Genomic DNA, 72,089 nt, shown 5'->3' on the forward strand with positions numbered 1-72,089 from the left:
ATCTTTGAGCTTTGGTGGGATACATCCTTGAATCACAGCACTACATTCTTCAGTGAGAAGTATAGTTTCCTTCTCTTGCCAACTCCTCTTCTTGTTGATAAGCTCCTTCAAAAACTTTGCATACAAGGGCATTTGTTCCTATGCTTCAGCCAATGGAATGTTTATCTCTAATTTCTTAAAGATTTCAAGAAACTTAAGGAATTGTTGGTCTTTAGTCTCCTTGTTGAATCTTTTAGGATATGGCAAAGGTGGTGTGAAGTTCATTCCCTGCCTTTGTTCCTTGGTTGGCTCTCTCATTGCTTCCTTCTCTTTCCTTGATTTTTGTGGCTGATCTTCCCTTTCTTTGAGCTCCTCTGAGGTCTGCTTGCTTGCTGTCTCCTCCTTGTCATTGGTTGCCTCTTCTTCAGCTTGTTTCATGTCACTTTCTTTTGGCTTCTTAGTTGCTTCTTCGTTTTTCACCAGGATCTTTCCACTCCTTAGTTGTATTGCCTTGCACTCCTCTTTTGGATTAGAAATAGTGTCACTTGGTAGTGAGCTTGATGGCCTTTCAATGGTGATCTTTTTGGAGAGTTGTCCAATTTGCCTTTCCATATTTTTCATGGAGGCTTCCTGGTTCCTTAATATTATCTCTTGGTGCTTCATCATCTTTTCCATTAAGAGCTCCAAGTTGTTAATCCTCTGAGAGTCTTGTGAGATTGGTTGATTGTGGGGTGTTGAGGGTTGAGGATAAGTGTTTTGATTTGAGGCTTGGTTATTGGATGGATGATGGTTAAAATTGGGGTAGGTATTTTGTGGTTTTCTGTATGTGGCTTGGCTATGATTCTGTTGGTTGTTTTGGTTTGTGTTTTTCCAACTGTTTTGGTTTGAGTTTCTCTGTCATGGCTGCTGAGTTTGATTGTGGTTGTCTCCCCATCTGAGGTTGGGATGGTTCTTCCATGAAGGGTTGTAAGTATCACCATAGACTTCATTTGGCCCAAAATTTTGGTTGTGCATGTACTGGACTTGTTCTTGCTGTTGCTCTTCTTGAGTTTCTTCATTTTGCCCCCATATGGTTGATGGTTGGCTTGTGTTAACTGCTGCAACTTGGAGATTATCAATCCTCTTGGCCATTTGCTCAAATTGTTGTTGAATTTGCTGCTGCATCATTTTGTTTTGAGCCAAGATTGAGTCCACTCCTTCCAACTCCATCACTCCTTTCCTCTGTGATGGTTGGCATTGTCTTTGGTGAGCAAAGAAGTACTGATTATTGGCCACCATGTCAATGAGATTTTGGGCTTCCTCTGCAGTTTTCATGAGTTGCAAAGAACCTCCAGCTAAATGATCTAAGGCCTCTTGAGATTTCAGTGTCAAGCCTTCATAAAAATTTTGCAATCTATCCCACTCAGTGAACATTCCAGGAGGACATTTCCTAAATAAAGCCTTGTATCGTTCCCATGCTTCATACAAAGGCTCAGCATCCATTTGTGTGAATGTTTGTACTTCAGTCTTCAATCTAATAACCCTCTGAGGTGGGTAGAATTTGGCAAGGAACTTGGTTACCAGATCATCCCAGTTGTCTATGCTGTCCCTTGGGAAAGATTTCAACCATTAAGTAGCTTTGTCTCTGAGAGAAAATGGAAATAATAGCAGTTTGTAGATGTCAGGATGCACTCCATTGGTTTTGACTGTGTCACAAATCCTCAAGAAAGTGGATAAGTGTTGGTTGGGGTCTTCAAGTGGTCCTCCTCCATAAGAGCAATTGTTTTGAACTAAAGTGATGAGTTGTGTCTTTAGTTCAAAATTATTTGGATTAACATTTGGGGTTAAGATGCTGCTTCCACAATGTCTAGGATTTGCAAAAGTATAGGAAGCCAAAACTCTCCTCTGTGGTGGATTGTTGTTGTTATTGGCTGCTCCTCCTGGTGGATTTGGTGGATTGGTTGAATGTTCCTCCATGTCTTAAAATTCTTCTTCTGACTCTTCTTCTCCAACAATGCCTTTCCCTCTTTCAGCTCTTCTTAATCTCCTGAGAGTTCGTTCGTCTTGTTCCTGAAAGGTGGGTATGGCTCTTCTTGTACCTGACATACAAACAAGACACAAGAAACACACAAAACCAGTGACACTTCAATCTATTGCTAGAATGAAGTATTAGTTAGCTTAAGCAAAAATTCAAACAGTTAGCGGGTTAAGAACGAAAAATAAAGAAACAGAAAGGAAAAAATGCTTGATCTAGATCTTCACTTCACTTAATCATTGTCAATCTATTTCAATCTCCGGCAACGGCGCCAAAAACTTTATGTGTGGAAAACGATCCAACACGAACTCACCGGCAAGTGTACTGGGTCGCATCAAGTAATAATAACTCACATGAGTGAGGTCGATCCCACAAGCATTGAAGGATTGAGCAATTTTAGTTTAGTGGTTGATTTAGTCAAGCGAATCAAGTATTGGTTGAGTGGTTGTGATTAACAGAAGCTAAATTGCATGAAATGTAAAGGGGAAATGGAGAATTGCAGTAAACTAAAGAGCAAAGAAAGTAAAGAAGCTGAATCTTAAAGTGCAAGTAATATAAAGTGCAGAAACTTAGATTGCAAGAAATATAAATGGCTGAAGCTTAAAGTGCAAGAAATGTAAATCGCTTGAATTGTAAAAGGGATTGGGAGTTGGGATTGCAGAAATTAAACAAGAACAAGTAAATCGCATTAAACATAAGAGAGAAGATTGAATTGCAGTGAAATAGATCTTAAACAGAAGAGTGAAAATGCTTTGAATGCTTAAAACAGAAAATGAGCAGTGCTTAATTTGCAGCAATGTAAAAGAAGTTGAAGATCTCAGGAGTGGAAGAGACTAGATAACAAGTCTAGATCTCAAATCCTTCCTTGATCCCACAAGAACAATTACAAAAGAAATAAAGAAAAGTAAATTGCAGAAATTGTAGAAGATGAAGCAGTAAATGGAAATTGGATTTCAATTATGGCAAAAGTAAAAATAAGAGATCTCAAGGTGAGATTGAAACAGAAGTTCTTCAATTCTCCACCCAAGATCCAAAGCAAGAAAAGTAAAGAGTGCTCAAGCAAGAACAAGGAAGAAGAGAGATCAATTCTCCTTCCCAATTCTCTAAGAAATTCAAAAGTAAAAGCTCAAAATTAAAAAATGAAAGCTAAAAAGGAAAATTCCAAAGTAAAGTCTCCAAAGGTGAAAAAGGTAAAAAGGTAAAAGGTCCTAATTACATCAAACTAGCTCCTATTTATACACTTTCTATTCTTGGATTTTGGAATTTGGATGGGCTTTTAATTTGGTGAAGATTTTAATTTAATTGGATTTTTGATTGATTTTTCAGCCCTTGAAGAATTTGCTTCCAGGGGGATGCTCAGCTCAAGTGGGGAGCTGAGCATTGATGCTTAGTGTGAGGACCCTTTGTAGCGTGCAATTGTTGGGGGAAGCATCAGGGGAATGCTCAGCTCACAAAGTGAGCTGAGCATTGGTGCCTTGGTGAAAAATTGTTGCGCGCTGCCCTCCCTGGACCGTGTCAAGATGCGCGCTCCACTCCCCCTGGCCCGTGTCAAAGTGCTTGTGAGATGCACCAAGGGTAGCGCTCAGCTCTCAAGTGAGCTGAGCCTTGGTGCTCACAAGGAGGGGTCCTTGGTTCGAAACTTGATGAGTGCATGCGCTGGAGCTTTTCCTTGGTTTTCTTGTGGTGCCTTGCTCCTTGCTTCCTCTAGGTGCTGAGTTCGAATCCTGGATGATGCATTTGGCCATTTTTGGCTTATTTCCTCTTATGAGTAGCGCTCCCCCAACCCCCTTTGGTCATTTGTTCAAATCTTGGAGAATGCACTTGTCAAACAATTTCCTTGAATTTATTTGGATGCATGCCCGATAATGCTCACTTGGTGAGCTGAGCTTAGTCTTTCCTTTCCTTGTTTCTTGGCCTCATATTGTGCTCAGCTCACAAAGTGAGCAGAGCATTGCACCTTGGTTCCTTGGGAGAAAATGTAGCGCTCCCTTGGTGAGCATGGTGCTCTTGGAGTGAGCTTCATGGTTTTCCTTCATTGTTGCGCCACACTTCTTCCTTCCTTGGCCACACTTTTTCTTCCTTGGGCCACGCTTCTTAGGCCACGCTTTCTTGTTTTCTTCTTTTCTTCACCTACAAATAATCAAAACAACCAATCAAAGTATCACCAAATTCACAAGGTTTATAAATCATTAAAAATCAATTAGATTTAGCCTAAACCTCATGATTTAGCATCAATTAAATGGTGGTTGTTTGATTCAAAGAAGTCATGCATTTCCATTCCAAATTACTTACTTAGAATGCAAGAAAGTGTATAAAACCTAATAAAAACAAAGAAAAAGGCTAGTGAAACTAGGCTAAGATGGCTTGTCATCACAAGTGATTCCCCTTTCGAGGCTCACACAAGCATTCAATTAAATTCAACACCCTTCTGGAGTGAAGAATTACAAATCAAAATAGAAGATATCCAACTGCTACAAAAATGAATTGAGAAGAAGAAGAATTTCATTAATTCATTGGAATTACAATAGAGCTCCTCCCCCTAATGAATTTGGGGTTTAGTTCATCATTGCTCAAGTAAAACCAGAAATAGAAAGTTGCAGAAAGAAAAATGCAGAAGGAAAACACAAAAAGGAAAAATTACAAGATCTGATATGCTAACTAACTCCTAGGCAAAATTCCTTACTGACTAGCCTGCCAAAAAACTCCTCTCTAAATCAAATTTTCTTCTATTTATACACTTTCCAAATTGGTCTTTGTTCCGAGGGTTACCTGAAACTAGAGGTCGATCTCGGATGAGATCTGTGGTACTGGTCGGAGATGACGTGTCCGGCTGACTTGTGGCGGCCGGAGTTGTTGTGTCCGACTTGTTGGACTTGCTGCACTGCTGATCCTTGGCCACCGGAGGGTGGGGGGTACCTGCAAGAGACTCCGATGCTTAAGTTAGCACGGGTATTAAGCAGGTTTTATGTAGAATCAGAGTATGAGTTATACCTGGGTGCTCCAGTGTATTTATAGTAGTGTGGGCTGACCTTTCTGATAAGATAAGTTAGTTATCTTATCTTATCTTATCCTGTTTTGGATGACGTCAGCTTATCTTCAAGGGAACCGCCTTTATCTCTATAGGCTGGGATTGCCTTTGGATTTGGGTCGTGTTCCTCTATTTGGGCCCTTTATTAGGCTTTCCTGTCGATTTGGCCAAGCTCTTTTAGAAGAGGTCGGGTAGTCTGAGCTGAAGAGGTCGGTCGCTGTGTCGCCGATCATCCCGGGTCGGATAGCTCGACCCAGGGTATGAACAGTGCCCCTACCTGAGCTCGGTCTTCTATTGAGTTCTTTGACTTCAGTCTAGTGAGGCTGAACTCAAGCATTTTGTCGATTCCTTTGAAAACAGCTTTTTGAATGTAGAACGTTTCCTCTAAAAGCGCGCGCTTTTATATCGGCGCTTTTGGGAACGTGCAAGGGTTTAATGCTTTCATTAATTTTGTCATTAATTGCCCCGTTTCCCTTTGGCTCTTTCATTTTGATTTTGAAAACCCAGAAACGGTTTCTCTCCTTCGCCCTTTTCGTAACTTCTTTCTCTGCTCTCTTCGCTCTCTGTTTTTCATTTTGTTCTTCTGCTTCCTTGCGTTGCGGCGTTGCTTGGTGATTTTCTTGGGCAGCTTTTATTTCTGTGCTTCCGTCTTTCTCCTCGAAGCTTCTCATCGTCTTCAGGTTAGTCCCATTTCATATATTCTCCTTGTTTTGCTTTGATTTTGACCCTTTCTTTAGAGAAATTTTGGATCTTTTGTTTTGTTATGCCCTATTGTTGTGCGTTCTGGGAGTTTCTTCATTTTCTGCATGGTCCTTTTTTGCCTTTCCTTAATGCTTTTAGGGTTTTGCATGTTCTTTGTTGTTTCCGTTCTGATGCCGTTTATCCAGAAAAAACCCGTATCTGTTTCTTGCTTTATTTGATGGTTGCTTTGCCTGATTCTGAAAAAGTTTCGCACCTTTGATGGTTTCTTCTTGGCGTACTTGATTTTGGAATGCTTTTGCTGATAGATTGTGATGATTTTTTCTTTTGACACTACTTGCTGTTTACAGTCTTTTTCTTGTTTGAAAAATGCTGGGGTGGGAGCTGTAGATTTTCCTGGAAACCTTACTTTGTTACTGCCTCCAAAGGATGCCCCAAGATTTTGGTTTGAGTCTTGGGATTTTCCTTTTTTGTGTGTTTGCCTGCATCGTGTTGAGTTGTTTTCTCCCTTGTCCGAGATGTTTTTAGTAATCCCATCTTCTTTTCTTACTTGTAGGATTAGTTGGCCTCATGTCCTCTCGCAATAACATTGTAGAGATGTCTTCCAGAGTTCTCGAGGGGATGTCCGATTGGCTGGACTCCCTTGTTTTGTTGTGTGTTTCTATTATGGATGCTGAATTTTGCACAGAGCTGAGGAAGCACCATAGGATTTGTGATAACCGTGCCTGCGAGGGGGATTATGAGCTTGTTGCTCCTGATTCCGATGAGAGAGTTTGTTTTCTGACTTCCGTCGAGGGGGAGCGTCCCTCTTTCTATGCTTACGAATACTTCTTCAGCCAATTAAACGTTACTTTCCCTTTTACTGCTTTTGAAACTGACTTGTTGTGGTCCTGCAATATTGCTCCGTCCCAGCTTCATCCAAACTCCTGGGGTTTTATCAAAATATTTCAACTTCTTTACCAGGAGTTGGACATAACACCTTCTGAAACTCTTTTCCTTTATCTTTTTGTCTCGGCCAAACCTGGAGGTTCCTCCAAAAAGAAAGCTTCCTGGGTTTCTTTCAGGTTGGCCCAGGGGCATAAAGTTTTTGCCATGTATGATGAGTCGTTTAAGGATTTTAAGAACTATTTCTTCCGAGTCTGTGCCATTGAAGGGGTTCGCCCCTTTTTTCTTGATGAAAATGATGAGCCCGCTTTTCCTCTGGAGTGGCAAAAGAATGTAAGAGTGCCACGTTACACATGGGAAATGCTTAGTGAGGTTGAGCGGGCCTTTGTAGTTGTTCTTGAAGATTTGTGGGGGAAGCCTCCCCATTTGGACACGAAGAGATTTTTGAGTGATCCATCTTTGGTTCGGGCTGCTTTGGGTACTGTCTGATTTGTTTTTATACTTGCTCTCGAGCTTTGCTTCTCCTGTTGTTGTAACTTGTCTTTGATTTTTGTGTTTTTCAGAGATGTCGAAGAATAATGATTCTATGAGGGCCTATAAGAAGGCGAAGAAGGCGACCGCTGCTTTAAACATCTCGGCCAAGGCGGCCAGAAAGGGATCTTCTCAGCCTCCAGTTAAACCTCCTATATCGAGTTCTCCCGGGCCGAGGAAAGCAATTCCTACTCCCCGGGTCTGTCTGGTCGATCCTCCACAATCTTCTGTTGCAGCTTCCGGTGCCCCTCCTAGTAAAAAGCAAAGAACAATTGAGCCTTTCAACCTTGATGCTCTTGACTTTGATGCGGTTGAGTTTGTAGATCAACAAATCGGCCCTTATGGTGTTCTTCCTATGGACGACGTGTCGCTTCTTCGTCATTTTGATTATATCACCCGGAGTGGTATCAAGTTGGCACACATGGGGGCAGCCCTATATCGAACTGCTCAAAGTCTTCCTCTCCATGCCACTAAAGCTTTTATGGAGGAGGCCAAACAGGAGTTTGATCGGATGAAGGCCTTGAAGGAGGAGCTTGAAGTAAGGGTGGCCAAGTTGGAGAAAGACTTAGAGAATGAAAAGGCTAGTTCTACTTCTCTGGCTGGTTCTCTGAGACTGGCCGAGGACACAGCTATGCGACATAAGGACAGTTATTTGACGTCTTACCGGGAGGTGTTGCGTCTGAGAGAAGAGTTGGAGAATGCCCGGGCTAATTATTCCGAACTCCAAGGTCATCTTGTTGGCAGTGTAACTGCTGCCTATGAGAACCTGAAGGAACAAGTTCGGGTTATTGCTCCCGAGGCCGACCTGACCCTCTTTAGCTTGGAGAACATTGTCAGAGATGGCAAGGTTGTCCCTGATGACGAGGATGAGGATGATGTCGATCCTTCCCCTGTAGCCTCTACCAAGGTGTCGACTTCTGCTGTCCCTGCCGAGGTTGGTCCTCCCGCTTCTGAACCCGACTGCCAGATCTTGAACCGGGATGACGGTACTGTAGATGCCGTTCCTCTCCAGACTCGGCCTCCGTCTCCTCGGCCTAATGCTGCTAAAAAATCTTCTGACCCTTAGCTTTAACTTTATTCTGGATATGTAGTTGGCCCGGCTTGTGGGCTTTTTTAAACTCTTTATGTTTTGTTAATTGCTGACACTTTCCCGTTGCTTGCCTAGCAACTTTTGTTTTTTATGAAAAACAAATGGTAGCATGCTTTAGCTTTTTTGAGATAGGTTTTGGTGGCTTCCGAGGCTTTTATAACATTGTTGATGATATCGCGCCTTTTGTGCTTGACTTGGTATCTCTTTTTCTGCGAATATTATATCTTGAATCCTTTGTGGTTGTGACTAGGTAGGTCTAACTTGATTTTTGGTTCGTTCTCGCTCCGGCTTGTATTTCTGACAATTTGTAACCGATTTCTTTAGTCCTCCTAGTTGTTTTCGCAGTCCTTTTCTAAGTTATTTTTGTAATCCCTCTCCCGGATCTTTGTCGGATATCTTCCCAGGATTACCTTCATAACTTTTTTAGTAGTAGGAGTCCGACTTCATTATATCGGTCTCCTTTAAGTTATTTTGTAATCCTCTTTCTTGGATCTTTATCAGGTCTCTTTCAGGGATTGCTTTGATAACTTTCCAATTGTAGGAGTCCGACTTGGTTATATCGGTCTTCTTTAAGTTATTTTTGTAATCCTCTTTCTTGGATCTTTATCCGACCTCTTTCAGGGATTACTTTTATAACTTTCCAGTTGTAGGAGTCCGACTTGGTTATATCGGTCTTCTTTAAGTTATTTTTGTAATCCTCTTTCTTGGATCTTCGTTCGATCTCTTTCAGGGATTACTTTCATAACTTTTTAGTTGTAGGAGTCCGACTTGGTTATATCGGTCTCCTTTAAGTTATTTTTGTAATCCTCTTTCTTGGATCTTTGTCCGATCTCTTTCAGGGATTACTTTTATAACATTTTAGTTGTAGGAGTCCGACTTGGTTATATCGGTCTCCTTTAAGTTATTTGTAGTCCTCTTTCTTGGATCTTTGTCAGATCTCTTTCAGGGACTACTTTGATAACTTTTAAGTAGTAGGAGTCCGACTTGGTTATATCGGTCTCCTTTAAGTTATTTGTGGTCCTCTTTCTTGGATCTTTGTCAGATCTCTTTCAGGGACTACTTTGATAACTTCTCATTTTGGGCTGACTTTGTCATGTCGAGCCCTTCTAAGTTAAAGTAATCCTCTTTAATAGGGTTGGCCAGACCTCTTTCCAGGGTTTACTTATAACTTGGGTTGACTTGGTCCGACTTCTCAACGTCGGCCAGTCTTTAAGTTATTATTTTAGCAATCCGTAAGACCTCGTCAGGTTCTTTTTTGGATCACTTTCGATAACTTCTTACATTGTTCTGTGTTCATCTTTGCCGATTTGTAGAAAGTGGTTGTCATCTCTAGATCGTCCTTTGGGTGAATCGCGTTTTCACCTTTATCGGACGGTTGTCTTTATCGTGATCGTGCAGTGAAATTGTTTTTCACTTTCTGCCGATCTGTTGCTTTATAATCAGACGATGAATGCTTCAGATTAATGTGTCTTGAAATCTTTGTAGAATATTTAAAATATATTTTATTTAAAGGAAAAGTGCAAATATATACATATGGGATTGTCTGAATCTCAACTTGGTGCCTCATTAAAAAACCTTTTTCAGGAAAAAGAGTGCATCCAATGATGAGATCTTTTATCTTTGCTAACTGTAGTACCTTCTGAGGTTGCAGGCGTACCATGACATGGGAAGCTCTTGTCCATCGAGTTCAGACAGTCTGTAGTAGCCCTTTCCAAGTACTTCTACAATTCGGTAGGGTCCTTTCCAGTTTGCTGCCAGCTTTCCCTCTCCTGGTCAAGTTGTTCCGATATCATTTCGGATTAGGATGAGATCATTTTCTGTGAAATTTCTCGGCACTACCTTTTGATTATATCTGGAAGCCATTCGGCGTTTTAGAGCTTCTTCTCTGATCCGAGCTCTTTCTTGGATTTCGGGTAACAAGTCGAGCTCTTCTCTCTGAAGTTGGAAGTTTGCTTCCTCATTGTAGTGAACTACTCTGGGCGACCTTTCCTCAATCTCTATTGGAATCATCGCCTCTGTTCCGTATGCTAGTCGGAAGGGGGATTCCTTCGTGGTGGAATGTGGCGTTGTTCGATATGCCCACAGGACCTGTGGGAGCTCTTCTGCCCAGGCTCCCTTTGCATCTTGTAATCTCCGTTTTAATCCAGCCAATATGACTTTGTTAGCAGCTTCGGCCTGCCCATTGGCTTGTGGATGTTCGACGGAGGTGTACTGGTGCTTTATATTCAAGTCGGCTACTAGTTTTCTGAAGCCTGTATCTGTGAATTGGGTGCCATTGTCTATGGTTATTGAATATGGAACCCCGAACCTTGTGACAATGTTTCGATATAAGAATTTCCGGCTTCTTTGAGCGGTGGCATTGGCTAGGGGTTCTGCCTCGATCCACTTTGTAAAGTAATCTACTCCCACTATGAGAAATTTAACTTGTCCTGATCCCTGTGGGAAGGGGCCGAGAAGATCGAGTCCCCATTTTGCAAACGGCCAAGGCGAAGTCACGCTGATGAGCTCTTCTGGCGGGGCGATGTGAAAGTTGGCATGTTTTTGACATGGTGGACATGTCTTTAGAAATTCCGTGGCTTCTTTCTGTAGAGTTGGCCAATAAAATCCCGCCCGGAGTACTTTTTTGGCGAGAGCTCGTGCTCCGAGATGATTGCCACAAATGCCACCATGTATTTCTTCTAGCACTTCCCTTGTGTTGGAGGTCGGCACGTATTTTAGTAAAGGTATTGAGATTCCTCTTTTGTACAGGATGTTGTTTATGATGGTGTAGTACTGTGTCTCCCTTTTTAACTTCTTTGCCTCCTTTTCTTCTGTGGGGAGTGTTCCTTCTTTGAGGTAGTTGATTATGGAGGTCATCCATCCTTGGTCCTGACTTGTTATGGCCAGGACTTTTTCCTCTTCCGAGATTGACGGGTTTTGCAACATTTCCTGGATGAGGCTTCTATTGTTACCCCTGGTTTGGTGCTGGCTAGTTTTGAGAGTGCATCAACTCGGGCATTTTGTTCGCGGGGTATGTGGCAGATCTTATATTCCCCGATTTGTCCGAGTAGTTCCTTGGTTTTATCCAAATATTTTTTCATGGTGGGGTCTTTGGCTTGATAGCTCCCTGTTATTTGTGATGTGACCACTTGTGAATCGCTGTAAATGTTGAGTTTTTGAGCTCCGACCTCTTTAGCCAGCTTCAAACCAGCTAATAATGCTTCATATTCCGCTTGGTTATTGGAGGCCAGGAACCCGAACTTGAGGGAGAGCTCAACTTGGGTTCCTTGGTTGCTTTCTATTATCACGCCTGCGCCGCTTCCAGTTTTATTTGAGGAACTGTCCACGTAGAGATTCCATTCTGTGGGAGTTTCCAGGGTATCTGTGAATTGTGCGATGAAGTCGGCCAGATACTGTGATTTGATGGCCGTCTGAGCTTCATATTGGAGGTCGAATTCTGACAACTCGACTGCCCATTGTAGAATTCTTCCTACTAAATCTGTTTTCTGCAATATTCCTTTTATGGGTTGGTTAGTTCTAACCTTAATGGTGTGAGCCTGGAAGTACGGGCGGAGTCGTCGAGATGTTAGGATGAGAGTATAGGCAAATTTTTCTATTTTCTGGTAGTTCAGCTCGGATCCCTGTAGTGCTTTGCTAATGAAGTAGACGGGTTGTTGCCCATTTTCGTCTTCTCTGACTAGTGCTGAGGCTATCGCCCGGCTTCCTACTGCGAGATATAATATGAGTGGTTCTCCTTCTCGTGGTCGTGATAGGATAGGTGGCCGTCCTAAGAACTCCTTGAAGTCTCGGAAAGCTTGCTCACACTCTGTCATCCATTCGAACTATTTTCCCTTTCTTAAAGTAGCATAGAAGGGGAGAGATCTTATCGCAGCTCCTGCTAAGAATCGGGATAGGGCGGCCAATCTCCCGTTGAGTTGTTGTACTTCTTTGACACAGGTTGGGCTCTTCATGTTGAGTATAGCTTGACATTTGTCTGGATTTGCTTCAATTCCCCTTTGTGTGAGCATGAAACCTAAGAATTTGCCTGCTTCAACTGCGAAGGTGCATTTTGCGGGGTTGAGTCGCATGTTATGCTTCCTTATAGTGTCAAACACTTGAGCCAGGTCGGATAATAATGTATCTTCGCTTTGTGTTTTTATCAACATGTCGTCCACATAGACTTCCATGATTTTTCCGATGTGATCTGAGAAGACTTTATTCATTAGCCTTTGATAAGTAGCTCCTGCGTTCTTGAGACCGAAAGGCGTCACGATGTAGCAGTAGTTCGCCTTTGGTGTTAAGAACGAGGTCTTTTCTTGATCTGGTGGATACATGGGGATTTGGTTGTATCCCAAATAGGCGTCCATAAACGAGAGGTATCTATATCCGGAGGAAGCATCTACCAGAGCGTCAATACTTGGGAGTGGGTATGGATCTTTTGGGCAGGCTTTGTTGAGATCGGTGTAATCGGTACACATGCGCCACTTCCCGTTTGATTTTTTCACCAAGACGACGTTGGCTAGCCATAGTGGGTACTTGACTTCTCTTATGAATCCTGCCTCCAGTAACGTTTGTACTTGTTCTTCCACAGCTTGGGATCGTTCTGGTCCGAGTTTTCTTCGCTTCTGCTGCACCGGCCGAGATCCTGGATAGACCGCCAACTTATGGCACATTAGCTTAGGGTCTATGCCTGGCATGTCTGCGGCTTTCCAAGCGAAGAGGTCGACATTATCTCGTAAGAATTGTATCAGTAATTCTTTTGAGTCTCCTCTTAGGACCGTGCCGATATTAGTCGTTTTGTCCGAGGTGTCTCCAATCTGAACCTTCTCTACCTCACCTTCTGGGTGCGGATGGAGTTCTTCTCGACGCTGAGCTCCGCCAAGCTCAATTGTATGAAACTCTTCTCCTCTGCCTTTGAGGTTTAAGCTTTCGTTATAACAACGACGTGCCATCTTTTGATCTGCTTTTATCATGGCTATCCACTCTTTAGTTGGGAATTTCATGCATAGATGCGGAGTTGAGACTATTGCGCCGAGTTGATTGAGTGTTGTCCGACCTAAGAGAGCATTGTAGGCTGAACTTACGTCGACCACAATGTAGTCTATTTTGAGGGTCCTAGATTGGTTCCCTTTTCCAAAAGTAGTGTGTAGCGATACATATCCCAGCGGTTGTATCGGAGTGTCTCCTAGTCCAAACAGATTGTTCGGGTATGCTCTAAGTTCCTTTTCGTCTAAGCCGAGCTTATCGAAGGCCGTTTTGAATAAGATGTCGGCAGAACTCCCTTGGTCTACTAGTGTGCGGTGTAGATTGGCGTTTGCCAGTATAATAGTGATGACCATGGGATCGTCGTGTCCCGAGATGATGCCGGATGCGTCCTCTTTAGTAAATGTTATCGCCGGGATGTCGGGTGCTTCCTCTTTTCCCTCAACATGATATACTTCTTTGAGATATCTCTTTCGAGACGATTTGGTGATCCCACCTCCTACGAATCCGCCGTGTATCATGTGGACGTGTCTTTCTGGTGTCCGAGGTGACCGTTCAGCTCGTCCATCATCTTCGTCTCTCCGTCTTTTTCTTTGGTCATCATCCCGGGTGGCCAGAAATCGATCTAATTTTCCTTCTCTTACCAATTTTTCTATGATATTTTTCAAGTCGAAGCACTCGTTGGTAGAGTGCCCTCAAATTCGATGGTATTCACAATATTCCTTCCGGTTTCCTCCTCCCCTTTTGCCTTTGAGTGGCCGTGCTGGGTGGATTTTTTCTGTATGGCAGACTTCTTTGTACACGTCGACCAGGGATGCTTTGAGAGGAGTGTAGTTGTGGTATTTTTTGATTTTATCACCATGTCGATCTTCTTTCCTTTTGGAGTCCTTGTCTTTGTCTCGGTAAGAGGCCCCAGATTTTGAGGTTTCTCCCAGCCGAGTGTTCTCTTCCATGTTGATGTATTTTTCTGCTCGCTGACGATTGGATTTTTGACGGTTTAGAATTTCACAAATGAATTCTCGTTGCAAGTATAGTTTCTAAACCAATCACTAATCCTTTCATGCAAAAATTTGTTTGTCACAAGTACAAACCCCTAAAATCTATAAACCGAAGTATTTAAACCTCGGGTCGTCTCTCAAAGGACTTGCAGGGTAGTGTTCTTGTTATTGGTTATGGACTTGTTTATTTTGGGGTTTTGGATGAGGAATGTGAATAATAAATGGTAGGAAAACTTTATTCACAAAATGGTCTTGGCAAGGTTTGGTTGTCAAGGGTCTTCATCATTATCACTAGCCACAAGTATGGTAGTTGCAAGGATTAATCCCACTTAGTCATCCTTAAATCGATTAACAAAGGAAAGTCAAGTGAGTTATATCAATCTTAGTCCGTAAGTCCTAGCTTTCCACTAATTGGATTAATGAAGGCTAGAGTTAATGGCTATCAACTATCAATCAATTGGACACTAGTGACTCAAGAAATCCTAAGTTACCTTCTCAAGCCAAGAACATAAAATTCTAGTCTAAAATTCTTCCAAGCATTTAATCAAACACTTGGAAGGCACAAAAGAAGAGTATAGTCAATCACAACAAGAATGAATTCTAACTACAATTGAATGTGAGGAACTAACAACAACAATCAAGGAAATCACAATTATCATGAATTACCTCAAATTGCATTATTGAAAGAAAATAAAGAGAACAAGAGTATCATGATTACAAAACCTAGAAACAAAATAAGAGAAATTACAACAAGAGAATAGGGATAGAGAGAAGAACCAAAGTGTAGCAATCATCAATTGAAGGTAGAAGTAGAAGGAGACTTGAATTAAACCTAGAACTATGAGATCCTAATCTAACCCTAATTCCTAATCCTAATTCTAGAGAGAAGAGAGAGCTTCTCTCTCTAACTCTAACTACTTCTAAAACTAAACTATGACTAATGATTAAAAGTAAAAGTAAAGTATGAAAAGTATCTTGATTTCCCTTCAATCCTTGGCTTAAATAGCATCAGAAATGAGTTGGATTGGGCCCACAAGGCTTCTAAAATCGCTGGCCACGTTTTGCTTTAAGTGAACTAGGTGGCAGCAACGGCATGTGCGCGTACTTTGCGCGTGCGCGCCACCATACGTGTAGCAAATATGGCAAATCTTATATTGTTTCGAAGCCCCGGATGTTAGCTTTCCAACCCAACTGGAACCGCATCAATTGGACCTCTGTAGCTCAAGTTATGGTCGTTTAAGTGCAAAGAGGTCGGCTTGACAGCTTTCCGGTTCTTTCATTTCTTCATGAGTTCTCCACATTTTCATGCTTCTTTCTTCATTCTCTTGATCCAATCTTTGCCTTCTAAATCTGAAATCACTTAGCAAACATATCAAGGCATCTAATGGAATCAAGGAGAATTAAATTTAGCTATTTTAAGACCTAAAAAGCATGTTTTCACTCTTAAGCACAATTAAAGGAGAATATACAAAAACCATGCTATTTCATTGAATAAATGTGGGTAAAAGGTGATAAAATCCCCTAAATTCAATACAAGATAAACCGTCAAATTGGGGTTTGTCAACCTCCCCACACTTAAACCAAGCATGTCCTCATGCTTAAGCCAAGAGAAAGCAAAGGGCATCAACATTTATTCAATGTAACCTACCTATATGCATCCTATCTACATGAATGCAACTAGATGCAAAATGGTTGTCCCTACTTGGTTAAAAATAAATCAATCCTCCAAGTCATTCATGCACAAGTAGGGTCAAGATCATATAACGATTCATGAATCCTACCAATTCAAATATAAAAATTAAAGTTCAAATAGACTTGCAAGAAGAACGCTCGCGAAAGCCGGGAATCAAGGAATTGAGCATCGAACCCTCACCGGAAGTGTTTGCACTCTAGTCGCTCGGTGTTTGGGGTTGATTCTCTAAATTCTCCCCTAATCATGCTTTCCAAGATTTGTTTTTCTTCTAACAATCGACAATTATTCAATGCATGCATACATGTATCATGAGGTCTTTTCTTTAGGTTGTAATGGGGCTAGGGTCAAGGTAGGATCATATATGGCTAGTGGACTTAGGATTTGAATCTTTGATTAACTTAAACTTTCCCACCTAACCTATATAATGACCTATACAATTAAGTACTAATCTAACTACTCATTCCTCACTTTTTCACATACTCATGCATTTTCTTTTCATTTCACAACACTTATGCATTGATTCTTATTGAGCTTCATTTTGGGGCATTTTGTCCCCTTTATTGCTCTTCTTTTTTTTTTCTTTCTATATACATTTTTTTCTTTTCTTTTCTTTTTTTTTTCCTTTTCACTTTTATTTCTTTTTCTTTTCATTTTTTTCTTTTTCTTTCAAACTATACACAAGACACTACTAGAAATAAGGTTTTTTCGGACGAAAATTTCAAACGAATTTTAATCCGTCTGAATGACTTTTTCATTTCGGACAAATTTGAGACAAATGTTGAACAATTTTTAATGGAGACATTTGAATAATATATTCTATCCTAAATTTGTCTAAATTTTGTCCCAAATTTTGGCGCCAAATTTTTTTTAGATGGCGCCAAAATTTTCATACAGATTAGCAACAAATTTTGGACAAAAACTATAATTCGTCCGTATTCCATCTGAATATGCGCAATAACTTCAGACGGATTTGGGACGCATTTTGAAAAATATTAATTCTATCCCAAATTTGTCTATAATTAGTCTTAAATGCTTTTACTATAACTAACCCTTGGAAGTAGACAAAATTTTTCCCACAAATTTGGGACGAAAATAGCATCATTTGTAAATTTTGTTTGAAAGTTCATCAATTTTCAAACAGATTTCAAATATTTATTGAAAACTTTTAAAATTTAGTATAAAAATATTATTTATATTTTAAATTAGTCCATGATTTGTCCTAAATATTTTTACTATTCTAAAATAAAGTTTCTTTTCCTAAAATAACCTTAATTATATATAACTTATAAAAAGGTACAGTTTTTGTTTGCACCTTTCAATTCCAAAATCTCTTGATCAAAATATGAAATAATCATCATACCAATTAACATCTTATTTATTATTATACATATTTTTAAAAATTGGATTAATAGATAGTTAGCGCTTATTTATGCAGGCTTTTTTTATATAAATAAATAAATAAAATATATTAATTCCCATAATACGCATGCAGAAAGCTTTACAAAAATGCGCAAGGCCATTGTTCGCAAAGCACCCGCGAAATGAATTTAGTCGTCATCTCAGGAGGGGCGCACGCCAATTGAAACTTCTGGTGGGGAAGTCATTTTGTGCCTGACGCCAACAAAATGGGTACTTCTGGTGGGGCTACCATGAAATTTAGTTGGTTTATTTTTTAAATATATTTTTTAATATTTTAAAAAATAAAATTATATTTTCATTAAATGTATGTTTTTGATTATTTAATTGTTTATTAAGTTAATAATTTATTTTTATATAATATCAAATATGAAATAAATTACAATCTTAAAATAATTAATTGAATCATTATAGATCAACCATTAAAATAAAATACTAGTAAATTAATCTATTATTCATCATAACTCTTTTAATTCAGGTAGTACTACTCAGTACTAAATAAAAAAAATTTAACAAATATACTTATTCATTCCAAAATTTTAGAACTAAATTGACTATATTTTTATTAGTTTTTTTTCCTATCATTGTATATTATATTTGACTTTTTTTTAGTTAAACTTGAGAGACTCTATCTTCTTATTTTTTTTTATATACTCTATTTTCTTATTTTTTTATTCTTTTATTTTTATTATATTTAATATTAAATTTCTTATACAAATTGTTATATACCATCTTATATTTAATTTTGATTTTTTTTAGTTACCTCATATTATTTTTTAATTTATTCTTTTAATTATTTACGTTATAATCATTCAAAATTTAATTTTTTAACAAATTTAAGATAAAGTGTATCTAAAAGAATTACATATATAAAAATCTTAAAAATAAATTAGAGGAGTGCTAGGGGTCCAGCAAATTTTGTGATTTGTAGCCATCAGTAGTGTTTTTAATGGTGTGAGATTACATCTAATGGTGGAGAATTACTCATTTTTTATTATGGTTAAATTGCTGGCCAAATTTTAATAAAAGTGCTGGCCCCTAGACTTTCTCAATAAATTATATCCAATCTTCTAAAAAATAGTCAAAATAAAATACAATAAAAAAATCACGTAAAATAAAAAAGTCATATACTTTTTCATAACATTAAGGTATATTAAAAATTTAAAAAAAATACAAATAAATACATTTCTTAGTGGACTTTTTCATACTATTCATTTTGATCTTCATCCTCATTGTTCTCGTCGTCGTCGTTCTCGTCCTCGTTCTCATCCTCATCCATGTCTTCGTCCTCATCCCCAAGTAGCTCATCATCATCATCATCATCATCATCATCATTATCTTCTTCTTCTTCTTCTTCTTCTTCTTCATATCTTGTACTATTAGTATCCAGTAAATCAACAATAATGTCAATATCATTTGAGATATGATTGTTAGATTGATTTGTGTCATCTTCTTGATATGCAAAATCCTCCGTTGTTTCAATCTCAATCTCACCTCTTGCTTTAGTCTTGAATATAAACCACCATTCTGCTTTTTCTCTGGTGTTGCTCATTGGATGAGGTGCAAAATATACTTGAATTGCTTTATGTGCAATGATAAACGGATCATATTTAACATATCGTCGATTCTTTCGAATCTGTATGATTCCATACTCTTTGTTTACTTTTGTTCCTTTGCCGATCGTGGGATCAAACCATTCACATTTAAATAGTACAACTCTTTTTAGTGGTAGCCCAGTATACTCAACTTGAATAATTTCATCAAGCTGGCCATAGAAGTCATTTTCATATTCACCATAACCTGTGCCTTTGACACATATTCCATAATTCTGAGTTGACTTTCCACTCGAGTGAGATCTTGTGTGAAACTTGAAGCCATTGACTTTGTAGATAGGCCAACATTTAACAATTCTCAAAGGACCCCATGCCAAAGAATGAATATTCGAATCTGTCACATTATTTAAAGGATCATGAACCTGTATTAAATAAGAACCAATAAGTTAGAATATAATATGTCATCTACCAAAAAATGTGTGTACAATAAGATTATCAAATCATGTTGACTTACATAATTTTTAAACCATTCTGCAAAATCCGCTTCAATAAATTGATCAACTTGTTCATCACTTAAAGTAATATGATCTTGGCGTATGAAGTCCACAAAGATCCTATAGTACATAAATTTCAAATAAATTAAAATTATTAATATCAGAAAATATTATTAATAGTAAGAATATATATAGGAAGATAAATACTCACTCAATATATGGCTTAATTTCATCACAGTTTATTAGTATATGATTCATGGCTGCACTGAATTCTTTGTCATCTAAATAACGAGTTTTGCATTCACCAGCCAAACAACCAGGCAAATTAAAAATAGACAAATTTTGCTCAATTGAATCATCACTTTCATCATTTTGCTTTGCGTTGATGCTAGTTTGGTTAAAATAGTACTCACAAAAGTGAGAAATCTCCTCAATTAGGTATGATTCAACGATAGATCCTTCAACATGTGCTTTGTTCTTGACCTTTTTCTTAAGATGATGGAGAAACCTATCATGAAAAAATTCATAACAAAAATCAAATAAAAAATAATTGGCTTCATAAAACAGTAAAAAGAAATTTGAGAATAAATATAGAGGTGTGACTAAGGTACCTCTCAAAAGGATACATCCATCTATATTGCACAGGACCACCGAGCAATGCTTCGAATGGCAAATGAATAGGTAGATGTTCCATTGAGTCAAAAAATCCAGGAGGAAAAATACGTTCTAATTTGCATAGCACAATTGGAATATTTTCTTCAAGCTTATTGAGAACATCTTCTCGTAACGATGTTGAGCATAAATCTCGAAAAAATTGACTTAACTCTGTTATTGGCTTCCATATCTGCTCTGGCAATGAACTAAAAGCGATTGGGAGTAAACGTTCCATAAATATATGACAATCATGACTTTTCATTCCATATAACTTGCCCTCTTTCATGTCAACACATCTCCCTAAATTTGAAACATATCCATCAGGCATCCTTAACTCTTTCACCCATTCACATATTGCCCTCTTTTGCTGGAGGGTAAATGTGTAGTTTGCTTTGGGTTTTATAATTTTACCTCCACTTTGTACTGGCAGTTCTAAACTTTTTCGCTTGCAGTATAATGACAGATCCATTCTAGCCTTTGCATTATCTTTAGTCTTCTCTTTAATGTCCATGACAGTATTGAATATATTATCAAATACATTCTTCTCAATATGCATTACATCAAGGTTATGACGGATTAAATTATGACGCCAATAAGGCAAATCCCAAAATATGCTTCTTTTGGTCCAATTATGCATACTTCCATATCCTTCTATCTCAAGTTGCTCAACATCACTTATCTTATCATAATTCTGAACTATATCCCATATTTGCTCTCCAGTCAATCTTGGCGGAGGTTCTGATCTTTCAATTCTATTCTTATAGAATGCATCCTTGTTTCTTCTAAACATGTGATTATCTGGCAAGAATTGTCTGTGGCAATCAAACCATGATGGCTTTCCCCCATTTTTTAATTGGAATGCCTTTGTTCGTTCCATACAGTATGGGCATGCTAGCCTGCCTGCTGTCATCCATCCAGATAACATTCCATATGCAGGAAAATCATTAATAGTCCACAACAATGCAGCTCGCATTACAAAATTTGACTTGGAATGAATATCATAAGTTAAAACGCCATCTTCCCATAGTAGTTTTAGCTCATCAATCAAGGGCTGCAGGTATACATCAATCCTAGTTTTGGGATTACGAGGACCAGGGATAATCATGGATAAAAACATGTAAGGAGTTTTCATGCACATAGAAGGAGGCAGGTTATAAGGAGTGACAATTATTGGCCAACATGAATATTGTTTACCAGATTGACCAAAAGGGGTGAATCCATCAGCACATAATCCTAGTCTGACATTGCGTGGTTCTTGAGAAAATTGTGGATGTTTTCTATCAAAATACTTCCATGCTTTTGAATCCGATGGATGCTCAATAACTCCTTTAAACTCGTGATCAAAATGCCATCGCATGTGAGGTGCTGTGTTCATTGAAGCATAAAGTCTTCTTAAACGAGGTATAAGCGGTAAATAGTGCATTCGTTTCAAAGGCACTGATTTACCCTTTTTACCTATCTTGTACCTTGGAGAATGACAAAATTTACATTCCTTTCTTGGTATATCATCCTCCTTGTAATACAGCATACAACCATTAATGCAACAATCAATTTTATTGCTTTCCATGCCAAGTTTTGATACTAACTTCTTTGCTTCATAAAAACTGGAGACAAGTAAGTTATCCTTCGGCATCACTTCTTTCATAGCTTTCACGAAATCATCAAAGATCTGTTGAGATACATTCCCTTTAGCTTTTATACTCAACATTTTAACTGCCATTGATAATTCTGAATGATCCATACATCCCTCAAATAATGGGCGCTGAGCAGACTGTAATAAATCATAAAATTTTTTAGCTTCTGCATTCGGAGGCTCCTCCATGTGTTCTTCAAATTGACTCATCAATTCTGGTCCAGCAGCATCGACCACCATAGATTCATACGAATTTCTTATTGGCACATTAGCATGCGGAGAAGAACATGTACCTTCTTGATTATCATGATCTACATTCAAGTGCAAAGGACTCTCTCCATGTGAATCCCAACACCAGTATCTTGGCATGAAACCATATTTATATAAATCTAGTGAAACCTCATCCGGAGTTAAAAAAATCTTATTTTTATGTTTGTTGCAAGGACATCTAAGTACACCACCTTCGAGTACAAATTGAGGTTGTTTTTTAACTGTATCAATAAAATGTCGAACACCATTGACAAATTCCTGTCGTAATCCTCCTCGGTTTGGTAAATTTCTATTGTACATCCACTTTCGTTGTTCTGGAATTTCCATATCTACATATAAAGTATATTAAAAATTAGATTACTTAAATAATATTTTTATGAGATAATCAACTATGAGTATAATTAATTTCATGTTACAAAATTATAATATTATATTTTGATAAATATACATCAGTGAACATAAAAAAATTCTAAAAAAACTATCTATACTATGAATAAGAAAAATTAATTAAAAATTGATAAAAAAATCAAAACTTAACAAAGAATATTGACAATGATATTATCAAAACTAATTTATAATGTAGTGTTTCGATCCAGCAAATAAATTGATTTTTAACATATAAAAAAATTAATTTTAGCCTCTCTTCAGTCTTTTTCTTCTAACCGTAAAGTAGTGCATAAACCAAGTACTAAAAAAAAGTTGTATTTTTTTAAAACTTAATTATATTTATTTATTTTTCATAAATTTGATATAATTAAAAATGTGACAAAAAATTTATACTAAAATTAGAATAAAAATAAGCTTGCAAAATATATTATCTATTAAAAGACTAATATTTTTCAAATTAAACAGTAGAAATGATAAATTTTGGTATCCCAATAAAATAATTTATACATATAATCTCTCAATTACATTCTCTTTTTATAATCATTTACAAAATAAATATGAAAAATAGTTATTAAATATTTTCAATAAAATAATGACATATATAAAATATACGTATAGAATTATTGCTATTAACAATGTGCAAATGTTATTTTTTGGAAAAAAATCACATAGTAAAAAGAAAAAATATAAAGATATAAACAATGTTTTCTTTTTTTTTTTTCTCAGTAAAATGTTATCTCAATAATATTCTTAATATTATATTAAATGAAATATAAATAGTTTTTTACGGTGACAAGAAGGCATAATATATACAATTATAGCCTTCACTAAATGAGCTTGAAAGAGCCGTTAAATGTTTAAGTGTGTGTTTGAATTGTAATTTGTCAAACTGGAATTTGAATAAAATCAATTTTGAATAAAAGTAAGTTTGTGTTAACATAATTTATAGTTGAAAACTTGCTAGTTTCTACACTTAGAGTGTGTTTGTGAAACACATTTAGGTTGTTGCTAGTTATTATTGATTTTTTCATAATTTTTTTTAAATAAATACTGAGAATATTAAAACAATTATTCTAATTTTTGTACATTGTTTACTATTTTAATTTTTTATAATATGTATTATTGTTCCTATTAAAAATGATAAATTAAAATTAAAATTAATTATAAATAATAATAAAAATATAACTTGTAAAAAATTAGAACCTAAAATAATAAAAAAAATATGATTATTAAGAGTACTAAAAAAGAATACTAAAATATGTTATTTTATATATTATTTTTAATTTAATAAATAAATATTAATTTTTACTATAAAAAAATACTAAAAAAGTTATCAATTTTTATATGTTATTTTTAATTTCATAAACAAATATTAATTTTTATTATAACAATAAAAAACTATAATATACCAAAATAGAGTACTATAAAAAAATACTATATAAAAAATATTAAAAAAGATTAAATATACTTAAAAAATAATACTATAATTTAATATTATATTTTTTTAGTAATTAATTAATTATTTATCTAGAAGTGATTTTAACTAATATTATCCAAACAATATTTATTTTATCAAAATCAATTTTAGTAAAAATTGCCACACATAAATTATGTTGGCACAAACTCACTTCTACCCAAAATCAATTCTACAAAATCAATTCCATTCAAACTCCAGTTTGCTCAACGTAAATCCAAACACACACTTAGGATATGTTTAGCAAGCACGTTGAAAGAGGAAAAGCACATTACAACTTCTTGAAAGAGGAAAAGCACATTACAACTTTTTAATAGTAAAAAATCATAGTAATGAACATTAAATCACATAATGATAGTTATTAAAAAAATTTACCTCTATATAATTTTTTTCAAGAGAACTCTTTAGCACATTAATATAAAATTATATAAATAATGTAAAAAAATTGGAGAAAAAATTACTTATCTAAAAATCTTTGGTACGGATTGTGAAATGAATTGGAAATTTGTGAGCTAAAACAGTTGTTAGATTGGATATGTACCTAGCAAGGATATTCCAGTGCTCAAATTAAGATGGATTTATAAAGTATATGTGTGTGAAATAAAGAATGTAACTAAAGAATCTCTGACTTATATAATTCGAGGCAGTTATCTCATCTTATCTATCTTATCTTTTTTTTGGTGACTATCTATCTTATCTAGTAATATAAAAAAAAACAAAAATTTCAAATATTAATTTTATTAAATATTTATCTTTTCAGATTATTATATAACAAAAATTTAAGAACATAATTTAATTTAAATATTTTAAAATTATTATTAGATATATTTTTTTTAAAATATCTATCTTTTAGATATCAATATTCTATTCTATAACTTATTGAATATATTTTTGTTGTAATTTTATCTTTTTTAATTTGATATTAAAAATTAGATATAATTTTAATTTTAAAAAATTTGTTATACATAGTTATTTCAATGCCACTTATTAAATTTCACTTTGCGCCAAAATTTGTTTTTTTTTTTTATCAAAACCGCCTTCTTTTAGTTTCAGGGGATTAGTTTTTGAGTGCCTTCTCCCAGTCCCTCGTATTATAGCTACTTAGGTTACCTTGTCAAAAACCAAACCTTGTTTCAGAACTTTCTTTTGGTTTCACTGTTTCCTGGTCAGTTCTTCATCTCCTTCTCCCTCCTCCTGCGTGCTCTGCCTCCGGACTGTGGTTGCCGCTCGTGCTTCGCGATTCTTCTGCGTGCTCTGCTTCTGTCTGTGCGTTGCCGCTCGTGCTTGGCCGCTCGTGCTCTGCCTCCTGTCTCAGGTCTCAGACATCCACCACTCCAACCTCCAATCTCGCACCTCAGACCACCTCCACCATCATCAATCGCACTCCCAGTTACCAGCCTTCACTTGCGAACAACCGCCCAGCCTCCTGCATGTGTTTGCCTCCGCCGGTCTCAGAACCTGCGCCCCTGCCAGCCTCAGACACCACCCCTTCGCTTGATTGTTCGTGCCTCCTCTTCTTTTTTGTGCGTCTTCTGCAAGGTTCTAATTTTTGTGAGTAGTGTTTCTTTCTCAGCTTTGTTCATTGATAATTTTCTTTCTTCATTGTTAATTTGATTGTTAAGGGAAGCTTTATGTTAGATATAAAACATTAGGTATTTTGGTTGAACATATAAAATTGTATTGGTAGGGCTGTACTTTTGATATGTTTGCAGAACATGTTGCCTTAGAGATAAGAATTGCAATTGAAAACAGAACTGAGATAGATGACTCTATACAGTTCACTAAGTGGAAAGAAAAGAACATTTATAAAATTTATGAAGATGCACCCATCTTCATATATAGATGACTCAAATTTTGACTTAACTGATGGGATTTTAAAGTTCCTCCTATTACTACGCTTGCTAGCATTGCTCTTCTGCCTTGATACTTTGATTTTATCTATACCAAAATAAAGTCAAAGGTAAAAGTTAACTGCTTAAAGATACGAAAGTAATTGGTAGTTTATTGTTTTGGATTCTAATTTTAGTTTGTTATAATTTTTTATTTTATAATTTTTGTTTTGGATAATATACAAGGAAAGTAATTTCAAGTTAACTAGGCCTTATCACTTTGCTCACCTTGCATTCATTAGCCTTGAAAGTATTAATGGACATTATCTTAAGCTTTGGACAATATTCCAAATAAAACTTATGCAGAGATGGCCATGCTGCTCTGTAACACTGGGGAAAAATGCCAATCATGTTCCAATTATCAGTAAGTCGAAGCACCTGAAGTGCAGGAAACTCAATGTTGATTCCATTTTGATGACTTGTATCACCATCTGAGCTGCATTCTCCAATCACATATTTCAACTCACCACAATAATCTATATCCAAAGACTCCAATTGCACAAGGCCTTGAGAAAAAGTAACTGGGATTACATATTCTAGCATTTGGCACCCCATAATATGAAGTTTTTTCAATTTTGAGAAGATCACCCTATGATCCTGTCCACTTATCTCCTCATCTTCAAGTATATGCTTCAGTTCATCACATGAAAATATATCTAGCTTTTCCAACTGTTGCAGGCCTCGAGCAATCGCAGGTGTGAAGAGACGCGTTTTCAGTGGACATTTGCTTATATATCGATGCTCTAGCTTCTCAAAAAGGCCACTAGGAGGCACACCATGGTATAAAGCTCCACTTGATCTCATCGGAATCACATAACCAAAGCTGAATCCAGCCATAATCCATAAATCCTTCTCTTTCAATTTGGAATATATCAGGTGTGATATTTTGTGCACCTCCAACAATATTTGCTAGAAGCAGAACCTTTGCTTTCTCTGCCAACGCCACAGCTGATGCATATGATGTATCAAAACAGCTAAGAATTAAGGTTCTACGACAGCTAAGGATTTTATCTCCATGACCCTTAAATTTGTGTCCTAGTTGTATATGGTACCTTGCCAATGCTTGAGGGACTCTAAAATTTCTGAAGAATTCAGTTTGGCCTCCATTACCATTGTCCCAAAAAATCTATTTCATTTTAATAGAAATGATATTTTTGAAAATGATATAAAAAATTATTTTAAGCGCCCGTTCTTCTTCGACGTTCCACTTCCCCACTTCTTCCGCGTTCTGCTTCCATTTATTTTTCTTCTAACCGTTTGTTAAAATGGCTTTTATAATATATAACCTTTTGATTGTATCCTATGGCTTCTTTTTAGGAAAGCAGGAGTCAGTAACAAGCTACACGCACACATATTTTAGTGAAGACTACGGCATAATCATGCATTCTAATAAAGAAATGAGTAAAAAGGTATTTATGACTGGAATTTTATTGCAAAAACACCTAGCGTTTTATTATGTGATTATTTGATGTAATTGACTTTGGTTTGTGACTATGAATTATAATTGTCGTTGATAATATTGTGATTATAGTTTAATGGTTGAATTTACTTTGAGTATGTCTGTGTTGCGATTATTGTTTTGGTTGAATTGAGTGCTTGTAAATGAACCATGTTGTTGCCTTGTTAGAATTGGTAACGAAAAACTAGGAGAAAATTATCGAGTTAGAATGATATTACTAAGTGTGTGTTTGGATTAGAGTTGGTCAAACTGAAGTTTGAATGGAAGTGATTTTGTACAATTGATTTTAGATAGAAGTGAGTTTGTGCCAGTATGATTTATGTTTGGCAATTCTATACTAAAATTGATTTTGATAGAATGAAATTGTTTGGATCATATTAGTTAAAATCACTTTTAGATAGATAATTAGTTAATTACTAAAAAAATATAATATTAAATTATAATATTATTTTTTGGTATATTTAATTTGTTTTATACTTCTTTTAGTATATTTTTTATATAATATTGTTTATAAAATTCTATTTTAGTTTGTTATAATTTTTTTAATAAAAATTAATATTTATTTATTAAATTAAAAATAACATATAAAAAAATATATTTTAGTACCTTTTATGAGTACTCTCAATATATAATCTTATTTTGTTTATTATTTTGGATTCTAATTTGTTACTAATTATGTTTTTATTATTATTTGTGATTTATTTTTTATTTAATTTATTGAAAAAAACTAAAAATTGAAAATATTTGAAATGACTTGAAACAAATATGAAAATTCTTTTGGAAAAAATCAATAATGATCATCAAAGGTGAACTCACGTTGAAGTGAACGCAGAAGCAACAATTTTTTGCTTCTAGTAAACGTGCTTTTAAGCTGCAAAATCACTTCTGCGTTTAGAGGAGAAAGATTACCAAAGATAAAAAAGCAGCGTTCAAAGAACTTCAACGCACTTTTATCCTCTCAGACGGGTTTGCCAAACACACCCTAAGTAGTAACATGAATAGTGATCAATTAATTTATAGTATTTTCTGTTTCTACCTTTCACACAATCTGCTCCTTTCACAAATACAGTATTATCCTTGCTATGAACTTCTTAAATGCTCATGTGTACATATTTATTAGTACTCAGTACTAAAACATAGTAGCACTTTATTTTACATCCTCATTGATTATTTTGGCAGCTAAGTATTATTTTACATTGTTATTTTTTTAATTCTTTCGATGATGTACATGTTACTGAAATTTAGATGCAATGTCTTACTAATCTTGTAAATCTTTTGTTGTTTTAGATGTCAGGTTCTAAAAAAAATAAAAAACACTTGTCAATTAAAGTACAAAAATCTGTTAATAAGGAGGTGATTAGTGCACACAAACCTAAGCTTTCACACCCTAAACCTACAAAATCACGAGTTTCAGTTCCTTCACATGTATCTAAAAAGCCTTCAGCATTGCCACCCTCTTCTTCGCAGCCACCACAAAAATTCAAGAGAAATTTATTATCTTCCCATGCCGATCATACACCATCACCATCACCATCACCAACTGAATCACCATACTGTTCACCTATCCAACCTCAATCATTTCATAATGCTCCTAATAATGAACAAAATTTACATCATGCTCACTCATCGGATGAAAATCATCACGATGGATCTCTTGCTCAAGAAGGTGAACTTGTCACTCAAGAAGGGCTCTTGAAAATAGAACCTTTTGGCAATGAGTAAGTACAACAATCAGTTTTCTGTTTTAGCGTTCTCTCTATATTGTTTTTATTGTGAATACATGTGTAATTACTCATTATTTGAACTTCTTATAGGTTTAATCCATGTACTGCTGTTCGTCATGTAACAAATGCCATTAAAAGCAAATTTTCAGAATTCTGCCCTTCCTGGAAACATGCTAGTGAGCAAATGCGAGATTTGTGGTTTACTGAATTTAAGGTAAGTATTTATTATCATTTTTTTTGTTATTTTGATATTATACATAGTGGGTAATTCAATGTATATGTTTGTTTTCTTTTATAGAAAAATTGTATGTGGGAACCTCAACACAATGCAAGAATTCGTCAAATTTTTGAGATTAAAGGGAGTGATCGATTAAGATCATTGATGAATCAGGAGAGACGCAATTATTCAAAAGACCCTAACCATGTACCAAAATATATTCCTGAACCCGTTTGGCGTCAACTATTACATTATTTTGCTACAGATTCGAAATTTAAGAACTGGTCAGCAGCAAATACTGTGAATCGAGCATCAAATGCTGGAAGTTCTATGCATACTGGTGGTTCCATATCTATGGGTGAACATGCACGCAGAATGGTAAGATAAAAATAGTTTATTTATAGTCTTGTTCTTATTATTTTTGCAATGTTTTCTTATTCTTTTTTCTTTCCTATCGATTAAAACTGTTATATTATAGGAGAAAGCTACGGGAGTAAAACCTTCTCTGGAGGAGGTTTATACTAAATGCCACACCAAAAAAGACAAAAGTTGGATTGATGAAAGATCTGAGAAAGTCATTGTATGTGATGCTAGTTTGTTCTTCTTTTTGTTTTTTTCAATTGCTAATTTTCACTATATGTTAGTATTTGTTCATGGCATATTTAGTTGCAATTAACATGAATTGATTTTGTAGGGTGAATTCAAAAAGCGAAAGACAGAACTTTCTCAAGTAGCTTTATCCTTGGATAATGAGGGAGATGTTGAGGCAACTAAGGAAGGCCTAGATATACCAGATGATTATACTGTTTGGAATGAAGTTGTGACAAAGGGAAAAAAGAAAGCTGCATTTGGTTTAGGTTCTTTTGGTTTAGATCTCTCTTCAAAGTTGGATTCCAGAAATTGTTCAGAGACATCCAAAGACAATCTAAATATTGAGCAAGAACTTCACATGTGGAAAGAAAAGGCAAAGGAGCAGGAAATTATCAATGAAGAGCAAAAGGTTAAGTTGAAAGATGCTGAGCACAAGTTAAAAGATCAAGGACGTCAACTAAAAGTTCAACAGAAAAGAATTGGTTCTACTGAAAAGACAATTCATGCTTTATATAAAAAGTTGAATCTGCCACTTCCTTCAACCTTGTCTGATCCTACGGAAGATGAGCTTGGGACAGGCTCTAGTGATGATAACATGAGTGATTGATATTTGGAGTATATATTTTTTCTGATTTAGATTAAGAAATTTTTAGGTGATTTAGTTAGTACATTTTATTTCACTCATGATATATGACCTTTTTAAAGGCTTTCTTTGTTTTAGTTTAAGTATTTTTTTTTCTTATTTTAGTTTTATTACATTTATGGACAAAAGTATTTTAATAATAAATATTTTTTTAACACTTTTATGGTAATTAATTTTTTATTATTTTATTATGTGTTTAGAATTTGGATGATGTAATATGAAAAAAATGATTATGATGGTCTTAATATAGAAAGAAGATCGAATACAATTTATTTTCTAAAATATTTATCTATTAAATAGCAAATTATTTTGTGTGAAAATTATTTGAAATATTATATTAAATTTGTAGAAAATTTGTGTGAAAATATTTTTTTGTTTTGTATGAAATTTGTTTCAAATACATAAGTTCTTTTAATTTAAATTTGTCTGAAATTTAATTGAAAAGAAATATTTGATTTGTCTAAAATTTGTTCGAAAAAAATTTGTTATATTTGACTAAATTCGTTCGAAATTTGTTTGAAATAAAGTATATTTTTTGTTTGAAATTTATCTAAAAATTAATATTTTTATGTTTGAAATTTGTCTGAAATACGTTGTCTTTATGTTGACTAATCTGTCTGAAATTCGTCTAAAATACATCATAATAGTTAGAAATCTAGTAGATAAATGCCTATTTGAAATCTGTCACAAAATTGTCTGAAAAAAATTTCGGACGAAATTTCAGACAAAATTTAAATTAGCAACAAGGCTTTTTGGGACAAAAAAAATTCGTCCCAAATTTGTTTGAAAAAAAAAATTTGTCTGTAATTTGTTCGAAATTTATTTCAATTTCGTCTCAAAATTCGTCCGAAAAAACCCTTTTTCTAGTAGTGAGAACATCAATGCATAAGGTCTATACATTTAATCAATACATGAGTATGTACCAATTCCCCAATATAAAAATACAAAACACTAACACCCTTTTATCCCAACCAATGTCCCAAAGTTTTCCCACTCTTGGATGACACTCACACTCACTAGCCTAAGCCAATCAAAGATCCAAATAAAGGACATTCATTGTTTTCCGCTTTAAGGCTTGTAATGTGCTAAAATAAGAACAAGTGGGTTAAGCGTAGGCTCAAAATCGGCTAACAAAGGAGAGTAAAAGGTAAGGCTATTTGGATAAGTGAGCTAATGAAATGATGGCCTCAATCATATAAATGCATGAATACAAGGAATAATGGGACATATAGATTCAAACAAATCAAAGATTACAATCATAGAAAGAGAACGATTACATGCAAGAAGGAAAATAAGTGGTTATAAGATGTAACCACACCATTAGGCTCAAATCTCACAAGCTTGTGTTCTTAGCTCAAAACCATGTTCCAAAATAAATTCTTTCAAGCAAGTTCAACAAAAATTTTCAACTTGGTAGGTTACCCTAAAACGGTTTCTTGGAAAGAAAATCATCACCATAACCAAGTAGTCCTAATATGAAAGAAGTGGTAAGAATATGTACAAATTCTAACTAACATGCAACCTATCATGCAATGCAATAGCTACTCTAACAAAGAAAAATAAAAAAAATTGGTGTTGAAAAGGAAATTGTTACCCATGGAGATCGGTCGAATGACCTCCCCACACTTGAAGATTGCACCGTCCTCGGTGCATGCAAAGAAGAGCAAGGTGGATGGGTTGCTACAATTGATGAGCTTCTTCGAAAGGTTGTGCGGATGACTTGTTCGCTGCCCCATTTAAAAGCTTTTCCGTTTCCTCCTTTCTCGGTGGCCAGCCTAAAAGGAGAGAAAAAAGAAAGAAAATTAACCCTACAACAAAGATATCAAAGTAAATAGAACATAGGCGGGGGCTAATGCCAAATAAGAGTATGATTCTCTACTACATGGTAGCTACAACATGTGAGTGAGAAATCAATATAAGCAAAAGGCATATCAGCTGATACTTGATGCAAGAGTAAAGTTAAAGCATGGCGAGTATATTGAGCATCAAGATAAAATAAGAATTGACACAAACAAGATTAGTGATACGCATGAAAGCATTTGATTCTATCCTAACTCAATGATGAAGCGGTACAAGAAAAAAAACAAAGGGTAATGAATTAGGAAGGACTAAAGCACTAATCTTGTGTGTTGACAAATATTACAATTAATGTAACAAGTCATGAAGCACCAAAACAAATGCAAGAAATTCTCAACAATTGAGTGAGAGAATTCAACATCATTATTAAAATGAGAAATTTAGGAAATAAAATGAGAACAAATAGAATTAAAATGCAAAGAATAAAAGTATGTAAATGTAATAGACAAACGAAAATGGAAGAAGAGAAATTTTTTTTTTTATATTTTTAAATTTTTAGTATTTTATTTATTTATTTATTTATTTATTATTATATATTTTTTTTATTATTAATTTTAATTTTTTTTTTTTTTTACATTAAAAGAGAAAAGAAAAAAAAAATCTTTCAAGAGAGGAAGAAGAAAAAAAAAATGAGAAAGAAAGAAGAAGAGAAGAGGAAAGAAGGAGAAAGGAGGGAGGAGAAAAGCAGGGCGCAAATCCGCGTGCGCGCGCACAGCGCGCTTACGCGTGGATGCAGCAGGGACAATCCGCGCGCGCGCGCACAGCGCGCTTACGCGTGGATGCAGCAGGGGCGATCCGCGTGCGCGCGCACAGCGTGCTTACGCGTGGATGAGCTTGTGCTCCAAGCACAATGCTGGCACAACGCGCGCACAACTCTCTGGTTTTTGTACCAGAAGTTGCGGAAGTGCAATGTGCGCGCGCGCGCACAGCGTGCTTACGCGCCGATGGCCGTTTTTTTTTTTTTTTTTTTTTTGCCCAAAAAGCAGAAAAATGCCCAAGAGCTCCCTATAATGTCCAAAACTCTTCTTTATTCAATCAAATATCAAACAATTCACAACAATGCAATTTGATTTTAGGATTTATTCATCTACTACTAATGAATACAACATACTAACAACCAATCTTTACAAACAAATCAATATGAAATGAAAATCTACCTACAATGGCAACTCAAATCACTTATTAAACAAAACTAAAAGAGGAAGGAAAGAGTTTACCATGGTGGGGTGTCTCCCACCTAGCACTTTTAGTTTAAGTCCTTAAGTTGGACATTTAGGAAGCTCTTTGTCATGGTGGCTTATGCTTGTACTCATCCTTGAATCTCCAAGAATGCTTGCTCTTCAATTGGTTGTCAGAATTTCCAACCTTCTTCACCAAGCTTGGGTGAAGTTCTTCCCAAGATATGAGCTCCCAAAATTGGTCTTCATGTTGTGATCCGGGATCCCATATCTTATTTTCACACCCATCTTCTAGTTGATCATCACAATTCCAATTGGGTGAGAAGTGATCCGAATTCTCAAGTAAGCACCCAAACATTCTCCTAGACCCATGCAATTTGGTTCTACACCAACCATTGCCATTCAACTTTGAGCATGCAACCATTATGAACTTAGAGTGATGTTTCCAACCACTACACAACTCTCTCCTACTCTTAACTCCACAAAGAGCTCTAAGTTGACCATCATTTTCAATCAAACCATATTTAAGTGGAAAAGTAAAGATTAGAGATAAGAATTTTACCCACTTGAATGTTGTGTAGGATGGTGACTTAGGAAGGGGGACCTCCCCACACTTAGACAATGCGAGGTCTACTCCCTTGTGCTCTTTCTTGACTACCTCCACCTCTTTGCAACTTTCCTCAACTTCAACCTCTTCCTCTTGGTAGCTTCCTTCCAATTCAATCTCTTTTTCATTGCTCACCAAGGGTATGAGAGGTGATGTATCTTCTTCCTTAATTTTCATGTCAAGCCCAATGGGGAAAGATTCAATTGTAAATAGGAACTCCTCAATGATTGAATCCATCTCTTGATCAGCCTCTTCAAAGTTTTCAATCATAATATGCTTTGGAGGTTGTACACCCTCCTCAACATCAACATCAAGAATCATGGAAGAGGGCTCTTTAATGTTACATTCCCATGGACTTCCAACATCCCCTAGGTCTTCGACTACTTCTTCCTTTTCTTCAATGATCATAGGCTCCTCCAATTGTTCTAACACAAAATAGCCTCCCTTATTTTCCACCGGGTTTTCCAATCTCTCCTTCATGCTATGATCTTCAATGGATTCTTCACATGTGGCCACGGAAGCACCTTGAGTGTTCAAACATTTGTAGGCTAAAGTATGCACTACCTTGGTCAAGTTAGTCACAAACTCTAAGGTGTCCCTTTGCATATCCGCTTGTCCTTGAAGTAGCAAGGTAAGAGAATCATCTATTGGGGCTTGGGGTGGATAAGAAGGTTCATTATTTTGGAGAGAGGGTTCATGGTAGGAAGGTGGTTCTTCTTGGTAAGGGTATGGGGGTGGTAGGTATTGAGGTGGTTCATGGTAGTAATCTTGATAGGGTTGTGGTGGTTCTAAGGTTTCTTGCTCATAATGGTCATGAGAATATGGTATGGGTGATTGGTCATATGGTGGATATGGATCATAGGAATGTGCTTGGTATGGAAAGGCTTGTGAGTATAGTTGTGGTTCATGTTGAGGATACGAGTCATAGGCATATGGTGGTGGTTGGTTGTTATAAAAGGAGCCACCACAGCCATTAAATTGGCATGCATTAGGATGGAAATTATACCTAGAAGTGTCCGGAGGTTGATGCCAATAGGAGTGATCAATTCCTTGAGGCTCCTCCCATCTTGGAGTGTTCCATCCTTGGTACATGTTAGCATTGAAGTTCACATTCCCTACAACACAATTAGAGCCAAACTCATAGCCAAAGTGAGAATTCATTATGGAAAAACAAAATAAAACTAACAAAAACTAGCAAACAACCAAAAGACAAACTATTTATACTATTCACATATGTACAATAACCAATAACATAACACCATTGCAAATCCCCGGCAACGGCGCCATTTTGACGATTGGATTTTTGACGATTTAGAATTTCACAAATGAATTCTCGTTGCAAGTATAGTTTCTAAACCAATCACTAATCCTTTCATGCAAAAATTTGTTTGTCACAAGCACAAACCCCTAAAATCTATAAACCGAAGTATTTAAACCTCGGGTCGTCTCTCAAAGGACTTGCAGGGTAGTGTTCTTGTTATTGGTTATGGACTTGTTTATTTTGGGGTTTTGGATGAGGAATGTGAATAGTAAATGGTAGGAAAACTTTATTCACAAAATGGTCTTGGCAAGGTTTGGTTGTCAAGGGTCTTCATCATTATCACTAGCCACAAGTATGGTAGTTGCAAGGATTAATCCCACTTAGTCATCCTTAAATCGATTAACAAAGGAAAGTCAAGTGAGTTATATCAATCTTAGTCCGTAAGTCCTAGCTTTCCACTAATTGGATTAATGAAGGCTAGAGTTAATGGCTATCAACTATCAATCAATTGGACACTAGTGACTCAAGAAATCCTAAGTTACCTTCTCAAGCCAAGAACATAAAATTCTAGTCTAAAATTCTTCCAAGCATTTAATCAAACACTTGGAAGGCACAAAAGAAGAGTATAGTCAATCACAACAAGAATGAATTCTAACTACAATTGAATGTTAGGAACTAACAACAACAATCAAGGAAATCACAATTATCATGAATTACCTCAAATTGCATTATTGAAAGAAAATAAAGAGAACAAGAGTATCATGATTACAAAACCTAGAAACAAAATAAGAGAAATTACAACAAGAGAATAGGGATAGAGAGAAGAACCAAAGTGTAGCAATCATCAATTGAAGGTAGAAGTAGAAGGAGACTTGAATTAAACCTAGAACTATGAGATCCTAATCTAACCCTAATTCCTAATCCTAATTCTAGAGAGAAGAGAGAGCTTCTCTCTCTAACTCTAACTACTTCTAAAACTAAACTATGACTAATGATTAAAAGTAAAAGTAAAGTATGAAAAGTATCTTGATTCCCCTTCAATCCTTGGCTTAAATAGCATCAGAAATGAGTTGGATTGGGCCCACAAGGCTTCTAAAATCGCTGGCCACGTTTTGCTTTAAGTGAACTAGGTGGCAGCAACTGTGCGTGCGCGTACTTTGCGCGTGCGCGCCACCATACGTGTAGCAAATATGGCAAATCTTATATCGTTTCGAAGCCCCAGATGTTAGCTTTCCAACCCAACTGGAACCGCATCAATTGGACCTCTGTAGCTCAAGTTATGGTCGTTTAAGTGCAAAGAGGTCGGCTTGACAGCTTTCCGGTTCTTTCATTTCTTCATGAGTTCTCCACCTTTTCATGCTTCTTTCTTCATTCTCTTGATCCAATCTTTGCCTTATAAATCTGAAATCACTTAGCAAACATATCAAGGCATCTAATGGAATCAAGGAGAATTAAATTTAGCTATTTTAAGACCTAAAAAGCATGTTTTCACTCTTAAGCACAATTAAAGGAGAATATACAAAAACCATGCTATTTCATTGAATAAATGTGGGTAAAAGGTGATAAAATCCCCTAAATTCAATACAAGATAAACCGTCAAATTGGGGTTTGTCACTCGCTCCTGTACTTCGTCTAAGGAGGTAGGATACTTTTTTGATATAGATTGGCTGAAAGGTCCTTCTCGTAAGCCATTGATAAGCCCCATAATGGCGGCCTCTGTTGGTAAACTTTGTATGTCCATGCATGTTTTGTTGAATCTTTCCATGTAGTTGCGGAGGCTCTCCCGATCTCCTTGCTTGATCCCTAGTAAGCTGGGTGCATGCTTGGCCTTATCTTTCTGGATGGAGAATCTAGCCAGGAACTTTTTGGCCAGGTTGTCGAAGTTTGAGATGGACTTCGGAGGTAAGTTGTCGAACCATCTGATCGCCGTTTTCGTGAGAGTTGTTGGAAAAGCTTTGCAGTGAACGGCGTCTGAGGCATCGGTAAGGTAAATTCTGCTTCTAAAATTGCTGAGATGATGGTTGGGATCCGTAGTGCCATCATACAAAACCATATCCGGGAGCTTGAAATCTTTTGGGATTTTGGTCTTCATGATTTCCCTGGTGAATGGATCCTGTTCTTTGCGTGAATTTTCCTCAGGAGTGGTCCGAGGAGCTTTTGATTTGAGGTCGGCCTCTAATTGCTGTAGTTTTTCTTCTAGTTCTCGACGTCGCCGTACCTCTCTTTGTAGATCCTTTCCGATCACCCGTTGTTGCTGGGTTTCTTTCTCAAGTTGCTTTAAGCGATCTTGAAGTGCTTCCATGGCTCCCGGATTTGGTGAGTTTTTGTCCCCGTTGGATTTCGGAGTATCCTTTAGCATAGTGTCCGCGTTCTTGTGCGGTGTTCTGTTCTCCAGATCCGAGTCGTGGTCGTTGTCATGGCCGTCTGCCATGATTTTGGGATGACTTTCAGGTTCCCCGGCAACGGCGCCAATGATCCGAGGGTTACCTGAAACTGGAGGTTGATCTCGGATGAGATCTGTGGTACTGGTCGGAGTTGTTGTGTCAGATAAGCGCATAGAGATGCTTTCGTTCCTCTGAACCTCTGCTTTCCTGCTGTCTTCATCCAATCAGTCTTACTCCTTTCTATGGCTGGCTTTTTGTAAGGATGTCACCGGTGCCAATGGCTACTTTCAATCCTCTCGGAAAAATGGTCCAAATGCTCTGTCACAGCACGGCTAATCGTCTGGAGGCATCACCCTTGTCGATGGTTGCATCCTATTCCTCTCTGTGAAAATGGTCCGATGCGCTGTCACTGCATGGCTAATCATCTCTGAGGTTCTCGATCATACTGGAATAGAATTTACTATCCTTTTGCGTCTATCACTACGCCCAGCACTTGCGAGTTTGAAGTTCGTCACAGTCATTCAATCCCAGAGTCCTACTCGGAATACCACGGACAAGGTTTAGACTTTCCAAACTCTCATGAATGCCGCCATCAATCTAGCTTATACCACGAAGATTCTGATTAAGAGATCTAAGAGATACTCATTCAATCTAATGTAGAACGGAAGTGGTTGTCAGGCACGCGTTCATAGGGAATGATGATGATTGTCACGTTCATCACATTCAGGTTGAAGTGCGAATGAATATCTTAGAAGCGGAATAAGTTGAGTTGAATAGAGAAACAGTAGTACTTTGCATTAATCTTTGAGGAACAGCAGAGCTCCACACCTTAATCTATGGAGTGTAGAAACTCTACCGTTAAAAATATATAAGTGAATAGAGGGTAAGCATGGCCGAGTGGCCAGCCTCCCATGGAGGTCTAGAGATCTAAAAATGATCCAAAGATGATCTAATACAATAGTAAAAAGTCCTATTTATAATAAACTAGCTACTAGGGTTTACAGAAGTAAGTAAATGATGCATAAATCCACTTTCGGAGCCCACTTGGTGTGTGCTTGGGCTGAGCTTGAAGTCTACACGTGGAGAGGTCATTCTTGGAGTTGAACGCTAGCTTTTGTGCCATTTTGGGCGTTGAACTCCACTTTGTAACTTGTTTCTGGCGCTGGACGCCAGAATTGGGCAGAGAGCTGGCGTTGAACGCCACTTTGCGTCATCTAAACTTAGACAAAGTATGGAATGTTATATATTTCTGGAAAGCCCTGGATGTCTACTTTCCAACGCAATTTGAAGCGCGCCATTTTGAGTTCTGTAGCTCCAGAAAAGCTATTTTGAGTACAGTGAGGTCAGAATCCAACAGCATCAGCAGTCCTTCTTCAACCTCTGAATCTGATTTTTGCTCAAGTCCCTCAATTTCAGCCAGAAAATATCTGAAATCATAGAAAAACAGACAAACTCATAGTAAAGTCCAGAAATGTGAATTTAACATAAAAACTAATGAAAACATCCCTAAAAGTAGCTAGATTCTACTAAAAAGATACTAAAAACAATGCCAAAAAGCGTATAAATTATCCGCTCATCACAACACCAAACTTAAATTGTTGCTTGTTCCCAAGCAACTGAAAATCAAATAGGATAAAAAGAAGAGAATATACTATAAATTCCAAACTATCAATGAAACATAGCTCCAATTAGATGAGCGGGACAGCTTGGTTAGGGACAGCTTGGTTTAGCCGCTTAGACCAGGATTTTATTCCTTTAGGCCCTCCTATCCACTGATGCTCAAAGCCTTGGGATCCTTTTTATTGCCCTTGCCTTTTGGTTTTAAGGGTTTTTGGCTTTTTGCTCTTGCCTCTTGGTTTTAAGAGCTTTTGGCTTTTTCTGCTTGCTTTTTCTTTTTCTTTCTAAATTTTTTTTCGCTATTTTTTTTTTCTGCAAGCTTTGCTCTTTGCTGCTTTTTCTTGCTTCAAGAATCATTTTTATGATTTTTCAGATTATCAAATAACATGTCTCCTTGTCATCATTCTTTCAAGAGCCAACATATTTAACATTCTTAAACAACAACTTCAAAATACATATGCACTGTTCAAGCATTCATTCAGAAAACAAGAAGCATTGTCACCACACCAACATAATTAAACTAAGTTTAAGGATAAATTCGAAACTCATGTACTTCTTGTTCTTTTGAATTAAAACATTTTTCATTTAAGAGAGGTGATGGATTCATAGGACATTCATAACTTTAAGACAAAGTTACTAACTACTAATGATCATGTAATGAAGACACAAACATAGATAAGCACTTAACATAGAAAACGAAAAACAGAGAATGTAAGAACAAGGAATGAGTCCACCTTAGTGATGGTGGCGTTTCCTTCTTGAGGAACCAATAATGTCCTTGAGCTCTTCTATGTCTCTTCCTTGTCTTTGTTGCTCCTCCCTCATTGCTTTTTGATCTTCTCTTATTTCATGAAGGATGATGGAGTGCTCTTGATGTTCCACCCTTAGTTGTCCCATGTTGGAACTTAATTCTCCTAGGGAGGTGTTGATTTGCTCCCAATAGTTTTGTGGAGGAAAATGCATTTGAGGCATTTCCGGGATCTCATGGTGATGAGCTTCCTGCGCCTCTTGAGCTCCATGAATGGGCTCTCTTGCTTGCTCCATCTTTTTCTTAGTGATGGGCTTCTCTTCCTCAAAGTGAATGTCTCCTTCTATGAAAGCTCCAGCTGAGTAACATAGATGGCAAATAAGATGAGGAAAAGCTAGCCTTGCCCCAGGGGAGGGCTTTTCAGCTATTTTGTAGAGTTCAAGGGAGATGACTTCATGAACTTCTACTTCCTCTCCAATCATGATGCTATGGATCATGATGGCCCGATCCACAGTAACTTCAGATCGGTTGCTAGTGGGAATGATGGAGCGTTGGATGAACTCCAACCATCCTCTAGCCACAGGCTTGAGGTCCAGTCTTCTTAGTTGAACCGGCTTGCCTTTGGAGTCAATCTTCCATTGAGCTCCTTCTACACATATGTCCATGAGGACTTGGTCCAACCTTTGATTAAAGTTGACCTTTCTAGTGTAGGGGCACTCATCTCCTTGCATCATAGGCAAGTTAAACGCCAACCTCACATTCTCCGGACTAAAATCTAAGTATTTTCCCCGAACCATTGTAACATAATTCTTTTGATTCGGGTTCTTACTTTGATCATGGTTCCTAGTGATCCATGCATTGGCAAAGAACTCTTGAACCATTAGGATGCCGACTTGTTGGATGGGGCTTGTTAGAACTTTCCAACCTCTTCTTTGGATTTCATGTCGGATCTCCAGATACTAATTTCTCTTGAGTTTGAAAGGGACCTCGGGGATCACCTTCTTCTTGGCCACAACATCATAGAAGTGGTCTTGATGAGCTTTGGAGATGAACCTTTCCATCTCCCATGACTCGGAGGTGGAAGTTTTTGTCTTCTCTTTCCCTTTTCTAGAGGATTCTCCGGTCTTAGGTGCCATCAATGGTAATGGAAAAACAAAAAACTTATGCTTTTACCACACCAAACTTAGAATATTGCTCGCCCTTGAGCAAGAAAATAAAAAATTAGATGAAGAAGAAGAAGAAAAGATGGAGAAGAGGGGGGAGGTGTGTTTCGGCCAAGAAGAGAAGAGAGGGTTGTGTTGTGTGAAAATGAGGAAGAATGGAAGGCTTTATATAGGGAAGGGAGGGGGGTTTAAGTTTCGGCCATATGGGTGGGTTTGGGTGGGAAATTGATTTGAATTTTGAAGGTAGGTGGAATTTATTGGGTAGGTTTATGGGGAAGAGTGGGTGGATGTGAGTGGTGAAGGGTTTTGGGGAAGAGTGTTTATTGGGAATAGAGGATGATTGAGAAGAGAGAAGAGAGTGAGTGGAGGTAGGTGGGGATCCTGTGGGGTCTACAGATCCTGAGATGATCCTGTGGGATCCACAGATCCTGAGGTGTTCAAGGATTTACAACCTTGCACCAAATTAGGCATGTAAAATGTCCTTGCACACAACTCTGGGCGTTCAGCGCCAGGGTGGTGCCAATTTTGGGCGTTCAACGCCCATTTGTTGCCCATTTCTGGCGTTGAATGCCAGAACCATGCTTGTTCTGGGCGTTCAGCGCCAGCTCTTCTCCAGGGTGCAATTCTGGCGTTCAGCGCTCAGATGCTGCCCATTTTGGGCGTTCAGTGCCCAGATACTGCCCATTTTGGGCGTTTAGCACCAGAACCATGCTCTATTCTGGCGTTGAACGCCAGACAGGTGCTTCCTCCAGGGTGTGATTTTTCTTCCGCTATTTTTGATTCTGTTTCTAAATTTTTCGTTTACTTTGTGACTCCACATGATCATGAACCTAAGAAAACATGAAAAACAAAAATAAAATTAGATAAATAAACATTGGGTTGCCTCCCAACAAGCGCTTCTTTAATGTCAATAGCTTGACAGTGGGCTCTCATGGAGCCTCACAGATGTGCAGAGCTTTGTTGAGACCTCCCAACACCAAACGTAGAGTTTGGATATGGGGGTTTGACACCAAACTTAGAGTTTAGTTGTGGCCTTCCAACACCAAACTTAGAGTTTGACTGTGGGGGCTTTGGTTGACTCTGCTTTGAGAGAAGCTTTTTCTGCTTCGTCTCCATGGATGCAGAGAGAGATCCTTGAGTTGTAAACACAAGGTTGTCCTCATTTATTTGAAGGATCAATTCTCCTCGTCCACATCAATCACAGCTCTTGCTGCGGCTAGGAAAGGTCTTCCTAGGATGATGGATTCATCCTCTTCCTTTCCAGTATCCAGGACTATGAAATCAGCAGGGATGTAAAGGCCTTCAACCTTCACTAACACGTCCTCTACTTGTTCATAAGCCTGTTTTCTTGAATTGTCTGCCATCTCTAATGAGATTTTAGCAGCTTGCACCCCATAGATTCCCAGTTTCTCTATTATAGAGAGGGGCATGAGGTTTATCCCTGAACCAAGGTCACACAGAGCCTTAAAGATCATGGTGCCTATGGTACAAGGTATTATGAACTTTCCAGGATCTTGTTTCTTCTGAGGCAATATTAGTTGATCCAGATCACTTAGTTCATTGGTGAACAAGGGAGGTTCATCTTCCCAAGTTTCAATGCCAAATAATTTGGCATTCAGCTTCATGATTGCATCAACGAACTTGGCAGCTTGCTCTTCAGTGACATCCTCATTCTCTTCAGAAGAGGAATACTCATCAGAGCTCATGAAGGGCATAAGGAGGTTCAATGGAATCTTTATGGTCTCTAGATGAGCCTCAGAGTCCTTTGGTTCCTCAGAGGGAAACTCCTTATTGATCGTGGACGTCCCAAGAGGTCTTCTTCCTTGGGATTCACGTCCTTCTCCTCTCTTGTGGGTTCGGCCATGGTAATTAATTCAATGGCCTTGCACTCTCTCTTTGGATTTTCTTCTGTATTGCTTGGGAGAGTACTAGGAGGGATTTCAGTGATCCTTTTACTCAGCTGGCCCACTTGTGCTTCCAAATTTCTAATGGAAGACCTTGTTTTATTCATGAAACTTACAGTGGCCTTGGATAGATCAGAGACTAAGTTTGCTAAATTAGAGGTACTTTGTTCAGAGTTCTCTGTCTGTTGTTGAGTGGATGATGGAAAAGGCTTGCTATTGCTAAACCTGTTTCTTCCACCATTATTAAAGCCTTGTTGAGGCCTTTGATCCTTCCATGAGAGATTTGGATGATTTCTCCATGATGGATTATAGGTGTTTCCATAAGGTTCACCTACGTAATTTACCTCTGCTATTGCAGGTTTTCAGGATCATAAGCTTCTTCTTCAGAAGATGCCTCTTGAGTACTGTTGGATGCAGCTTGCATTCCATTCAGACTCTGGAAAATCATATTGACTTGCTGAGTCAATATTTTGTTCTGAGCCAATATGACATTCAGAGTATCAATTTCAAGAACTCCCTTCTTCATAGGCGTCCCATTACTCACAGGATTCCTCTCAGAAGTGTACATGAACTGGTTATTAGCAACCATGTCAATGAGTTCTTGAGCTTCTGCAGGCGTTTTCTTTAGGTGAATGGATCCACCTGCAGAAGTGTCCAATGACATCTTTGATAGCTCAGATAAACCATCATAGAATATATCCAGGATGGTCCATTCTGAAAGCATGTCAGAAGGACACTTTTTGGTCAACTGTTTGTATCTTTCCCAAGCTTCATAGAGGGATTCACCATATTTTTGTTTGAAGGTTTGAACATCCACTCTAAGCTTGCTCAGCTTTTGAGGAGGAAAGAACTTGGCTAAGAAAGCCGTGACCAGCTTATCCTAAGAGTTCAGGCTATCTTTAGGTTGCGAGTCCAACCATATTCTAGCTCTGTCTCTTACAGCAAATGGGAAAAGCATGAGCCTGTAGACTTCAGGATCTACTCCATTAGTCTTAACAGTATTACAGATCTACAAGAATTCAGTTAAGAACTGAAAAGGATCTTCAGATGGAAGTCCATGAAACTTGCAGTTCTGCTGCATCAGAGAAACTAGCTGAGGTTTCAGCTCAAAATTGTTTGCTCCAATGGTAGGAATGGAGATGCTTCTTCCATGTAAATTAGAATTAGGTGCAGTAAAGTCACCAAGCATTCTCCTTGCATTATTGTTGTTGGGTTCGGCTGCCATCTCCTTTACTTGTTCGAAATTTTTAATAAGGTTGTCTCTGGATTGTTGTAATTTAGCTTCTCTTAGTTTTCTCTTCAGAGTCCTTTCAGGTTCTGGATCAGCTTCAACAAGAATGCTTTTTTCTTTGTCCCTGCTCATAAGAAAGAGAAGAGAAAAAGAAAAGAAGAGGAATCCTCTATGTCACAGTAAAGAGGTTCCTTATTGTTAGTAGAAGAAGAAAAGGAATAGGGGTGAAGAAGAATGAAGAATCCAAACACAAAGGTGATGATAGGAGCAGAGATGTGAGATGAAGAGAAGTGTTAGTAGATGAATAAATAAATAGAAGGGGATGAGAGGAGGAGAGAATTTTTGAAAATAATTTTTGAAAAAGAGTTAGTGATTTTCGAAAATAGTTTTTGAAAAAGGTTAGTAGTTTTTCGAAAATTCAAATAAAAAATAAAATAATTAGTCTAATTAAAAATAAATTTTGAAAAAGAGGGAAGATTTTTTTCGAAAATTAAAGAGAGAGAGAGAGTTAGTTAGTTAGGTAGTTTTGAAAAAGGTAAGAAACAAACAAAAAGTTAGTTAGTTAGTTGAAACAAATTTTGAAAAGATAAGAAGTTAGGAAGTTAGAAAAGATATTTTTGAAAAGATATGATAAAAATTAGTTTTTGAAAAAGATTTAATTTTTAAAATCTCAATTAATGACTTGATTCACAAGAAATCACAAGATATGATTCTAGAACTTAAAGTTTGAATCTTTCTTAACAAGTAAGTAACAAACTTGAAATTTTTGAATCAAAACATTAATTGATGATGTTATTTTCGAAAATATGATGTAAAATTAAGAAAAAGATTTTTAAAAAATATTTTTGAAATTTTCGAAAATAACTAAAAAAATTGAAAAAAAGATTTGATTTTTGAAAAAGATTTTGAAAAAGATAAGATTTTCAAATTGAAAATTTGATTTGACTCATAAGAAACACTTGATTTTAAAAATTTTTGAAAAAGTCAACTCAAATTTTTGAATTTGATGAGAGAAAAAAGGGGAAGATATTTTTTTTTATTTTTGAATTTTTAATGATGAGAGAGAAAAACATGAAAATGATGTAATGCATGAAAGTTATGGATCAAAACAATGAATGCATGCAAGAATGCTATGAATGTTAAGATGAACACCAAGAACACTTTGAATGTCAAGATGAACACCAAGAACATATTTTTGAAAATTTTTATATGCAAAGAAAACATGCAAGACACCAAACTTAGAAATCTTTAATGCTTAGGCACTAAGAATTCAAGAATGCATATGAAAAACAAGAAAAGACACAAAACATGAACACGTCAAGATCAAACAAGAAGACTTACTAAGAACAACTTGAAGATCATGAAAAACACTATGAATGCATGAATTTTTCGAAAAATGCAAGATGAATATGCAATTGACACCAAACTTAAAAATTGACTTAAGACTCAAACAAGAAACTCAAAATATTTATGATTTTTATGATTTTATGATTTTTTTGTATTTTCTTTTAATTTTTCGAAAATCATTTTGAAAAAGAAAAATAAGGATTCCAAAATTTTTAATATGAATTCCAGGAATCTTATGCTCTTTAGTCTAAAGCTCCAATCAAAGGGTCAGGCATGGCTTAATAGCCAGCCAAGCTTTAGTATGTAACTCAGACATGACACGCCTAACATTCCCTACAGTCAGCCAGGCTTCAACATGCTTCATGAAACACTAGAATTCATTCTTAAAAATTCTGAAGAAAAATATATTTTTGAAAACATTTTTATTTTGAAATTTTTTTCGAAAACAAAGGAGAAATTTTTGAAAGATTTTTGAAAAATTTTTTGAAAACAAAACAAAAAGAAAATTACCTAATCTGAGCAACAAGATGAACCGTCAGTTGTCCAAACTCAAACAATCCCCGACAACGGCGCCAAAAACTTGGTGCACGAAATTGTGATCTCTGGTAATGGCTCCAAAGACTTGGTGCTCTAATCTTAATTCATAATTTGTCACAACTTCGATAAAACTAACCAGCAAGTGCACTGGGTCGTCCAAGTAATAAACCTTACGTGAGTAAGTGTCGATCCCACAGAGATTGTTGGTATGAAGCAAGCTATGGTCACCTTGTAAATCTCAGTCAGGCGGATATAAAATAATTTTGGAGTTTTCGAAAATAGGATAATATAGTAAGGATAGAAATACTTATGTAAATCATTAGTGAGAATTTCAGATAAGCGCATAGAGATGCTTTCGTTCCTCTGAACCTCTGCTTTCCTGCTGTCTTCATCCAATCAGTCTTACTCCTTTCTATGGCTGGCTTTTTGTAAGGATGTCACCGGTGCCAATGGCAAATTTCAATCCTCTCGGGAAAATGGTCCAAATGCTCTGTCACAGCACGGCTAATCGTCTGGAGGCATCACCCTTGTCGATGGTTGCATCCTATTCCTCTCTGTGAAAATGGTCCGATGCGCTGTCACTGCATGGCTAATCATCTTTGAGGTTCTCGATCATACAGGAATAGAATTTACTATCCTTTTGCGTCTGTCACTACGCCCAGCACTTGCGAGTTTGAAGTTCGTCACAGTCATTCAATCCCAGAGTCCTACTCGGAATACCACGGACAAGGTTTAGACTTTCCGGACTCTCATGAATGCCGCCATCAATCTAGCTTATACCACGAAGATTCTGATTAAGAGATCTAAGAGATACTCATTCAATCTAATGTAGAACAGAAGTGGTTGTCAGGCACGCGTTCATAGGGAATGATGATGATTGTCACGTTCATCACATTCAGGTTGAAGTGCGAATGAATATCTTAGAAGCGGAATAAGTTGAGTTGAATAGAAAAACAGTAGTACTTTGCATTAATCTTTGAGGAACAGCAGAGCTCCACACCTTAATCTATGGAGTGTAGAAACTCTACCGTTAAAAATACATAAGTGAATAGAGGGTAAGCATGGCCGAGTGGCTAGCCTCCCATGGAGGTCTAGAGATCTAAAAATGATCCAAAGATGATCTAATACAATAGTAAAAAGTCCTATTTATAATAAACTAGCTACTAGGGTTTACAGAAGTAAGTAAATGATGCATAAATCCACTTCCGGGGCCCACCTGGTGTGTGCTTGGGCTGAGCTTGAAGTCTACACGTGGAGAGGTCATTCTTGGAGTTGAACGCTAGCTTTTGTGCCATTTTGGGCGTTGAACTCCACTTTGCAACTTGTTTCTGGCGCTGGACGCCAGAATTGGGCAGAGAGCTGGCGTTGAACGCCAGTTTGCGTCGTCTAAACTTGGGCAAAGTATGGACTATTATATATTGCTGGAAAGCCCTGGATGTCTACTTTCCAACGCAATTGGAAGCGCGCCATTTTTGAGTTCTATAGCTCCAGAAAATTCATTTTGAGTGCAGGGAGGTCAGAATCCAACAGCATCAGCCGTCCTTCTTCAACCTCTTAATCTGATTTTTGCTCAAGTCCCTCAATTTCAGCCAGAAAATACCTAAAATCACAGAAAAACACACAAACTCATAGTAAAGTCCAGAAATGTGAATTTAACATAAAAACTATTGAAAACATCCCTAAAAGTAGCTAGATTCTACTAAAAACATACTAAAAACAATGCCAAAAAGCGTATAAATTATCCGCTCATCAGTGCTCCAGTGTATTTATAGTAGTGTGGGCTGACCTTTCTGATAAGATAAGTTAGTTATCTTATCTTATCTTATCCTGTTTTGGATGACGTCAGCTTATCTTCAAGGGAACTGCCTTTATCTCTATAGGCTAGGATTGCCTTTGGATTTGGGTCGTGTTCCTCTATTTGGGCCCTTTATTGGGCTTTCCTGTCGATTTGGCCGAGCTCTTTTAGAAGAGGTCAGGTAGTCTGACCTGAAGAGGTCGGTCGCTGTGTCGCCGATCATCCCGGGTCGGATAGCTCGACCCAGGGTATGAACAGTCTTCAAGTCCTTGGATTGGGCATTTGTTGAAGCAAGTAAGAATGGGTCTCATGATGTTGAAGAGGGTAATTGGCAATTCACATTTTTGATCTGCATGGGTGCTCAATTAAACTGGTGCTGGTGTCAACGTTGGCCTCAACATTTTCAAGAAAACGTTGAATTAAACGTTGGCTTGAGAAAGGATTTCCAAAGGGGTGGACGTTGGCGCCAATGTTGGACTCAATGTTGGTGCACCAACGTTTTTCTACCCACGCGTGCGCGTCGCCTGCGCGTACGCGTCAAAACGGCGTTGTGCGCGTGTGCGTTGCTCATGCGTCGGCGTATCTGGCCAAAATATGCATCCACGCGTACGCGTTGTCTACGCGTGCGCGTGGATTACAATTTTTCAAATCCAATTTTTGGGTTGCTCATCGCGGACGTTGAAGGCAACGTTTGAGGTAGCGTTGTACCCCCACCGTTCATTTGGTCACGCATACGCGTACGCATGAATCGTAAATTTTACCATTTCATGCGTGCGCGTGACTCATGCTTATACGTGGATTAAGAAATTTTCCACTTTCATGCGTACGCGTCATCGACGCATACGCGTCAACCAAAATTTTTTTGGCTCCAGGATTGAAACATTCGAAGACGTTGGAGGTAACGTTCTCCCCAACGCCAGCACCAGCTTTTTGTAGTTTTCCAAGTTTGAGGCAACGTTGGATCACCAACGTTGCACTCAACTTTGGCACCCACTTTTTCTTTAAAAAAAATGTTGCCTTCAACGTTGGTGGATCAACGTTGCCACCAACGTTGCATCTCCCTCTCTTCTTCAATACTTTTCGCTCTGTTTCCTCCTCTTCTTTCTCACTTCTTCCTTGCCTTATTTCTAGCTACAATCAATCAAACAATTGCCTCACAGTTTGCTGTAATCATGAGGTATTTGCACCATTTATAATACCTAGTAAAAGTAGCATTAAACCTTATGAAAAAGCACATAAACAACCATGTTCAATTGACTTAGGAAATGCATGAAGTTTTAATCCAAACACTTACTTATTGTGCAAGAAAGTGCATAAAAACTTAATGAAACAAGAGAAAAATGCTTGTGAAACTAGCATAAGATGACTTGTCATCAAGCCTCCTTGTCCTTGAGGCGCATATCCTCCTCTCTTGAAAATCTGACCCCTCGGATGAATATACTTGCCACGTCCCCAACTAGTGTTTCCTCCGTGAGTTTCCTTGGACGAAGCTACTGTTTTCGCATATTCCTCAACCACCCTCGCTTTGTTCACCAACTCAAAGAAGGTATGAATCTCCATAGAAGCCACAGCAGTCATGATGCTATCCTTCAACCCCCTCTGATACTTGATACATTTCCAGCTTTCGTAGGTCTTTGGGACATCTTGACATACCCTTGAAAACCTACAAAGCCCCTCAAATTTGCCAGTATAATATGCCACAGATAAGGAACCTTGCTTCAGCTGCATAAGTTTTATCTCCTTTGCTTTCCTTGCAGACTTAGGAAAATACTTCCTATAGAAGGCCGTTTGGAATATATCCCAAGGAACATCGGCGTTCTGAAGCTGTAGCAAGCGGCACTCGGCTTGCCACCAATGCTGGGCCTCTCCCAGAAGTTGATATGCGGCGAACTCCACATATTGGTTGTTTGGAACATGCTGCGCCTGTAAAGCATGCTCCATTGCCTGGAATCAGTTGTCCACTTCCATAAGGTTAGTCAATCCTCTGAAACTTGGCAGATGAACCTTGAGAAAAGTGGCCAAGCTCATCGGAACACCTCCCATGTTGTCGCCATTTCCATCAGCATTCTCATTCGCGTTTCCCTCGCCATTTCTGTTTCCATTCCCAGCCGGTTGGACTAACCTCTGCACAGCTTGCAGAGTCGCAGCAGCCTTAGCTTCCATGGTGTTTGCTAAATTTGCCATTGCCGCCATGAATTCGGCATGGTTATCCACCGGTTGCGCATTCCTACTCTCGGCTTGAGAACGTGTACGACCTCATCCACGAGTGGCCATTAGGGTTCCTGTCTACACCAAACAATCGATATCAAGGTGATCAGTCTCAATATCAAAAGCCTAGTGCTTCAATTATCCCAAACAGGCACTCACAAACAAGCATGCTATACAATATCAAGTAGATAACCTAATAGCATCAAAGAAAAGACACACAGAGTATGCAATGAAGCACAATAGGTCTATCCCTCAGGCTCATGAGGACGAACCGCTCTAATACCACTAAATGTAACACCCTAATTAGCCTAAGCCTTACCTCGCATCATAAAGCAAAGGTTAATCAAAGGTTACGACAGTTCTAAGCTCATACATATAATATATAGAAAGAATTAATATAGTCTAGAAGCCCGATGAAGGATATAGCTCAAAACAAGAATTGAAAAGCGCAAAACGTACTCACGAAGCTTCTAACTTAACGCACAATATATAGATATAATATAACAAAAGATAAGAGTATAATAACATAAGGGTCTAGCCACGGCTCGCGGAGTTTAAGCCGGTTAGCTATATACAGACCATACAGGAATCTAAAAGTTTATAAAACAGCTTAAACAAGTTTTTCTCTCTCAATACAAGCCTCTAGGCAAAAGTAAGATACAAAAGTGAGAGATATGTAAACAAAATAATCAAAAAGACCCTAAAAAGTATCATGATCCTCCGCTTCTGTCATCATCCAAACAACTCACTGAGGTGGGTTACGACTTGCATCTGAAAAACAACAATAGAATATGGTATGAGAACTGGAGGTTCTCAGTATGGTAACAGTTCCCAATGATGAAAGATATAAGACCCCGGGACGCCAAAAGCAATCCTAGACTTCATATCCATCATAAGATTCATCTTAAAGCACAACTAAAACAGTAAGGCATAAATAAAACCTTAACATATTAAAAGGGTAATCTTACTTAAAGGATTCTCTAACTAACAACTCTCCGTTGTCCCACAGCCTTCACCAACCTATCCTCCATGCGATCCCATCGCCACCGCCTTCCGAACCTCCTCAATCCCAGTAGAAAGCACAAGTAATATCAATGCAAGTATAACACAAGTAGAAGCATATAAGGCAAGTAATTCAAGTAAGCAAGTAGACATGTTATACAATTTAGGCATACAATTACAAGTCGGCAAATCAAAGAAGCAATTAGAAGATGCACATGATGAATACCGGTCCTATTGGCTGTGATTTCAAATTGTCGGTTTAACTACCAACCTGACACATCTCCATGGAGATGTCGCCCTTCGGAGTTATCATTGGGAACCCCCGAGATATGGTGCTCGGATCACCGTCCAAGATTTTGTGCCTGCACATTCTATTGACCCGAAGGGATGCGAGCAGGATACTCTTGCCACAGACCTCACATCTCAACATAAGCGGGATTAACTACCGTCCTTACACCGCCGCTGCTACCTCGACAGGCGGGATTAACCACCGTCCCTGCCGGGCACATAGCGTCTCAATAATCTCAGTATAAAATGATACATCAGTGGTTTTTCAGAAAACATTTACAGTATATCATAGATCCATCATTTTTTTCCGAGTCCTTGACTCATCTCAACCACTGTCAAATTCAACATTTCCTTTCCGAACTCATTAGTTCGTCACTTTCTCAATTCATACATCTTTCGCCCTTCTTGGTCCCCCCAAATCCATCCTCAGTACACCAGAAATCTAGCCTCCGTTCTCTAACTTTTCAAAGAAAATACCAAATAAATTCTCGTAAGACCTTTCCCATGTTTCAATGCCCGAAAATAAGCCCAAAAATCTTAAAATGGTGTCACAGAAGCTTACAAGCTTGTTAGGAAGGTGAAACAGTTGAAAACAAAGTTTAAATTTGAAAAACAGGGCATGTGCGTATGCACAGGGTGTGCGTGCGCATGCCTAGGAGAAGTTTTAAAAAGTGTGCGTACGCATAGAGGTGTGCGTACGCACGGGTACCAAATTTTGCAGTTCTGTTCACTCGCACAAGGTGTGCTAGCGCTCTGAATAGACTGCCCTTCCCAACGTGTGCGTGTGCACAGGGCTGTGCATGCGCACAGTTTGTAAAACTCCATTGGTTATGTGCGCGCACAAGCTGTGGTAGCGCTCTAAACAGGAAGCCTTCCCTTGCGTGTGCATACGCATAGGGCTGTGCGTGCGCACAGGTTTAAATTTTCACAGGTGTGTGCGTGTGCACAAGGCTGTGCGTGCGCACATACCAGAAATCACAAAATTCTGTAACTTTGCAGAATTTCAGATTTTGACACCAAACTTCCCACAATCATATCTTCCTCTACCAAAATCAGATTTTAACAAAACTTAAACCATTTTAAAGCTTGTTTAATTGCCTTTCATTTGATATAAAACACTTTGAATTTCAAGCACAGTAGCTCAAGATATGATTCATGGAAGTTCACCAAAATCTCAGTTTTACCAAAAGTTCACAATTACTCAATTTTCTAAATTCTCAATCACACATCAAAATAAAATAATACCAAACTCCAATTCACATCACAATCTACCCTCTTTGGGACACAATTCACCATCCTTACCAAATTTTACTTCACATTGCATTATTCTCAACCTCAACATCACATGTATAACACTATAATAAATCCCAATTCAATTTTTCCATCCACATTACCATTTGATCAATCTCAACATCACATATATCATACCAAACCACTTTTCAATCCACTCAATCATACATTATTATCATATCATTATCAATTTTCATAAATCATCATACATCATCATTCAATAACTCAACAACCATTTTAATTCGAACCTATCCTATAGGTCAATAGTCTAAGTGTCCAGAAATATTATATACTACATAGAGGAAACCGAAACCATACCTTGGTCAATTTCGAATATGCACTGAAAACCCTAAATGAGCACAAGTTGAGCTTTCAACCACAATCCAAGCTACCAAACAACTCCAACAAGCACCAACAAGCTCCAACAATTGCCAATAATCACAACCTCAAGCTATAATACACATAAATGATAACTAATCAACCTAAGGCTCAATTTAGTCACAATCTCATAAGAGTTCAAGAGTAAGTCATCTTACCCAACAGTTTTGGAAGCCAAAACCAACGTCAATCAAGGGCTAAAGTGTACCCTAAACTCCCAAAATCATAAAATTTCACTTAATCAAAAACTCTAAAATTTTGAAATTTTGAAGAGAAGAACTGAGAAGGATTCATGGTTTCCTTACCAGTTTCTTTAGTGGGTTTTGTAGAGCTCTTCACAAGGAACGTATGGCCGTAAACGGTGCGGCGATCGGAGCTCTATCGCTCAAGATATGAGCTTGAGAAGATGATGATGAATAGTGTTTTCTTCTTCCCCTTCCCTCTTTTCTTTTCAGCTGAGTGGGTGTGTTTGTGAGTGTGTTAAGTGCTAAAATGGGTTCATTAATTGGCTTATATATGTTGGGCTTGGGCCCAACTTGGGCCCGGTCCAACCTGTTAGCGTTTTTAACCCGTTCGGCCCAACTTTGGGCCAAACCTTTAAAATTAATGCCCTGATTTCCATTTCTAATATTTTTTAAGGTTTTTGACTGTTTTCACTATTTTTTGCATAGTACCGGACAGACCTGAACCAGTCCAACCGGTTCAGCTTCTGGTTTGCAGTTTTTCTCGGTTTTTCGCAAAAAATAAATTTTCTGACTCAGAAAAACCTACTGAGTCTAAAAATCATATTTAAATCCTCAAATTCTCACTCTAAATTTTCGGAACCTAAATTGGGCAATATTAATTAACTAATTAGGCGGTTCTTACAATGCCAGAACCACTGTGGAGGTCGCAGGGAGCAGCACCGCCGTGGCGAGCTCTGGAGGTAGAAGGTCGCCGCTGAGTTTGGGGAGCAGCAGCCGTTGACGCCGATAAAGTGGCCATGTAGACCAGGTTGTGGGAAGCAAGCAGAAGATGGAGCAAGGGAAATAGCATGGGTAAGGGACTCCGGCTTACTGAGTTGGGTTATGGATTACATTTGAGTTGTGTCCTTATAGCCCACATCATGGGCATTGTTTAATATTATTTTTAGTACTTTTGTTAAGTTTAGATTTTTTATCAATTACTTATTTATTTTTTGTTAATAGTATGGATATTTTTATTTTTTTCATGTTTATTGATGTATATTATTATATTTTTTAATAGATTTTTTAGCACTCATTGTTCATATAAATTTTTGTAAGTATTTTTATTAATACATATCTCTTTTAGAACCTTATTTTTTTATTTACCTTTGTATATTTTTTATTGTGTGTTCAAAAATTAGTATATATTTTATGTACTACTATTAATTTTATATTATAAATATTTCTAGAAAAATATAATTAAATTTAAAAAGAGTACTACAGAAGAGTACTAAAAAAGTATAACTAAAAGAGTACTAAATTTCAAGACATATTTAAATTCTTTTAAAAAAAAGGTTATAGTCAAGGAGTTTTAAAATAATATAGTTTTAAATGATATAATTTATGTTTTGTAGTAATTTTTTTCTAGACATAATCTTGAATAATATAATCCAAACAACATTCATTTTATTATAATCCATTTTTTTACAAAATTACAAAACATAAATCACGTTAACATCAACTCAACTTTTATCAAAATCTAAGTTTGCAAAATCAATTTTATACAAATTCTAGTTTAAGTGTCTTTAATTGAAACACACACTATATAGCTAACCGGGAATCATTCTTCGGAATCTTGCCCCGTTTTGGGTCAAGGTCGCAGATCAAATTTTTCTTTAATAAAATGAAGGCAAAATATAAAGTAACATGTCCACAATATCAATGCTATATTTTAAAAGCCTCCAATCTTTACCAAGTGTATCATATAAGTAATGTGTAACTAAACAAAATCAAAAGGGAGAGACTTAACTTATCACCTAGATAAGATAGTTGGGCACACGGTCAATTAAAAAAAATACTTGCATTATCATTCTAGAAATAATTATGAAAACTGCTTAATAAGCTATTCTTTGGCAACCTTCCTCATCTTTATTGCTGAAAAATTATAATCTTCTCCAGCATCATGAGTTGGTTGTGAAATTCAGCCTTCACTCTCAACAGCCTCAGAAGCACCACCAGAAGTAGCTGTAGGTTCATCTGTAAAAAAATGAGCTGGGTTTGCAGCTAAGTTATGTTTATCCCTTGTAATCGTAGCACCTCCATAACCCACTTCATTAACTGTGTGATTTTTACCAGTAGAACTTGAATTCTATCCAGATATGATTGGTGTGATAGAATTGGAAGACTCAATTTCAGGTTGGTTGTCACTTACTTGTGATTCAACATTCGATAAAAAAAATTAAGTAAAAGTTATCATTAGAGATAAAAATCTAATTAACAATCTCATCAATCAAGTTTAAATATTCTAAAAATTACAATTTGAAAAATTTGTAGCTCAACCTTAAAATTTATAGAACCTTGAGCAACAATTGCAAGAAATTTAGAATTGTCCTAAAACCATACATAAAACAATCATTGTTCTGTGGTTAATACTACACACTCTTAAACAAAACACCACCACTTAAACTCACAGTCTATTAACTATTTTGGAATACTACATATTAATAATTACGAAGAACAGTGCACCAAGGAGATTTTTTATAAAGAGTGAGTCCACTCAATTTGTTATAAGGAAAGTGCATCTGAAGTTGGGGATTTTGATATCATTTAAATATCAGAGCTAAACATATCAATGTTAATAAGAGATGTACATTATACCCCGCCAATTAATTCAATATTTTGTCAATACCAGAATGGTTTAATAATGTTAATGTTGTCTGGTGCGCGAAATTGACTCCGCAAACTTTTGCACAGATGAACTGGCAAGTGCACCAGGTCATCCAAGTAATACCTCAAGTGAGTGAGGGTCAAATCCCACGGAGATTGTCAGATTGAGCAAGCAATGGCTATTTTTGTGGATCTCAGTCAGGCAATTAGAAAAGATGGTTGTTTCGTTGAAAAACGCATAAAACAGAATAAGAAAAGCGTTATCGGATTGGTGTTAAATCAACGATAAGAGAGCGGTTGAGGCTTCGGAGATGCTTCTCTTTCTGGATTAACTTTTCTCACTGTCTACTTCAACAATGGATGATTCATTCCATGGCAAGCTGTAAGTGATTAACGCTGGGGCTAGTGGTCATTAATCTCCTCTGCTTCAGGTCAAACGACAGTGCTAATGGTCATCAAATCTGAACGAGGGTGAAGCTCTAGCAATTTAGTCCCTTGAAGATCCTACTCGAAACGCGACAAACAAGGTCAGATCTTCCAGATCAGAGAATGAAGCTTTATGATCATGGCTTATACCACAAAGGCCCTAATCGCCCCATACCTCAGCTGAACAGATGTTCTCATGTCCCCAACAAAGTCGTAGATTAGCCGTCTAAGAGATGTATAATCAAGCTTGTGGTTTAATACTATCCTGCTAAGGACTCACAAGAACCCATGTAGAAAACAGGTCATACACTCGTTCCACCCGGTTTTATTAGATTCAAGAACGAAGATACATCTTAGAATAGAATCAACACAAATTGAAATAGAAACAGTAATATTATTAATCCATGAGAATCAGCAAAGCTCCTAACCTTAACCTAAGAGGTTTAGTTGCTCATGATTTACAGAAAAATAATGGTGAATTCGAAAATATGGCAAAAGGTCCTGAACAAGGGTGATCCCTGTTCTATATATACTAATCTAGTAACTAGAGATTACAGAAATAAGACAGACTAGACTCTTGGTGTGAAAATCTACTTCTTGGGCCCACTTGGTGAGTGTTTGGGCTGAATTTTGAATGAATCTGTAAGGCCCTAAATTTTTAAAAATTAAATTATTAGTTATTTATGAGTTATTATACTTGTTGAGATTTTATTTTTACAAAAAATTATTTTTAATAAAAATATTTAAATAAAATTCTAAGATTTTTGAAGTATAATTTAATTATGACTTATTCTATTGGTTTGAATTATTTATTAGAAACTATTTTAGTAGCCAAAATTTAAATTGATTATTATTATTATTATTATTATTATTATTATTATTATTAATGGCCGAAGCCATAAAGGAAAAAAAATCAAGGAAAAAAAATCAAAGAAAAGCCGCACGTAGCTTGATTATGTATAACAGTATAAGCATATATACATAATGTGACACATATATCTTTTATTCCATTGATCATCTTTCATCATTCTTGACTTCTTTATTGTCACTACCGAAACCAAAGAAAGGAAATAAGAAAGAGAAAGTCCGAAGCTTGCATGGAAGAAAATTATAACTCCCACCAAAGTTCTGGCTACGATTTCTTGCGATTCGTAACTCCAATAAAAAATCTAATCCGGTAAAAGTGTTCATATCCTCCTCCTCTACACGTTGGCGTTACTTTTGTTTGGTGGAAATTGACGGTGACGTAGCTCATCTTCCCCTTGATTTTGGCCAATTGGAGTTCTAGGAGGCACAGACGATTTTTGACATTCTCTTCTTCGACAGATTCGTCAGAAAGTTTCTCTGGAGTCTCGAGTATTTTGATTTCATACAGAGATAGGGTTTGGTAAATTTATAATAATTAAATTTGAATTTGATAAGTGAATTGATATTGTGATTGATTATTGATTGAATTTGACTGAATTTATGTTGAATTTTTGTGATATATTGATATTTGTGATTAGTTTGGGGTTTGGTCGGTTTAAGTGCAGCCAAGAACTGAATTATTTTGATGAATTCGGGGCTGGAATATTGTTCGTGATCAAGTAGAATTGGTGAAATTTGATGATGTCGTTGAGATTTAATAATAAATGAATTGATGAATTGATGATATGATCTGAAATATGAAAATGGTTTGATTTTGGAGGCGGTTTAATTTTTAATTGGTTTGATTTTATAAATGTTTTGATATTAGAAATAGTTTTGATTTATTGAAAATGATTTGAAAGAGTTTGAGAAATAGTTTGGAGGAAACCCTTAAGGGTGGCTAAACCCGAGTTTTAGGCGAAGTGCTGCCGAAAGTTTTATAAATTTGGGATTTTATTTAAAATGCTACTTTAAAAGATTTGATTTTTGGAAAGTTAAATTATATTAGACTTATTTAGTTGGGAAAAGATTTCTATTTTGCATTTGATTTATTAAGAAAAGTATGTTTTAAATTCTATCTTTTGAGAAGGAATTTTACTTTAAGTTATGTTTTGAGTTCGGTTGATAAGAAAGAAAAGAAGAAGAATGAAAAGTAAAGAGAGATAATTAAAGGGATCTCTACCACAGTAGAGTAGAGAGCAAAGATTGAAAAGAAATTGAATGCTGTTTGGGCCTTATTGCCAAGTGTCTAGTGGGGACGGCGATACGTAACGCTCACTTGACACTATAAGGTTACGGCTCAGATCGAAAGGAAGGTTACGACTAAGTGAGGACGGCGATGCGTAACGCTCACTGGAGACCGAAAGGAAGGTTCCCCAATGAGGACAGCGATACGTAATGCTCAAGGAGGGGGCGTTGGATGAGATAAGGATGGCGGTACAACACACTTATCTCAGGACCAGTGTCGGGAATCGGGCAACAAACCGACACATGAGCTCATGGTCTGTATAGGACTAGACATGCATCATACTTATTTGCGTATACTTATTGTGGATGTGTTTTCTATGATTGTGTGTGCTTGTGACTTGATTTTAGGTTTTATAATTGCTCTCTGATTTGTGATTGTCTTGCATTGTTTGTGCCTATGATTGAGTTTTGATGGTGATTTGTGTTGAATTGGGCCGTAGGCCGAGTTAAATTGATTTGGGCCAAAGGCCATGACTGGAAGGATCAGTGGTAAGCTTTGGTTAAAATGGATTCTTAGTAAGCAGTGAAATATATAAAATGTCATTTTGTGTAAAATTTTTATAAGGAAAATATTAGTTTTAAATTTGGATAATGAATATAACTCTATACCTCGACCCTACTAAAAACTCCCCAGTTCTTACACCCTATCTCCACCCCTTTCAGCTACAGGTGTGAAGGCTTATTGTAATACCCTAATATTCAAATCCTTATGCTCGAGTCATAAGTCAATGATATTACGGTGGTACAACTCTCAGGAGGATTTTTAATAAATAAATATAAGTAATTTCGAAAGGAGTATTAATCAAGAAGCCTGAAAAGAGTAGAAATAAAAATCGCGAAGACGTATCACTCACGTTTCGACAACAAAAGATAAACCGTGAAGCCGAAAACGATATACGGACAAGGCGTAGAGGAGATTAAGAGATAGATAACAGATAGATATATATAACATAAGTAAATAGCCACTAGTCGCGACCCGCGAAGTCTAGGCCGGCTAGGGTACAGTATGAAAATAGTTGACAACAGTATGTCCTAATCTCTCCCGAAGGAAACATGAGAGCCTCTATAGGCAGATTCAAAGAGTTCAATACATAATATAATCTTTCCAAAATAAAGGTGGAGAGATTCTAATCAAAACACAAAGTAGAGAAAATAAAGATCTTCGCCGTCTCTCAGACGACCCACAACTCACTTCTGAGCACCTGGACCTGTATCTGAAAAACAAGAGATATATACGGAATGAGAACCCCGGGCCCATGGGTTCCCAGTACGGTAAAAGTGCCAAATAAATACAATGCACTGCAATAAAACTCAGTAAGCATCCTAAGCTTCTTCACCAAATATTCATCTTAGGTTCTCGCTAATCCATGAATAGGTAACTGTCATAAGGGAGTGCTAAATCTAATTCATGTTTCACACGTTTCCCAACTCGCTGACTCTTCCACGAATCAGACTCAGAATTATAAGCAAAATCATTACCAGTTGTTCTGCCTCATCAATTCTATATCAATACATCATACACTCGCCTGGAGCTAGTGAAACCACATCACTCTGTCTACCCAGGGAGCTCCAGTTATCTCATTCAATAATCATCATCATCATGCAATCGCATCATCAATTCATCCCATCAAGAACAGCCCTCACACCCACCGACACCAACATGAGGGGCCTCTCAGTTGTACAAACACAAGCAATACAGGCAAGTAATACACAAATATGGTACAAGTAGAACAAGTAGCATATAGTCAGGTAACATGGCATATATGATGTAGAAATCCAAAACAAATGGCAAACCCAAACAATACAAACATATGCAAATGATGAATGCCTGCCCTATGGCTGATGATATCATCTGTCGGTTATATAGCCAACCCGACACGTCCTGGTAGCTAACCATGGACAGAAACACCCCTCGCGGAGCAAGTAGGTTTGAGCTACAACCCCATTGCTACTACCCGCTCAACCCAGAGCCAGTGGAACAACCACTACTGCGGCTACTACCCAGGTAGGTGTTTAAATGCTCAACCTGGAGCGAGTGGATTCACCACTACTACCGCTACTACACAGACGTCACAATCTCTGACCTGGAGCAAGTGGGACAAACCATAACCCTTGCTACTACCCAGGGTCTCAATCTCTGTCCTGGAGCAAGTGGGACGAACCACAACCCTTGCTACTACCCAGGGTCTCAAAACATACATTCGTTCAGTTTAAAAGCAATCATCACTGTTATCAAATATCAAACATTAACCTGGAGCAAGCGGGACGAACCACCACCTTACTACTACCCAGGTATCACAAATACACATGTGTTCAAAACTCCATAATTAAACTCATTTATCATAAACATCCTTTCCCATCTCATACCCGGAGCAAGTGGACAACGCCACTGCCTACTACCCGGGGTCACACATCACATTTCAACCTTTTTCATTGTTATGCAATTAACACATTCATTCATTAATCACATATATGCATTTATACTCAGCCATAAACAATAAAGGCTTTGCCGTAACCCGGCAATAACTCAGCCATCCAGCTCATGGTTCAATCAAGAACCGGCCATTTGTCAACAAATATAGCCCTTCGGCTCATGGCATACACGGTACTCCCACCGTCGTCCTCCATATCTCATATAATCATCTTTGATCATCATTGATCATAACTTTTCCCCTTGCTTCACTCGCAAGTTACCACATCCCCTAGCTCCTTTCTCATTGCTAGGCATATCATGATGATTTAATACATAAGGGATGAGATTGGAGGCTTAGAAGTATGAGATTTGGCTTTAAAAACTCAAAAATCAACTTTGGCATAAAAACAGGGCCACGCGTACGCGCACTCCACGCGCACCCGTGGATGGCCAAAAACTCATCGACGCGCAAGCGCCATATGCGCGAACGCGCGGGTTGAAAAATATCCAAACGGCGCGCAAGCGTCAGCCACGCGTACGCGTGGGTGCTCTTGCACCCAGGCACAAAACTGGCACAACCCTGGCACAACTCTCTGGAAAATGGCTGGGCAATTGGTGCAGCGCATCGACGCGCCCGCGCACACCACGCGCACGCGTGGATGTTGCTTTCTGGAAGAACGGCGCGCACGCGCCAAGTTCGCCTACGCGCGTAGGGTCGTTCTGCTAAAAATTTTCTAAGTTAAAAGCTGCAGAATTTACAGATTCAACCCCCAATCTTCTGACGGTCATAACTTTCTCATTTTAAATCATTTTTCACCCGTTCTTCGAACGGCATGGACATCCCGAATCCAATTTCATTTTTAAACAAGTTTGGCACAAAATGGAAATCCGCAGTCCAAGTTATGTCCCGTCAAAGTATGCCCAAAAACCATGTTTTCATACAAAACCACAAGGTGCCATTTCCAAAACAAGCCATTTTTAACTCTTTTCAAAATCAACCAAAACATGCCAATTTCGTCCCTTTCTTTGAAATCAATCAAAATATACTAAAATCAACATCAAGCCTCTTCAACTCACACATTGACACTTTCTCAAACTTAAACACATTTACATATCATATACTCTTCCTCATGCCAAATTTCAACAACACTATTTCCAATCAACCATCATTATACATAATCAATATCATACTCACTATCACGTGGTTTCACCCACAAATCAACCTTAATCATTCCTCAAGCATATATCACAACATACATATCTCTAATGCATCATCATACCATCAAGGCATCAATAGTCATAATCACATATATGACCACATAATATGTCTCAACCAAAACCAAACATACCTCATCTATATAATTTCACCCAAATTTACCAAATTCCACACTTCAACTCCTCAAACCTTATTATTCAATAACCAACCCAATCATTCATATATTCATTATCGTAAATTCATCCAATCACTTGTGTCATCATACAATGCACACATCACTTACCTTTCTTACCTTCTTCCGGCCTCTGGCCCAAAATTCACGGCCTCTGGCCCAATTTCACAATTTAAATGCATAAAACACAAATCAACACTCATCACCCAGTACATCAAATTCTCAATACAGCAAACATACAAGGCTACATAATTCTCAACCCAATCATTAATTCACATTACATACCAACTATGCATATTAGCACCAACCATATACACAATCCAAACTTAATCCTAGGGGCATCTAGCCTAGGAATTCTCATCACAACACACGGTACTTAAATGAAACTTAAACCGTACCTCTTGTAGCCAAACCAATTGAGCCTCTTCTATGGAAGTCTTCACCAAACTTAGCTCCAAGCCTCACCAAAGCTCCTCAAGCAATACCAATCTCCCAATTGTGCACCAACATCACCAAATACACTAACATAACCAATATCACATACATACATCAACCTAGGGCTCATAAAAATGACAAATCACAAGGGTTTGAGCACTTCTTACCTCAGCCCATATGAAGTAGGGATAGAACCCACTTAGAATCCATGTTGGAGTATCCCTAAACACCCAAAATCACAAGATTTCAACACTAACTACCCAAAAACATGTAACAGTGGAGAATTTCGAAAACTGGGCAAAGATGAATGGAATACTCACCACAAAACTTAGATAGAATTGTAGAGGATGAGAAGAGCGACGCGTGGCCGCAAACGGCTCGTCAATCGGAGCTCCGTAGCTCAAGTTATGGTGGTTTGAAGATCAAAGAGAGTTAGGTTTTCTCTCTTCTCTTCTCTCTTCTCAATTTCAGCGCTCCACCCTTCTTTTTTAGGGTAAAATAAGCTGAAATGCTTATAACTAATGTTTATATATGTTGGGTCTTGGGCCCACTTAGGCTCGGTTCACTTATTTTTGTCCGTTGGCCCAATTTTGGGCCAAAACCTTTAAGATTAGTGCTCTAAATCGCACTTTAAATATTTCTACCTTCCCTAATTATAATTCCTCATTTCTTAATCTTATTTACTCATAATCAATTTCCTCAGCTGTAGTACCAGACAGATCTCAGCCGGTACTGTCGGTCAAAATTCCACTGCGCGCTTTTATGCAGAAAACTATGTTTTTCGACTTGGAAAAATTCACTGAATCCAAATATCATATTTAAATTATCAAATTCCAATTGCCAAATCTTCCAACCATATTCGCTCCTATTTAACTTATTATTTAATTAATTTTGGTTAGACTGGGTATTACATTCTACCCCCCTAACAGAAATTTTCGCCCTCGAAAATTCCATCCATCACTATCCTCTCTCTCTGCCAAGCCAACTTCCACTAATCACAGCTCAATTCCAAGCATAACCTCCAAACTTACTTTCTTATTCTCAAACCCTCGAATTTCTACATGACTTGCTGTTATGAAGTCTCTGACTCATCAATCAAAAACCCCTTTCATTTATAGAAAGCAAATGAGTTTGAAATAACAATTTAACAAAAATCATAAGAATCCGCTTTCCTTTAATAATCTATAAAAGCATTCGAGACACATCTCTTTCGTTAAAGTCACTCATATCAAAAATCATCCTCAAAACCATAACCAACACTCTTTCAAATTTTTGGAGAAAAATTTTCAATAGTACCTCCCCAAAAATTGGAGTTTACCACCCGTCACGGGTTCCCTCAAACCAATCTCAGTACTGCATCAGCATTTCAATTTAATGGTTCTCACATTCGTCTTTCAAAACCAATCATTATAGATCTCAATCTAATTCCAAGGTCACTATGACCAAACATCATGTTACTCATCTCTCAAACACAACAACTTGCACTCTCTCATCATCTAAATCCAATTATGCATCAATGATAATTTCCTCATCTACTTTAGAACCATCAAAGCTCGCAGCCGCAATCAATTCCAACTATTTGGGGATCATTACTTGCAGTAACCCACTTAACCCTTCTAGTATTCAAACTTAAGATATTATAGTAAACTTTTACAGCTCCTATTTGTAGCTATCCTATGTTATTGCTTCTGCAAGTTTCTGCTGCTTTATTCTGATCTCTCGTCTAGAACGAGCTCTATTACTTACTTCCTCAAGTACTCAACCACAACTTAGCATGACTAGCATTTCAAATCAATGTTTCCAAATCCCTCATTTAGGACCATTCCTTATCTATTTAAATCAAAGGAACTAAAAGTCACGGGTTCAATTCGTTTCACCAAAAATCCAGAAATCAACCAACTACATAACAAACACAACACATCATTCTCAACAAAAAAAAATCATTTGCATCACAGGAATTTATCCATTTGTATTAAGGCAAATCCTTACTCGGATCATCCGATTTGCTCCTCAGTCTAATATTAAACTCGACATTCCCAGTTTTACTGTACAGGCGGTATTATAAAATCACGCACTATCCTTTAAGCCTGATTATTGCAATTACCTCAATCTTACTGTCGCAATCGGCCCGCATCCTGACTCTCTCCTTGTTGGCAATTTCTTGATACATGCCCTGGTAACCCGCACTTGTAACATACACCTAACCTCAATCGGCACGGCCTATTTGGGTGATGACTCCCACATCTCTGACAGCTCGAAACATCAGAAGCAGCCGCTGCCCGTTTTCCTTTGCCATTCCTTTGGGACTCCTCACTCGTCGCAAAGTTATTCTGTCCTTGGGGAAATTGTTGTACGTATCCTCTCTCCTTAAACTCTCGACCCCTTGGTGCGAATCCTTGGTTGTGCTCTCTATGACTTCCTTTCTCTGCAACCCTCCTTTTCACACACTCTTCAGCAATTCTGCTCTTATTCACTAACTCTGAAAAAGTTCGGATCTCCATTGGTCCTACTGAACTTAAGATGTCGCTCCGGAGCCCTCATTCATACTTAATGCATTTCCATTCCTCGAAGTCTCTCGGAGCTCCTTGACACATGCGGGAAAACCTGAATAGCTCCTCAAATGTCTGTATACTCAAATACGGACATAGCACCTTACTTCAGCTGTAGTAACTCCAATTCCTTGGCTGTCCTGGCAGAATTCGAAAAGTATTTCTTATAGAATTCCACCTGGAAGGCATCCCAAGTGATAAGATCATTCCTCTGTTGCAGGAGACGTCGAGCCCCTTGCCACCAATGCGATGCTTCTCCCATGAGTAGATAGGTAGCAAATTCAACACACTGCTCTTCAGGCACCAACTGCGCTTCCAGTGCTCGCTCCATGGCCTGAAGCCAAGTATCAGCTTCAGTCGGATTGATGGTTCCCTTGAACTTAGGTGGATTAACCTTTAAGAAGGTTGCCAGTGTCATCGGGCCCTGAGCTTCCCTTCTGCCATTGTCATTATTATTTATCTGTTGCCCAAGAGCCTCCGCAGTGGCCTGCATAGCAGCAGCCATATTCTCCAACGCCACCAAAAGGTTTACCGGGTTATTCGGGTTGACTTCCGGTTCCTACGTGCTAGTACGATTTCTTTCACGTCCCCAACCGGGTCCACGAGGTGCCATCTGGTTCCTATACACACCAAACAATCGATATCAAGTTGATCAGTCTCAATATCGGAAGTATAGTGCTTCAAAGTACCAAAGGTACACTCATGGACTTCATGCTAGATGTATCGGTTAGATACCCTAACTAGCACAGGCACAGACTCAGAGTATGCATTGAAGCATAAGCAGTTCCATCCCTCAGGCTCACGAGGACGAACTGCTCTGATACCATAATGTAATACCCTAATATTCAAATCCTTATGCTCGAGTCATAAGTCAATGATATTACGGTGGTACGACTCTCAGGAGGATTTTTAATAAATAAACATAAGTAATTTCGAAAGGAGTATTAATCAAGAAGCCTGAAAAGAGTAGAAATAAAAATCGCGAAGACGTATCACTCACGTTTCGACAACAAAAGATAAACCGTGAAGCCGAAAACGATATACGGACAAGGCGTAGAGGAGATTAAGAGATAGATAACAGATAGATATATATAACATAAGTAAATAGCCACTAGTCGCGACCCGCGAAGTCTAGGCCGGCTAGGGTACAGTATGAAAATAGTTGACAACAGTATGTCCTAATCTCTCCCGAAGGAAACATGAGAGCCTCTATAGGCAGATTCAAAGAGTTCAATACATAATATAATCTTTCCAAAATAAAGGTGGAGAGATTCTAATCAAAACACAAAGTAGAGAAAATAAAGATCTTCGCCGTCTCTCAGACGACCCACAACTCACTTCTGAGCACCTAGACCTGTATCTGAAAAACAAGAGATATATACGGAATGAGAACCCCGGGCCCATGGGTTCCCAGTACGGTAAAAGTGCCAAATAAATACAATGCACTGCAATAAAACTCAGTAAGCATCCAAAGCTTCTTCACCAAATATTCATCTTAGGTTCTCGCTAATCCATGAATAGGTAACTGTCATAAGGGAGTGCTAAATCTAATTCATGTTTCACACGTTTCCCAACTCGCTGACTCTTCCACGAATCAGACTCAGAATTATAAGCAAAACCATTACCAGTTGTTCTGCCTCAGCAATTCTATATCAATACATCATACACTCGCCTGGAGCTAGTGAAACCACATCACTCTGTCTACCCAGGGAGCTCCAGTTATCTCATTCAATAATCATCATCATCATGCAATCGCATCATCAATTCATCCCATCAAGAACAGCCCTCACACCCACCGACACCAACATGAGGGGCCTCTCAGTTGTACAAACACAAGCAATACAGGCAAGTAATACACAAATATGGTACAAGTAGAACAAGTAGCATATAGTCAGGTAACATGGCATATATGATGTAGAAATCCAAAACAAATGGCAAACCCAAACAATACAAACATATGCAAATGATGAATGCCTGCCCTATGGCTGATGATATCATCTGTCGGTTATATAGCCAACCCGACACGTCCTGGTAGCTAACCATGGACAGAAACACCCCTCGCGGAGCAAGTAGGTTTGAGCTACAACCCCATTGCTACTACCCGCTCAACCCAGAGCCAGTGGAACAACCACTACTGCGGCTACTACCCAGGTGGGTGTTTAAAAGCTCAACCTGGAGCGAGTGGATTCACCACTACTACCGCTACTACCCAGGCGTCACAATCTCTGACCTGGAGCAAGTGGGACAAACCATAACCCTTGCTACTACCCAGGGTCTCAATCTCTGTCCTGGAGCAAGTGGGACGAACCACAACCTTTGCTACTACCCAGGGTCTCAAAACATACATTCGTTCAGTTTAGAAGTAATCATCACTGTTATCAAATCTCAAACATTAACCTGGAGCAAGCGGAACGAACCACCACCTTACTACTACCCAGGTATCACAAATACACATGTGTTCAAAACTCCATAATTAAACTCATTTATCATAAACATCCTTTCCCATCTCATACCCGGAGCAAGTGGACAACGCCATTGCCTACTACCCGGGGTCACACATCACATTTCAACCTTTTTCATTGTTATGCAATTAACACATTCATTCATTAATCACATATATGCATTTATACTCAGCCATAAACAATAATGGCTTTGTCGTAACCCGGCAATAACTCAGCCATCCGGCTCATGGTTCAATCAAGAACCGGCCATTTGTCAACAAATATAGCCCTTCGGCTCATGGCATACACGGTACTCCCACCGTCGTCCTCCATATCTCATATAATCATCTTTGATCATCATTGATCATAACTTTTCCCCTTGCTTCACTCGCAAGTTACCACATCCCCTAGCTCCTTTCTCATTGCTAGGCATATCATGATGATTTAATACATAAGGGATGAGATTGGAGGCTTAGAAGTATGAGATTTGGCTTTAAAAACTCAAAAATCAACTTTGACATAAAAACAGGGCCACGCGTACGCGCACTCCACGCGCACCCGTGGATGGCCAAAAACTCATCGACGCGCAAGCGCCATATGCGCGAACGCGCGGGTTGAAAAATATCCAAACGGCGCGCAAGCGTCAGCCACGCGTACGCGTGGGTGCTCTTGCGCCCAGGCACAAAACTGGCACAACCCTGGCACAACTCTCTGGAAAATGGCTGGGCAATTGGTGCAGCGCATCGACGCGCCCGCGCACACCACGCGCACGCGTGGATGGTGCTTTCTGGAAGAACGGCGCGCACACGCCAAATGCGCCTACGCGCGTAGGGTCGTTCTGCTAAAAATTTTCTAAGTTAAAAGCTGCAGAATTTACAGATTCAACCCCCAATCTTCCGACGGTCATAACTTTCTCATTTTAAATCATTTTTCACCCGTTTTTTGAATGGCATGGACATCCCGAATCCAATTTCATTTTTAAACAAGTTTGGCACAAAATGGAAATCCGCAGTCCAAGTTATGTCCCGTCAAAGTATGCCCAAAAACCATGTTTTCATACAAAACCACAAGGTGCCATTTCCAAAACAAGCCATTTTTAACTCTTTTCAAAATCAACCAAAACATGCCAATTTCGTCCCTTTCTTTGAAATCAATCAAAATATACTAAAATCAACATCAAGCCTCTTCAACTCACACATTGACACTTTCTCAAACTTAAACACATTTACATATCATATACTCTTCCTCATGCCAAATTTCAACAACACTATTTCCAATCAACCATCATTATACATAATCAATATCATACTCACTATCACGTGGTTTCACCCACAAATCAACCTTAATCATTCCTCAAGCATATATCACAACATACATATCTCTAATGCATCATCATACCATCAAGGCATCAATAGTCATAATCACATATATGACCACATAATATGTCTCAACCAAAACCAAACATACCTCATCTATATAATTTCACCCAAATTTACCAAATTCCACACTTCAACTCCTCAAACCTTATTATTCAATAACCAACCCAATCATTCATATATTCATTATCGTAAATTCATCCAATCACTTGTGTCATCATACAATGCACACATCACTTACCTTTCTTACCTTCTTCCGGCCTCTGGCCCAAAATTCACGGCCTCCGGCCCAATTTCACAATTTAAATGCATAAAACACAAATCAACACTCATCACCCAGTACATCAAATTCTCAATACAGCAAACATACAAGGCTACATAATTCTCAACCCAATCATTAATTCACATTACATACCAACTATGCATATTAGCACCAACCATATACACAATCCAAACTTAATCCTAGGGGCATCTAGCCTAGGAATTCTCATCACAACACACGGTACTTAAATGAAACTTAAACCGTACCTCTTGTAGCCAAACCAATTGAGCCTCTTCTATGGAAGTCTTCACCAAACTTAGCTCCAAGCCTCACCAAAGCTCCTCAAGCAATACCAATCTCCCAATTGTGCACCAACATCACCAAATACACTAACATAACCAATATCACATACATACATCAACCTAGGGCTCATAAAAATGACAAATCACAAGGGTTTGAGCACTTCTTACCTCAGCCCATATGAAGTAGGGATAGAACCCACTTAGAATCCATGTTGGAGTATCCCTAAACACCCAAAATCACAAGATTTCAACACTAACTACCCAAAAACATGTAACAGTGGAGAATTTCGAAAACTGGGCAAAGATGAATGGAATACTCACCACAAAACTTAGATAGAATTGTAGAGGATGAGAAGAGCGACGCGTGGCCGCAAACGGCTCGTCAATCGGAGCTCCGTAGCTCAAGTTATGGTGGTTTGAAGATCAAAGAGAGTTAGGTTTTCTCTCTTCTCTTCTCTCTTCTCAATTTCAGCGCTCCACCCTTCTTTTTTAGGGTAAAATAAGCTGAAATGCTTATAACTAATGTTTATATATGTTGGGTCTTGGGCCCACTTAGGCTCGGTTCACTTATTTTTGTCCGTTGGCCCAATTTTGGGCCAAAACCTTTAAGATTAGTGCTCTAAATCGCACTTTAAATATTTCTACCTTCCCTAATTATAATTCCTCATTTCTTAATCTTATTTACTCATAATCAATTTCCTCAGCTGTAGTACCAGACAGATCTCAGCCGGTACTGTCGGTCAAAATTCCACTGCGCGCTTTTATGCAGAAAACTATGTTTTTCGACTTGGAAAAATTCACTGAATCCAAATATCATATTTAAATTATCAAATTCCAATTGCCAAATCTTCCAACCATATTCGCTCCTATTTAACTTATTATTTAATTAATTTTGGTTAGACTGGGTATTATATTCTACCCCCCTAACAGAAATTTTCGCCCTCGAAAATTCCATCCATCACTATCCTCTCTCTCTGCCAAGCCAACTTCCACTAATCACAGCTCAATTCCAAGCATAACCTCCAAACTTACTTTCTTATTCTCAAACCCTCGAATTTCTACATGACTTGCTGTTATGAAGTCTCTGACTCATCAATCAAAAACCCCTTTCATTTATAGAAAGCAAATGAGTTTGAAATAACAATTTAACAAAAATCATAAGAATCCGCTTTCCTTTAATAATCTATAAAAGCATTCGAGACACATCTCTTTCGTTAAAGTCACTCATATCAAAAATCATCCTCAAAACCATAACCAACACTCTTTCAAATTTTTGGAGAAAAATTTTCAATAGTACCTCCCCAAAAATTGGAGTTTACCACCCGTCACGGGTTCCCTCAAACCAATCTCAGTACTGCATCAGCATTTCAATTTAATGGTTCTCACATTCGTCTTTCAAAACCAATCATTATAGATCTCAATCTAATTCCAAGGTCACTATGACCAAACATCATGTTACTCATCTCTCAAACACAACAACTTGCACTCTCTCATCATCTAAATCCAATTATGCATCAATGATAATTTCCTCATCTACTTTAGAACCATCAAAGCTCGCAGCCGCAATCAATTCCAACTATTTGGGGATCATTACTTGCAGTAACCCACTTAACCCTTCTAGTATTCAAACTTAAGATATTATAGTAAACTTTTACAGCTCCTATTTGTAGCTATCCTATGTTATTGCTTCTGCAAGTTTCTGCTGCTTTATTCTGATCTCTCGTCTAGAACGAGCTCTATTACTTACTTCCTCAAGTACTCAACCACAACTTAGCATGACTAGCATTTCAAATCAATGTTTCCAAATCCCTCATTTAGGACCATTCCTTATCTATTTAAATCAAAGGAACTAAAAGTCACGGGTTCAATTCGTTTCACCAAAAATCCAGAAATCAACCAACTACATAACAAACACAACACATCATTCTCAACAAAAAAAAATCATTTGCATCACAGGAATTTATCCATTTGTATTAAGGCAAATCCTTACTCGGATCATCCGATTTGCTCCTCAGTCTAATATTAAACTCGACATTCCCAGTTTTACTGTACAGGCGGTATTATAAAATCACGCACTATCCTTTAAGCCTGATTATTGCAATTACCTCAATCTTACTGTCGCAATCGGCCCGCATCCTGACTCTCTCCTTGTTGGCAATTTCTTGATACATGCCCTGGTAACCCGCACTTGTAACATACACCTAACCTCAATCGGCACGGCCTATTTGGGTGATGACTCCCACATCTCTGACAGCTCGAAACATCAGAAGCAGCCGCTGCCCGTTTTCCTTTGCCATTCCTTTGGGACTCCTCACTCGTCGCAAAGTTATTCTGTCCTTGGGGAAATTGTTGTACGTATCCTCTCTCCTTAAACTCTCGACCCCTTGGTGCGAATCCTTGGTTGTGCTCTCTATGACTTCCTTTCTCTGCAACC

The 72,089-nt window shown here is 37.8% G+C and overlaps 4 protein-coding genes across 5 annotated transcripts; 1 reads left to right on the forward strand and 3 right to left on the reverse strand.

Moving 5' to 3' along the window:
- Positions 1 to 18,502: 18,502 nt before the first annotated feature.
- LOC148574154 (uncharacterized) lies at positions 18,503 to 22,226 on the reverse strand. 2 transcript variants are annotated; one of them, XM_088505471.1, is made up of 5 exons: positions 19,954 to 22,226; positions 19,756 to 19,850; positions 19,554 to 19,623; positions 19,363 to 19,462; positions 18,503 to 19,270 (listed from the first exon to the last, which is right to left on the reverse strand). In XM_088505471.1, the coding sequence occupies exons 1-5, from the start codon at positions 22,224 to 22,226 to the stop codon at positions 18,503 to 18,505; spliced, it is 3,306 nt and encodes a 1,101-aa protein (XP_088361597.1). The 2 variants fall into 2 exon arrangements, with proteins under 2 accessions (XP_088361597.1, XP_088361596.1); XM_088505470.1 differs by having other exon boundaries at positions 19,554 to 19,850.
- Positions 22,227 to 25,850: 3,624 nt separating this feature from the next.
- On the reverse strand, positions 25,851 to 26,486 carry LOC148574155 (uncharacterized). Its single transcript, XM_088505861.1, has one exon. It carries the CDS (start codon positions 26,484 to 26,486, stop codon positions 25,851 to 25,853), a length of 636 nt encoding a protein of 211 aa, XP_088361987.1.
- A 2,653-nt stretch (positions 26,487 to 29,139) lies between these two features.
- Positions 29,140 to 30,247, forward strand: LOC110264371 (uncharacterized). Its single transcript, XM_088504429.1, has 3 exons — positions 29,140 to 29,427; positions 29,528 to 29,629; positions 29,744 to 30,247. The coding sequence occupies exons 1-3, from the start codon at positions 29,140 to 29,142 to the stop codon at positions 30,245 to 30,247; spliced, it is 894 nt and encodes a 297-aa protein (XP_088360555.1).
- An 18,806-nt stretch (positions 30,248 to 49,053) lies between these two features.
- On the reverse strand, positions 49,054 to 49,853 carry LOC107624618 (uncharacterized). Its single transcript, XM_016327075.1, has 2 exons — positions 49,354 to 49,853; positions 49,054 to 49,111 (listed from the first exon to the last, which is right to left on the reverse strand). The coding sequence occupies exons 1-2, from the start codon at positions 49,851 to 49,853 to the stop codon at positions 49,054 to 49,056; spliced, it is 558 nt and encodes a 185-aa protein (XP_016182561.1).
- Between the last annotated feature and the right edge of the window lie 22,236 nt (positions 49,854 to 72,089).

Source organism: Arachis ipaensis, chromosome B2 (genome assembly GCF_059453495.1).
Source record: "Arachis ipaensis isolate K30076 ecotype BB chromosome B2, ASM5945349v1, whole genome shotgun sequence".
NCBI classification, from domain to species: Eukaryota; Viridiplantae; Streptophyta; class Magnoliopsida; order Fabales; family Fabaceae; genus Arachis; species Arachis ipaensis.

Coding starts and splice junctions, on each gene's coding strand:
- LOC148574154 (XM_088505470.1), bottom strand. CDS start 22,226: ATGGAAATTCCAGAACAACGAAAGTGGATGTACAATAGAAATTTACCA. Junction 19,463..19,553: donor GAAATTAAGCCATATATTGA/GTGAGTATTTAT, acceptor TATGTACTATAG/GATCTTTGTGGACTTCATAC. Junction 19,271..19,362: donor CAGAATGGTTTAAAAATTAT/GTAAGTCAACAT, acceptor TATTTAATACAG/GTTCATGATCCTTTAAATAA.
- LOC148574155 (XM_088505861.1), bottom strand. CDS start 26,486: ATGGCTGGATTCAGCTTTGGTTATGTGATTCCGATGAGATCAAGTGGA.
- LOC107624618 (XM_016327075.1), bottom strand. CDS start 49,853: ATGGAGCATGCTTTACAGGCGCAGCATGTTCCAAACAACCAATATGTG. Junction 49,112..49,353: donor ACTAGTTGGGGACGTGGCAA/GTATATTCATCC, acceptor TACTTTTACTAG/GTATTATAAATGGTGCAAAT.
- LOC110264371 (XM_088504429.1), top strand. CDS start 29,140: ATGTGGGAACCTCAACACAATGCAAGAATTCGTCAAATTTTTGAGATT. Junction 29,428..29,527: donor GTGAACATGCACGCAGAATG/GTAAGATAAAAA, acceptor GTTATATTATAG/GAGAAAGCTACGGGAGTAAA. Junction 29,630..29,743: donor AAAGATCTGAGAAAGTCATT/GTATGTGATGCT, acceptor TTGATTTTGTAG/GGTGAATTCAAAAAGCGAAA.